Source organism: Bidens hawaiensis, unplaced genomic scaffold, assembly GCF_021521415.1.
Source record: "Bidens hawaiensis isolate Kalapana, Puna unplaced genomic scaffold, B.hawaiensis_p1.1 tig00025810_1, whole genome shotgun sequence".
Classification (NCBI taxonomy): domain Eukaryota; kingdom Viridiplantae; phylum Streptophyta; class Magnoliopsida; order Asterales; family Asteraceae; genus Bidens; species Bidens hawaiensis.
Window position 1 is genome coordinate 90,569 of NW_027494146.1, and position 72,089 is coordinate 162,657.

Genomic DNA, 72,089 nt, shown 5'->3' on the forward strand with positions numbered 1-72,089 from the left:
GCTACCCACCGTCTACGGCCATAACCCAACATCATAGAACCACCACACAACAATTCAGCCATAACCACTTCAGCCATCACCTTCAGCGATTAGAACCGTCGTCATCACAACCAAAAGCCGAATCACAACCCAAATCACCTCCTGTCATTACGACCCAAAATGCCTAAACCTTATGCAAACCCTACAATCCCCGATTAGAAAATCAAAACAAATCAAAGTATAGATCTGAAGTTACTAGCATAGAGAATCCAACATGTAAATTGGAACCCTAATTTAAGAAGAAGCATACTTATGAAGTGGAAATGAGGACACCAGGTGTGTTCCTCTCGTTAAACACACCAGACTCACAAACTCTTTCCCTCACTCGAAATCGGTTCCCTTTGACGAATACATTCCGCCGCCGTCGCTGATTCTATTTTTCGGCAAACGCCAGTCACAAATCGAATACGATTCCACTTTAATCATATGTCATTCAACTCGTTGATACTTCCTTATCAAAAGCCCAAAAGTCTTAAATGTAAATTGTTATCAATACGATCAAATTTTTGAAACAAAATTGAAGGTGCTTCTAGGGTTATAATTGGAGAAGAAGAATGGTTCATTTGAAATCTTATTTTTAGGCTACCTGCCACGTAATCATGCGCGCCACGTATATGTTTTTTTTTTTTACTCCTGGGCATGCCACGTAAGCAACACACTAACGGAATTAACTCTTCGTTGTCGCTGTCTGTTAAAGACAAATACTCCTTTAGTTGGGAACAACACTAATCAAGTTTGAAGTTGTGACTGCTATTTGCCAATAGAGCATGGTTTGGATTATTTAAAACCAATATTCCAATTTTTTAACACTCAAACTGTAGATTTTTGTGGATGGCTATTTAAATTGCTAATAGGCCACTAACTTACCCGATCATCTCCACTTCATCTTCAAAAGAAAACCCATCATGGGCAAGAAAATTCCTTAGTCCAACTTGAAACCTCTGTATTTTTCGTCACGTGTGAGACTTCAACGTATTTAAAGGCATATATCTGTAGGTTTCGTGTCGTCAAACATTACTAAATTCATATTTTGACTTTTAGAAACAAATATATATATTATCTTCTTGATGCCGGTATGTTAGGTTAAAAAATATAATCGATAAACAACCATCTTTCTTTATTTTATGTGAAACCTTTTAAATCCAAGATTTGTATAATCAAGTCGACTTAAAGTGTTATTTAAAATGCATGCGTTGAATAATCATAAATGTTGGTTACTACCATAAAAAAATAGTACGTATTAATTTACTCTAATAAGAAATATGAACTACGTCATAAATCATTAGAAACGTAGTACATACGTTAGCCGCTATTGTATTGTTGTATAAATGATGACATAATTACCATTTATTGGGGTTCATTTATTATAATAAATAAACGTTTAAATTATTTATTTCAGAGGTTTTTAGTTTTTACTTTTAACATTTATTTTATTCAATAAGATTAAGAGTGAGAAGAAGAAAAGTTTATTAAAAAACTCATTTTATGTTTTTAAAAAAATTAGAAAACTCATTTTAGTAAATATTTTTAAAATAAGTCATTTTTGGTAAATAATATTTAAAAAAAATTATATTATTAGGAAAGATAATATTAAAAAAAAAAGACCGAGTCAAGAAGACGGTGGTGAATAATGGAATCAAAATTTTCAAAGATAACGGAAAATATAAGTTGAGATTTATTTGGCGTGAGGCTATGGGTTTATGTACCACTTGCTCCTCCGTGCCTGATTTTCTAGCATGGGGTTTTGATGTTGATTTTGTGAGATATTAGCTTTTATTTTATTATGATAACCATGTTAACTCATTTAAAACCTATACTCGTTTTCTGTGTTCTTTCATGTTGCGGTGAGAGATCTGTATATATAGAGTGAAAGAAACCCAACGTGCTACGATATGACAGACATCAGGCGGTATGGCTTCGGTATTATATTCAAAACTTGTGTGGTTGTTTGCGTAAATTAATGGAACTTGAGCGTTAATATATTGAAAAGTTTTGGGGTTAATTAGTAACCTAGTGAAAGTTGTGAGTACCTTACGTAAAAAAGAAACTTGTGAGGTTGTTCCCGTAACCTAATGACTTCGGTACCATAGGTAAAAGGTGTTGGCAGTGTTGCAAAAATCTCAACTTAGGCGCCGATTAATCCTCGATTAATCACTAGTCCTCACTTCACTAATTAATTTTGGGCTAATCGGCCAATGGTCAAATCAGGCCAAAACTGGCGGTTCCCAGCGAGATTTCGACCAAAATATGTGGTAATTGCGAGATTCCGACCAAAATCTATGGTTTTCGGCGAAATTCCAACCAAAATCAGCAATTTCCGGCGATTCCATAAAAAACCGGCGATTTCCAGCAAGATTCCAGCCAATTTTCAACCAAAATATGTTTATGTATGTATAAAACTGAAAAAATTACATATAAAAATGTGTGTCTTTATGTATAAAATTGAAAATTATGTATTAAAGTCCGATTCGATTAATCCTGATTTATCACTAGTCCCTACCCCACCACCCGACTAGCGACCACCGATGTTTACAAGTGTTGGCATGGTTTTAAAATTGCAAATATATATATATATATATATATATATGTGTGTGTGTGTGTGTGTGTGTGTGTGTATGATAAATATGGGCATATAGGGTTAGGTTAGAATAAAAACCCATTTGAGTTGTGAAAACTTTAGAAACTCATTCTCAACAACATGTTTTTAATTAAAGATTAAATCTTGTGGTCCACAATTAAAGTTAATAAAAAATATAAAAGTTTATTTCCATTTCTTTCTCCTGAAAACATATATAAAAATTACTAAAAAAATGTAAAAAAAAAATAGCAAAACATTTTTTTTATGTTTTCGATGTTTTGTATTAAATGTAATATATATTACATGTAACAAAAAAAAACGATGTTACATAGGGTTTTCACGGGTTTTCTCAACTCAAGAGGGTTTTCAAACTATACTTCTCCGGATAAATATAATATCATATATACAAGGATTAGATTATGTGGTTAGTATTACATGTTTTGTTTGATTCTTAAGTAACAGTGATGGATGTACCATTTGAGGTTCCGCCACCCCTCAACGTTTTACCGGTAGTGTAAAAAAAAATTTCAGTCGGTTTTCGTGCTTTTTTTACCCCTGAAAAAGAATAACGTCACCCCTATATATTTTAAGCCCAAACAATTTAATACTTAAACCCAACAAAAGTCCAAGCCCAAACAAAAAAACCCAATAACCCAACTAATACAATAAAAAAAAAGAAGAAGAAGGAGACTACTCTGCTCAGCCTTTGAACCTCGCGAAACTGTAACCAGCCACCACGGCTCCACCTCCAGTCAGCCACCAACCACTCCATCTCCGGCCTCCCCATCTTTCCGATAATATTTATTGTATTTAGGGATTTAGGGTTATGTTTAAATTGGAATTAATTTAGGATTTAGGGTTTATGTTTAAATTGGAATTGATTAGGTATTTAGGTCTATATTTAAATTTGAATTAATTAGGGATATAGCTTTTAGTTTTATGTGTAAATTGAAATTGATATTAGATTTTTGGTTTAAATTTTGTTTAGGGAACTTTGAAAATGAGTAAACAACCTTTTACTAGCAACCTTTTTAAACGTCAAAGTAAAGAAAACGATGACATCGGATCATCACCAAATTTAAATATTCCAACTTCAAGTTCAAACATGTGTGACTCTTTTGTTTTCTTACTTAATTAAATATTAGGTTACATCCCGTGTTCCACACGGGTGAAAATTATAATAAAAATAAAAATTATTATATGTAATACGTCAATTCAGTTATTTCATATAATAATTTTTATTTATGACTTTTATTTTATATTCATTTAAATCAAATTATAACTTAAAAGTATTAAAATTGAATTATATGTATATAAAAAAAATAAAAAGTTTGTCCTAATTTTCACCATTTAATAATTTTTCAAGATTTTAGCCATTATATTGATTTATATAGTCAAATTTTTGTTATTGATTTAAATGAATATAAAATAAAATTAACAAAGAATTTTATATTAAATTATAAAAGGTTAAATATTAGTCTTTCTAAATTTATATGAATAGCTTAAGATAATTTTAGAATGGTAATTAAATGAAAAATAATGGATAGAGGGTTTTATGCATTTAATGAATTGTTTTACATTTTAATGAATGTTAGTTAAATATTAATTAGGTGAAAAATGTATTTAAGGGAATTGCTTATGTGGAATCCAATGTGGACACTCTATAATGGTGTCATGTGGAAAAATTATCTTGCTTTAATAGTATAGTTAGATTAGATTAGATGTTTGAATAGTTTTACAATATCAATAAGCAAACAAGTTTAGGTTATTTTGATGGGCCCATTATAAACAAACTTGTTTTGATCAGCTATTTCGAATGGGTTAACCGGGCGCTGGTACGCTTGTAACACGAAGCCAAGCCCGTGACGCACCAAACGCGTGACCAGACACATGCATGAGCAAAACGTGTTATTGGGGTCTGCCACGTGCAAAACGCGTAATCAGGCCTCATAAATGCGAAACCGTAAAAAAAAGTTTCTTAATGCACGGTTAAAAAAAGTTTTACGCTACCTGTGCAATTAGTTTCTAGATCCGTCACTAGTGAGAACCGTAGCCCAGGGCGTAATCATTCTAACTATTCAAGTGTCGAATACAAATACGATGCATCAAAGTTAAGTATAAACCAAACCAATTGAATCGATCCCAAAAGATTAGTTAAGCCCGCATTAATTTAATGGTTCAATGGGTTTTAGTTAGCTCATAACAATTAAATTGAGCCCAACTTAAATTTAACTGTTAGCCCACCAATGACAAATCACAAGAACCTGAATAAATACGAAACATATACGAAACATATAGTCATAATTCATAATCATTCAGGCGTTGAATAGAAACATGATGTGTCAAACACTTAAACTAAAGAGGGTTTAATTTTCCACGATATAACTAAAAAGAGTTTAGTTTTATTGAATCCATGAAGAAGCCCAAAAGATCAGCCCACATTGAACCATTATTGGTCCAACGAGTTTTAACTAACTAAACAATTAATTTAAGTCCAGCTTAGGTTTAACTATTATCAATGGCTGGCAATTTATAACACGAAGACACGAATACATAACACGTACTTACACGAATTTAAAAGGCAACATATAAGGCTTTAACAGGTTTCGTGTACTAAGCAGGTAGATACGAATTTATTTGTTAATACAGGTAAAATACATGTTTACTTGTTAAGTACATGTTAAGTACCTGGTTAAATTTTTATAATTAAAATACATATATAATTATAAGTTTTCCTAAACCCTAAATTCCTAAAACATTCTCACTCACTGTTTCTCAGCCATCACCACTCAAGACCTTCCCTCTCTGACCATCAGCTCCTCCTCTAAACTCTAGCCATCAGCGTCGCCTAGGAACTCCGGCCCCGCAGCCGCCGGTGCTTCCTCCGATCGTCACAGCTTGCTGCCTCATCGTTAACCCTACTTAGTAGGTTAGTAATCTCTCTACTAGGAATACAATTTACTACCTACCTATTATCCAAATTTCTTATCGTGTATACCACGTAGTAGCAGGCTTGTGTTCGTGTATGAGAAACGGGTACACTATAAATTTTCGTGTCGTGTACATGTATACACATTTCATGTTCGTGTCTTATCATGTACGCTATTATATTGTTATCTGGATTTAGAATTTGAGACTCCAACAAAATCATTATCATCTAATAAAGTGCATATAGAATGCAACAATCAAAAAGTCATCAAAACAAGAAACAAATGAAGAAGATAACGATGATTGATGACGAAGAAGCTAACGACATCAATCTTGTTCGTATGGTTTTATTAAAAATACGAAACCAATGGAAGGTTAGAGAGATTCATGGAACCTATAATATAAACAACATATCAACTAAAACTCTATTTTCCATGAACTTGAGGAATTGCTTTTACACGTGAGGGAAAATGATAGATAATATATAACCCAATTATTTGAAACGATGAAATAAAGTAAATATTTTCTTAAGTAATCAAGTTACAAAAGCCTTCTATTTCCCATGTGCGATTATCGAAGCCGAGAGACTATAATCGATTTGAATGGGGATGCTTAATCCTGGAAATCGGTCTTCTTTCGACCCCCACAACCTCACCCCAACGATCCTTTAGCTCCTTCCATAAGCTCTCTCATCACAATTTCCGTTAATTGTCAAGTAATCTGATTGCAACCCCACCAATTCAACTTGTATCTTGTTGAGTAAACCTTCAATCCGTCAAATTATTTAGTTTTAAATTTTATAAAAACATTAATATATAACACATAATCACTTAATTAGTATAGAAAATTGAATAACAGTATCATTGTCAATATTAGATAAAGTATACAAATATTTAATATCAAGTTAAAATTGGAAAACAATATCATTGTTAATCTTGTATCTAGGTGCTTGTACTTTTAGCTTGTCTATATGCATAAAAGGTGGTTGTTATTCTTGTTGGACTGAATAATATTAGAACTTATACCATGGGCCACTTTAAATAAACATTCCTTATCCTCATGTCTATAGTTGGTTAAATTATTATTTTTTAATATATTCAACTCAACGGTCTAAAGTTTCGGACTATTTGACTCAAAATGGATACACCAATGAGGGCTTCAACACCTTATTGAATTATTACATCTTTGACCCCACTACTTTTTTCTTTTATCATTTAAACCCCCCCACATCCCAACATTTGACTTCAAACCGTCCATTTGCATTTTAGCAGCCTCCTTAAATGCAAACTATTTTTGCACATGAAATAACAAGAAAACCTGCATTTTGACTGTCAATAACTTTGACTCTTTGTACTGTTGTGTAGACCATATCTCTTGACCTAACTTTGCATATATGATATATTTACTTGATGGTCAAACTGTCAAAATCATATGTGGCCTAATTTGACGAGTTGGGTACGTGTCAAAACGGGTAAACTATTGGCACATTCAAAAATGTTAAAAGCTGGACCAACTTGGTTATTTCTTATAGTTAAGAACGATTCTGATGAAATGACATGGATCTGGTAACAAAACGAATTATTTCCTATAGTGGTCCCACTGGTTAGCACAAGTGTTTAAATCTAGCTCCCACACTTTTCTGTCTTAACGTTTTGATGAGTCGATGACCACTTAAACAACATAAGTTGCTATTTACATGATTCCACTAGTTAACAGGGTACTAGCATATTTTCTCTCTCTCACGATCATTAGAAAAGTAAAACAGTAAATTTGATCCATTTAATATTTCCATTTGTTAATGACATGAGGGCGCATTACTCTATTAGACTAAACAAACGATTAGTTTCGCTCTTTACTCGCCAGGTGATGGGGTGTAACTTAAAACTGATGTAAGGGGACCAAAGTGTCTAAGGCCAATAGTTTAGGGGATAAAGATATTTAAAAGATATATATTGATTTTTTGTACTACAATTGTTTTCTTACAAATCTCGTCTAAGTATAATGGATTAAAAGCTAGTTTTATCATAAAATTTATTGTGTTAAAAGATATAATGGATTAAAAGAAATTAACAAAGAGAAAGGAAAATTATATTTTAACTTATCGACGTCAAAGAACTATAATTTTGTTTTCTAAATAATCATTCGTGTCTGTTCAACATAACTAATTCTCGCTTACTTGCTAAAAAAAAAGATTACACTTATGTCATCATCCCTATATATTCAAGATATCAACTAAAGAATCAATAGAAGATGGCTATTGCAATATTCAGAAGTAGCCTAAAATACAAAATAATCAAATGATATTATCTTAATCAATGTCATTAGCTCCATGGGCAATAGGTATTAAAATAATAAAATTCATATCATTAACCAAAGTTTATCTACCATCTTGACATTCTTTATTAAACAAAATAATTTCTTAATAAGGTACATGCATGCTTTCTCTTTAATCATTGGATAGCATACTACATACGTGTCTTAAGTTATTGATTCATAGATGTTTATGGCTAAGAAATTGACATATAATTAAATGTTACATGTGTTTATGTTAATGTGCTATCGGCTATCTATGTATTTCTCGTGTCTAATGCGCGTTTTAGGTGTCATTAAGCTTGAGAGAGATCTAAATCTTATTTTTGATGGTCAAGTTTAACCGAAAAAGATTGCTAATTAAGGTTTAAATTTAAGTCCCGTACCATTGTGTTTCCTATAAAGATTGAACTTTCAAAACATTAAAATTGACATTTCTTTATTAACTAATCAGTTTTTTTTTTATAGAAATATATAAGAAAAAGGTATGATATTATGGAAGCATGACATATCTGAAGATTTAATCTTGATTTGCTAAGTGATTAAAGTTCAGGGTTTGTTTTGTTAAGTTTTATATTAATATTTGTTTAGTATGTTAAGAATATTATAGATTATTCTAGAATAAGTTTTCCTTGTTTCCCAAGTTAAGTTTGGTTTGGAGAGCAAGTTTAGTAGGTCTATAAATAGAGTCTAGATTATTAGTTTTATGTGAGAGAGTCAAGAGAAGTCTCTTCTCCTTGTAAGTTCGTGAAGTTGTGTTCGTTTGTTAAGTTCGTTTGATTATATAAAAAGAGTCGAGGGTTGTCATCCCAAATATCTTGTGTTCGTTTGTTCGCTTGTTTGTTTGTTCGTTTGATCTAATTGTTTGATATGTCTGGGCCAACAATTGGTATCAGAGCTACGACTCGTATTCAAGTAAAGTTTCACATTATTTCTCTTTGAAGGTTTTGTTCGATTAAGTCGTTAAGAGGTCTCGTAACTTGGAAGCTAAGAAAAAGTTTGTCACGAGTTCTTTGGTTTGTCGTTACTAAGAAAACAAGCAGATTATTCTTTACTTTTAAATCTAGATGTATTGACTTTGGATTTTCCTTGAAGCTGCCAATATATTTGTATTGCATCGGTTTTATCGATTAGCCAAAATTGTTTGGTTGACTGAATTTAATTCGTGGCATGCACACAATTGAGGTTAGAAAACAAATATAAAAGTTCATCATGGTTTCTTGGTTGGTATAGGAAAATAATAAAATATTAATTTTATTTTGAGTTCAAGTAAGTGCAATAACTTTTGTTGTTGCAAAATAAGAGATTTTATTACTTCTCTTCTTTTGTTTGGTGGTTGGAAAAGAGGGTTGTGAAAGCCGTGGTTGAGTTTGGGTTTGAGAAAAATCATTGGGTAATTGTAATGTGTTATTGTGAGTATTAAAAAAAGAAAAGTTTGTGGTGTTTGATTATTATTGAGATTGGTTTCGGGATTGGAATCAATTCCAACTGAAAGAGCAGATAAGTAAAGAAGTAAAGATAGGAAAGACACAATGGTGATTGGCGGACTTCCAATATTGACGAAATCGAACTACAAAGTATGGTCGACCAAGATGGAGGGATTTTTGAAAGACTATAGCTTTTGCGAAGTTATTGAATCTACAATCGGCGTAAATGTAGATGAAAGGAAGATGTACACAGCGTTGGGGTTCATATGTCAAACCCTACCGGAAGACATCTTGGTACAAGTTGGCATACTCATGAATGCTAAGGAAGTATGGCGTGTTTTGAAGATTCAATTTCTTTTAATTGATCATGTACGCAAAGAAGAAGATGAAAAAGCAGCTCAAGAAGCCGCTGAGAAAGAACGATTGGATGAGATCGCTGAGAAAGAACGATTGAATGGGATTGTTCAAGAAGAACATGCACATAAGAAGGAAGCCCAGGAAGCTGCAGAGAATGAAGAAGCTTTGCAAGCTGTTTTGAGAAGTGAAGGAAAGGAAAGATTGAATAAAGAAAAAGAGAGAATTTCTTCGAAAGAAGAAGAGAAGATAGGGAAGCTTCGTGTATGTTTTTCTGACTCAAGCAACCATGAAGATGAGAAAATTGTTAAGATAAGTGAGCACGGGCGAAGTAAGAAATTTGCTAATGATCATGATGACAAGAGGAAGGATATGGTACTAAATGTAAGGAACGATGCAGCTAACAAGTCTGCAGATTTAGAATCATGTGTGAAAGTCAACAATCGAGCATTTGTTGATGAAATGCCAAAACTGAATGAAAGGTTAAGAAGAATAGTCAGAAAGAAAAGCCCTACAGGGTCTAGTAAAGAAAAAAAGAATAACCCATCTGCAAGTTTTGATAAGCAAAGAAAAAAAAGAAAAGTGAGAAAGAAGAACGTGAAGAATGAATTTGTATCTGATATCAATGTGGATGGTTTAAATGAGGAGCGTGAAGAACTTGTTAAACAGGTTTGTTACAAACAACTGAAAAGAAAGGGTAAAGATGAACCCTTCATTGAAATTGAAGAGCTGAGAGTGCTATTAGGGATTCAAGATCTTGGTGGTACAAATTCAAGATTAAGGGGGTGAATGAAGATTTAATCTTGATTTGCTAAGTGATTAAAGTTCAGGGTTTGTTTTATTAAGTTTTATATTAATATTTGTTTAGTATGTTAAGAATATTATGGATTATTCTAGAATAAGTTTTCCTTGTTTCCCAAGTTAAGTTTGGCTTGGAGAGCAAGTTTAGTAGGTTTATAAATAGGGTCTAGATTATTAGTTTTATGTGAGAGAGTCAAGAGAAGTCTCTTCTCCTTGTAAGTTCGTGAAGTTATGTTCGTTTGTTGAGTTCGTTTGATTATATAAAAAGAGTTGAGGGTTGTCACCTCAAATATCTTGTGTTCGTTTGTTCGCTTGTTTGTTTGTTCGTTTGATCTAATTGTTTGATCCGTCTGTGCCAATAATATCTTTGGAAATTCATATGTGCATTTGATTGTTTACACTCGCTCTTTTTATAGACATTAAAATAAGTAGATGTATGAAAATGTTACCTCTCAACTTTGTCAGTGAATTATTTTGGGGCCAATCTATATTCATTTTGTCGTTGTTGATAATTATACTAGAAAATGTTGTAAAACTCCCGAGTAGGCGGCCGAGTACTCACCGATTACTCCCGCCTAGATCAAGTACTCCCCGCCTCGGCCGAGTACTCCTTAGATATTTTCCGAGTAATCCCCGACTACTCCCGAGTACTCGCAACTCCCCAGTCGACCGCCTAGGACCGCCTAACGACTTTTACAACATTGATACTAGATATAGTTTGCCATTGGTTTTTAAAATTTTGACATATATGTTAAATGTTATAAATTACTTATTCCATTTGCGAAAATTATCAAAAGAATAAAGCCGAGAACAATCGGAACATCAAGAAATGAACCAACTCTCTAATCAAGAGCTGCACGATTCCAAGAATACATCAAGCTTATAGTGATTTTCACGGTCAAGCCGTAGAAGGAACGTGACAAATATGGATGAATTGACAATCAACTACACACGCAAAAAGAAGAAATGAATTTCGTATTATGTTGAGTATAACTTTTATCATGAGTTCTATTTACATGTATGCTTTATAATTTTACAGGACCCAAAAGATTTTATAAAAAAAGTTCTATAAAACATTTTTAGTCCAATAATCATGATTTCTCAACGTATAAACCTTGTTAAGATAAACAAAACTTAGGTTTTTGACATGTTGCAAAAGACTTTTTATGAGACAAAACGAGGACAAAGGAACTGCTTTATATATCCTCTATCTTTATAGAGAGACATTTCCGGTGATCACTACTTGCTTAGTGGAATGTTGTAACAATTATGTATATCAGCTTAAAAGGACATTAACATTAGTAAAGGAAATTCTAGAGCGAGGTTCCAGAAGTGGACGTATGCCTAAGTAACGGTGCTCTCCAAAATTAAGGAGTGCAGTGACCTAACACGCAAGCAAGTCGTCATTCTAAAAAAGAAGTTAACCTTTATTCAAACATCATAAATCACGGTAATTATGCAATTTCATACGATGACATGTTTCTATCTCGTATATTTTATTTACAATTCTAAACTTATAAAAGATCAAGATCTCTAATTATAACAAAATATTATAAAATAAAGATTTATTCACCCATTTTAGGTCATACATACCATGATAAAGGATCCAATACAATAATCATTTATCGTACATTACGTACGCGACACTTCGAACCGTTGATTTCAAAAACCCAAAATCACAATTACACTCATATGTCCGTCCCTCTCCCTCAATCTGTCTCCACCACCACTCGCTGATATCAGCACACCTCCTTCACCATCACCACTTCAATTGAATTGAACTGAAATACACCATTTGCAGAACTTTAAATACGTTCCAGATTTGTTCATATGATGAAATCGATGGTCGATTGATGATTACGAGATTATATGAAGTGATTTTAGCGTTCAATTTCATGTTACAGATAGTTTAATTTCATATCTGATCTTCTGAACGTTTAAAGGTTTGTCTAAAACGTTTAATTTCATATTAGGGTTCTGAACTTCTAAACAGAACTTCTAAACTTTCTTGTTCTGAACGTTTAAAGGTGTTCATTTTTTGTCAGAACATTTAACTTGAACGTTTAAAGGTGTTCGTTTTGGTCAGAACGCTTAAAAGTGTTTGTTTTTTGTCAGAACCTTTAACTTGAACGTTTAAAGGTGTTCGTTTTTTGTCAGAATGTTTAGCTTGAACGTTTAATGGTGTTCGTTTTTGGTCAGAACGTTTAACTTGAACGTTTAAAGATGTTCATTTTTGGTCAGAACGTTTAACTTGAACGTTTAAATGTGTTCGTTTTTGGTCAGAACGTTTAAATGTGTTCGTTTTTGGTCAGAACGTTTTAGTGTCTTCGGTTTTGTTTAGAACGTTTAAACGTGATATTTTGAACCGTAATCAGAGCTCAATTAAGTATAGTATTCTGCAATTTCATAATCGATTGATGAATCTAAGTCCTTCTGCACATCAATTTGATTGATTGAATCATCATTTTTTGATCAATTTTTAAGATTCTTGATGTTCAATTAACGTTTTGTTTTGATTTTGGTTTTTGATTTTAGTGATTTCATACTTTAAGCTCTGATTAGGGTTTAGAAATTGGATGAGATAGAGCGATGAGTTCAGAATTTGGATCAGAATGGATTTGTAATCGACGATTTTGATTATGAACTAGTTTGGGTTACTTACGAAACTGTCACCGCGTGTTTTTTAATCCAACGCTCTGAAAGGTCGCGTACGTAATGTATGATAAGATATTATTGTACATTAACCCACCCCTGTATACCATAATCATAATATCTTAAAGCAGGATCTACCGAGAAATATGACTTTATTATTACATTCCATTCCATGCATTTAGTCCATAAAAAAAAAGTAAATGAAATCATCCAGTCAAGTTTCGATTCGATGGATAGACCAGACCATATGAACTGAACCAGAATAATATAAGTATGGGACAGCATTTTTTTCGTGTTAAAAACGATTACTGTTTAAACTTTTAACATATATTATAACTACAACTATATAGCCACTATAATGAACTTTCACACATGCTTTAAACGTTTTATTATATTATAATAGTAATAATAATAATAATATATTCATAATACCAATAGGCTTTATTATTATTAGATTAGATCATCAAACACAAAATTTTATATGTACGTCTCTTATAATTAATTACCAGAATTAATATTGCGGTTTAATACTATTTGCATCCTCCTTGTTAGGCACCTAAGTACAGTGTTTTTAATGAATGTTCAACCGATGATAATATGTATCTTGTAAAAGAAGGCTTACAAGGTCGAGTACTCATCGAGTACTCGCTACAAGGTACGTCGTCGAGGGGAGTTTCTTTAACTCCGTCTAGTTACAAAGAATTAATCAAAGATGGTCAACCTTAGCCAGAATCACATTTAGTCGGTGGACTTGAGCCGATTTTGGCTTAAAAAATAAAACATAATTCTTATTTTTATAATATTAAAGAACAAATATCATTTTTTTAATTAATGATTAGTAATTTTTAGAATAATTTATTGTGTATTTCTTCTATTTATATTAATATTTACGTATTTTGTTATAAATACTAGTAAAATAATGATATTTGACATATATATAATATCCAAAAATTAATTTTCTTCATATTTATCATGTCCGAGTACTACTCCCCAAGTACTCCGAGTACACCCAACTCTCTAGTCGACCGCCTAAGGTCCGTCTAGCGACTTTTGCAACCTTGAATTTATATATATTAAAAAAAATACATTCTAGCCTCTTCCTATTGGTTCATTTTTCTATTTCAATAAATTAAAAAAGCTATTATAGAATTTTCTTATCAATAAAATAATTCAATAATAAAATAAATATTTAACATTAAATTTAATGCATTTTTAGTACTGTTTTAATTTTAATTACATATTTTTACACCTACATTGAACACATTGAAATATGTTGCGTAACCCTAATTATTTTCAAGAGATGGTCATATTTGTACCTTTGTTGTTTTAAATTTTATATGTTTATTGGATGATTTCTATATTTCCACCCGTAACGGCCACAGGTCAATTTGATTCACTTTCAAAATTCATATTCTGGCCAATTTTGCAAATCTAGATATTATCAAACAATAAAAGGTATTGAAATCAAAATGGATAACATTATGCCATATCCAACACATTTCATATTAACCTATTATCGATCAAATAAGTAATAATTTTTTATTCTATTTTTGAGTGTTTGCGTTTATTTGATTTTAACATAGTCTTAACAATAATGTATGTTTTCATATATTTTATATTTTTCTTACCATTCCGTCCATCCCAAAGTATCTATGTATTTCAAGTCTTTATCCTCTTTACATCGAGGTCTGTAATTTCACATTTTATTACTTTTTAAGTTACCCTCACTATAAGTTGTTTATAGTATGATCTGAATACCATTTATGCATTATCAACCTAACACACTTGTTATTATGAAGAATGGCCAAAAGTCAAATTAAGGTTAGCGGGTCCGCCGAACCTATTCTTTAAACGAATATAATATTCTAACGTTTTTTATGGTGTTGATTTTACTATGCTCTGTTGTGATTGTGGAACATTTTTGTAAAGAAAAGAATAATACAACAATTAGAGACGTATAAGTATAACTATATATGATCTTTCATGAAAAAAAACATTTTAAATTATGATTCTCTCTCTCTCTCTGTATATATATATATATATATGTATATATATATATATTATTTATTAATAATAATCTATTATTTATAGTTGAACAAATTTTATAAGAGCACCGCTCTTCATTTTAAGACTATGTCATCCTAAGGTACTACTAAATTGATGCATCAACTATCTGTTTTAGGTCAAGCAAGACATGGATGCATTAACATTGTCTATAAGGAAATATTTGGTGGTTTATGAAGTTTGTGTTATAAAATTTTAAATTTTGTTTGTAAACATTCTATTATGTAACTTCATTTTTTGTGAGCTCATGTTTTGCAGTACTTTCTTTCTGTATAAATATCAATTGCAGTTTTATATCATAGTGACATCTCAAAAAACATATTAAAAAATATCTTGTCGTTTGAAATTATATGCGTGTACTTGACAACTTCTATATTTCCACCCGTGTCGTACACGGATCAATAACCTAATATGTACTGAAATAAAAGCACTCACAAGGAAAGAAGAATCAACGCCCATCTAATCATCTATGATGTGGAGCCGTAGAGGAAGAGAGAGGTAGTGATTTGCCGGGAATTGGTTAAGGGGTCCGGCAAAGTTTTGTGAGGCGGAGAATGAGAGAGGAGAGAGAGTACGATGGTCATGACTTATGATGTCCATATTAAGTCACGTTTTCTTTTACTAAAATTGTAGGAGATCGCACGTAAAATAAATAATATAAAATCGTATGAAGAAATTTGTAATGCTTAGGAAAATAGAAAAAATACAAAAAAAATAAACAACAATTTGCAAGAATGTGGCAGAAGCATAACGATGTTGGCTAAGGATTCATACTTCACACTTCCTTAAAATAGATTACAGGTATCTTAAGAAAATTCGTTTGTTTCTCAATAACAATGACCCAAACAGTATGTATTTTCAAAGAAGACTCAAGAACCGAACCAACCCATATTTGTACCTAGAATCCGTTTGTTTATCAATATACAATGACCCAAACAATATGTATTTTTGCGAAAGACTCAAGAACCAACCCGTATTTGTACCTAGAATCCGTTTGTTTATCAATATACAATGACCCAAACAGTATGTATTTTCGCGGAATACTCAAGAACCAACCCGTATTTGTACCTACAAATCCGTTTGTTTCTCAATATACAATGACTCATACCGCATGTATTTTTTCGAATGACTCAAAAACCAACCCGTATTTGTACCTACGATATGTGGAATGATGATGAAGAAAGGTCAACAACAAAAGATGGACACCCTTAAAAGACCATTTTAAAAATTAAATAAATGAGAAAAAGTGAGTAGGCAGGAAAAAAAAAAGTAGGCAGCCATGGATGAAACCCACGTCATCAAAATTTTCAAACATAATAAGAACCTTCTTCTTCTTATATCCTTTGTCTATAAATATCACTAATTCATTTCATCAACTTAACTCAATTCACTCATCTTATTCATCTCTTCACTTTATTCCACCACTTATTTCTTCATCCCAATGGCGATCACCAAGAACAACTCCCACAATATGTTGTCAAAGATCGCAACCAACGACGGCCATGGCGAAAACTCCCCCTATTTCGATGGTTGGAAGGCCTACGACGCCAACCCCTTCCACCTGCAACACAACCCCGAAGGCGTTATCCAAATGGGCCTGGCCGAAAACCAGGTATACACAATAATACTACTTGTATATAAAGTTATTTACCATATTAAAATATATAATTTGATTACATGTTTTTGTAATTATTTTTGTTGTATTCTTATTAATCAACTATATATAAAAGAATACAATGAGAATAATTATAAAGAAGTGTAATCAAATTATATATTATAATATGGTAGATAGTTATAATAAATGTTTACTGTGTTGTATTTTACATATATAGTTGATTAATAATACTCGATTTGCTGACATGTTTTTTTGTCGTCAGCTTTCGTTTGATTTGATTGAAGAATGGGTTAAACGGAACCCGAATGCCTCAATTTGCACCCCACAAGGAGCTTTAGATTTCAAAGAAACCGCCATTTTTCAAGATTACCATGGCTTACCCGAATTCAGGACCGCCATCGCCAATTTCATGAGCCAAGTACGAGGAAATCGTGTGAAGTTCGACCCTAACCGGATCGTGATGAGCGGTGGCGCCACCGGAGCTCATGAAACGTTGGCGTTTTGCTTAGCAAATCCCGGAGAAGCTTTCTTAGTTCCCACTCCTTATTATCCAGCGTACGCATATTAATTTTTAAAAATAACATTCACGTTATTAGCACTGTCCCTGATATCGTTACTGTTACTATTACTATTATTATTAGTTCGACTTTAATGTGTAATTTTACTTTTACAGGTTCGATCGAGATTTGAGATGGCGGACTGGAGTCGAGCTTTTACCTGTGGTCTGTGAAAGCTCTAATAGCTTCAAGATCACCAAAGAAGCTCTCGAAACTGCCTATGAGAAAGCAACAATAGCGAAAATTAAGGTTAAGGGGTTGCTTATAACTAACCCATCGAACCCATTAGGCACTTTTCTCAACGGGGAAACCTTAAAAGATATTGTGAACTTCATCAATGAGAAAAACATCCACCTTGTTTGCGATGAGATCTATGCGGGCACGGTAACCAATGGCGATGAGTTCGTGAGTATTGCGGAAGTAATGAAGGAAGTACCGAATTGCAAGTACGACTTGATTCATCTAGTTTATAGTCTTTCCAAAGATATGGGGTTCCCCGGGTTTAGAGTGGGGATTGTGTACTCGTACAACAATAATGTTGTGAATATCGCACGTAAAATGTCAAGCTTTGGGCTCGTTTCTACTCAGACACAACGTATGCTCGCTTCTATGCTGTCTGACACTAAGTTTATTGAGAACTTTCTCTCTGAGAGTAGAGTTCGGTTGGCCCACAGGCATGATATGTTTACCCGTGGGCTAGCCCAAGTTGGGATCGGGTGTCTAGAAAGCAAAGCGGGCTTGTTTTTCTGGATGGACTTGCGTAAGTTTCTAAAACAACCTACTTTCGAATCAGAAATGACGTTCTGGAGAATTATAATTAATGAGATTAAGCTTAACATCTCTCCGGGTCAGTCTTTTCACTGTTCTGAGCCTGGGTGGTTTCGTGTTTGCTTTGCAAATATGGATGACGAGACTACAATGATCGCATTATGGAGGATTAAAATGTTTGTGCGAAAGAACAGAAACCTTGAGATCAATACGAGAAGACAGTTTTTGCATAACAACCAACATATGAGGTTATCATCAAGAAGGCTCGACGATATCTTGACTCCTCATCGGATGTCGCCTCATTCTCCTCTTGCCTCGCCTCTCGTTCGGGCACAAAACTAGACAACCCGATGTATGTTACAAGATAATTAATGTGTTTTGTACTTTTATAACATAAGTGTTGAAGCAATGTGTAGGTAGATATCATTAAGGTTTCTAACCTAACTAGATGGTGATAAAAGTTGAAGTGTGACAATTGTAGGGTATGTGACAACTATTTGGTGTATGACAAGACATGACCTATTGTAATAAATGTTAGTGGAAAAAAGTAATTGAAATGTGTATTGATTATTTTTTTAGTTTTAAATATATGTTAACTATAAAAAAGTAATTTATACATTGAGTATGTTTGACAAAACTAGCTGGTAACTGTAGCTGAAAGCTGGTAGCTGGTGGCTTGAAGCTGTAGCTTTTTAGATATATTTAAATGCTTGGCAGAGTAGCTAGAGCTTTAGTAAAATGTATAAAATAACCAAAATTGGCATAATTAAAAAGCATAATATTAAATATACTTATTTTGGAAGGTTATTTAAGTAATTAAAATACTAGAAGCTTGTAGCTTTTTCTAAACGCTACTAGTAGGAGCTTTAAGATTTAAGCTTTTTCTCATGAACTAAAAGCTTCAAACTCCTTCAACTAAACAAGACTTCTAATTGAGTATGAGTTTTTTCTTAAAAAGCTTAAAATCTTGAAAACCCTAAAAGCTTCTTCCCAAACATATACATTTTGTTGATAGGCTGATAGCTATGAAAGGAAAGTGATTCACTGAATAACTGATAGTATTTTGGGCCTTTTAATCGTTTTATCCGGGAACTTGGCCCATATTTTCATTGAACCTTTTCTTTTGTAGCCTGCAATTTATATAACTGGCCCAATTTGATATAAATGTATGCAGTTAATGTCCATAAATAGGGCTGTAAACGAACCGAACGAATACGAACAAGACCTTATTCATGTTCATTCGTTAAGTAAATAACATGTTCACGAACGGTTCACGAACACTTACCGAACGAGATTTTATGTTCGTATTCGTTCATTAAGGAAATTAATGTGTTCACGAACACAAACGAACACAAATAAAATCGGTAGAGCCTAGAGATTGAGACCGATGTATCCATCAATTTGAATAATGAAAGCCTGTAAACGAATCGAACGAACACGAACAAGGGCATGTTCGTGTTCATTCATTTGACTTTAAAAGAATACGGACACTTAATCGAACAAATATTTATGTTCGTGTTCGTTTATTTAAAAATGGACATTGTGTTCGTTTATTTAAAATCTAAACTAACATAACTGAATAAAGATAAACAAACATGTATGAACAAACGTAAATGAACACAAAATATAAACGAACTTAAATGAAAACTGTTAAATGAACACAAATTAACAAATATAAAATCTTTAAGCAGATGACTTATCCAGATAATATTTAATTATTTTCTATTAATATTAATACATAAATGAACATAAATAAACAGACATAAACGAACGTTCATGAACATAAATGAACGAACGGAACATGTGTTCATGTTCGTTCGTTTAATTAAACGAACACAAATTTTTTGTTCATGTTCGTTCGTTTATTAAATAAACGAACATAAACGAACTTCTCGCCAAACGGTTCACGATAGTTCACTGAACGTTCGGTTCGTTTACAGGCCTATCCATAAATGATAATACCAAACCAGATGTGAGATTAGTCAATTTTTTAAAAACCGGTATTTTACTCGTACCAGGTTTAAATAGTACAACCGGTTGAATTGGAATGTACCGGGAGGTTCAACCAGTTAAAAAATTTACCTTGTAAATACATATAAATACAATTTCAACTAAAAAATAACTCAAAAGTACATTAATAAACATCACACTTGAACAAATATCACATATAAATAATGGTTGAGTCAGATAGAAAGTTTGTACTTTGTATACAAAATTAGTTATATTACAAAAGATGTAAATAAACCAACATCGGATTTGCATAATACAAAATTGGTTGATTAACGAATTGTAGTTTATCGTGCTACTTGTGTCAATTTTATCCGTTATTTTAAAAGTCATTTTTGAAAAATTTGGGCCGCAAAAAATATTAAATATCTTTTGAATTTAAAACCGGTTTTCCGGTTTAAACCAATATTTTAAAAAAAAATCAGCGATACGATGTTCTAGCAAACCGTCCAAAAATACGGGGTTCTAAATACCGGTTACCTTATAAAAATCTGGTATAACTAGTTCAACCGGCCGGTACGCACCGGGTTTTAAAACATTGAGATTAGTATACTATAGGGAAGTTGTGAATAAGGAGAATATGTTTCATTTTCACAAGATTTTATATAAGTATAACAAAATTAAAGTCGGTTTATCTTTTTGAGACATTTTGTGTACATAATTAAAGCACTCATTATTGTTGTAACTTCTAAGCGAACTTAATTACATATCCGTAGATAGTGGATAACGCCCAATCACGTCACCGTCACTCTTTAACATGCGCATTGTGATCTAATCAAAAAGTTTAATAATAAAAAAAAGTGTTTGTGTGTGCATGTGATTGGCAGGAATGACAATAAAACCCGAACCCGATGGGAAAACCTAAAACCCGACATAAATGAGGCGGACAATACCCGACCCGTTAGGGTTTGGGACGGGTTTGGGATTAGTTTTGAAATTTTTCACGGGTTTGGGACTTGTTTGGGATTTCTAATATATCCGATCACCCGATAACATAGGCCCATTTACCCGATTATATACCCGATGTACCCGATATAGCTTATTATATTATAAATATTATTCCAACTATATTATTTGTCGAAACTTGTTTATGTCAATTATTTGAGATATTTTACCTATATGGTAACCATCTTTGTAATCGATTAATTATATTTTGTCAAAACCCCGGTAGAAACCCGATGGGTTTTGAGCCGGGTATACACAACGGGTATTTTGTCAAAACCCGAAACCCGATGGAAAAACCCGAAACCCGACGGGTAATTACCCGATTAAAACCCGACGGGTTTGGGATGAACTTTTATAACCGGGTATGAGTTGGGAATACCTAAACCTGACCCATTGCCATCCCTAGTGATTGGTGGATGGTAGTGCGCCCACCTCCTCTTTGTGTTAAAGGCTGCATGCCCTTTTAGCATCCCCCCCCCCCCCCAACTAGCCCGACGCCACATGTTTAACTAGCAGGTCGTCTCAGTAGAAAATTTTACAGTTAATATATAAGCGAGGCGAACTACTCTTTTTATTGCCAGTTGATTATAAAAAAACAAAACCTCATGTGAAGTCGTATGCCTAAAAACATGTGGTTTTGTGTTGTTTTTCTTTTACAAAATGTTATATATGTATTTTTTTAACAACATTTAAAACTACTACCAACACCACTATAAGAAAAAGTGAAAAACTATTTTGAATCAGGTTTCAAACATAAAACCATAAAAATCTCAAATGTTAACCATCACTCTATGTTATTGAATCAGAATATCAGTTGTTATACAATGTTTCAATATCTTGAGATGAAAGTGATACCATAGGCATAGGGAAAGTGCCCATGGTTCCTATGTATTTAACTTGTCCCGGGTTGGTAGAAAACAATGAATTTTACAAGTTGTGAGGGCTGGTTGTATTTTTGGCATGTTGTCAATAATGGTGCTAAATTTTGACTTGATGGTCTTCCATATAATAAAACTAGGGGACCAATTCCAGAGTCCAGACTAGCATATGCTCTCTCATCCAATTCAATTTTGACTTTTCAAATACAATTAGCCTACCTATCTATGTGTTCACACAAACCAATAGACTTCATCACTTAACCTTGGTCTTTGATAATATACAATGTTTTCATAACCGGATCGAGCACTGAACCGGTCGGGTTACCGGTTCACCGGTTCAACTGGTCGGACCAGCCGAACTAAAAAATTATGAAAAAAATGTTAACCGGAAAAATATATGAAAATTCATAATAAACCGGTTGAACCGGTCCGGTTTACAGTCGGACCGGTGAACCAGTTCGGACCGGCCAGTTCTTTGAGAAGCGAGCGAACTATGTCGAACCGGATCGGTCGGGTGACCGAATCCCGGTCGGACCGGCCGAACCGGTCCGGTTTTAAAAACATTGATAATATATATAAGAAAAAGTTAACGTACAAATAAAATTAGCGTGCTAATGTGAGAATCAAGTAGAATAATTATATATATAAATAAAGTAATTATGTAATGTAATTACATAATTACTCTACTTGATTCTCACAATTAACATGCTAATTTAATCTATATTTGATCCAAACCTATACACACACACACGCACACACACACATATATATATATATATAATTAAACACACATAACCAACTCAACACACGTAACCGGCATTAAACCTGTGTAACCGATGCATGTTACTTGTGTGGAGAGCTGAGTTAATTGCGTACTAGAGCTGGGTTACGTGTGTTTCCTGGATTAGATACGTGCACATACGTAATCAGAACCCAAGGTGTATGTAACATATGGCACGCACATTACCGATGCCTAAATCAGAATCAAAGCTGCAATGTACAATACTATTTCAAAAAAATAATTTTTAAAACAAACCTGTTTTGACCCAAAACTCGTTCTAACTTGAAACCCGATTGGCCCAATCCCTTTCAACCCGAACTCGTCCTGAGTCAAACTAAATTAACCTTTTCTAAATCGATCCACTTCAACCCTAATCCGCTTTGACTGAGCTCGCTCTAACCACCGACCTGTTTGCCATATAAAGAGCGAACTATATTCTATTCTTTTATACTACGACAAAATAGTTAAAACATATATTCTAAATACGAGTGATTTACATAGCTTTTTTTTAATAAAATGATTAATCATCATCTTTATATAAATTAAAATGTACAAAAAAGTATTTATCTGTTTTAACCCAGACCCATTTTAAACGAACCTGGTTTGAACTAACCCGCGGGTTTGCTTTTGTGGGATCACTGCACCCCTTATTATTTTCCATATATACTTATTGATTCCATTTGTCGCACTCATACCCAACATACAAAGTACCCATTAATTTTTGTTCCTAAAGATTCTTGGGTGACTATATATCTTTAAAGCAGTTCTCTTGCATACAACATCAGAAATCAAGCAACTCATAAGTCATAACCCAAGAATAACTTTGAGCAAAGTGAGTGATGGAAGACAGGAGCAGAGAGAGCGGCCGAGTGATACCGAATAGGGGGCTGATAAAGTTAAAGATTGCAACAATGGCTTTCCATTTAATGCTTTCTGTTTTCTCTAGACACCAACACCACCCTTAGAGACGACCGGATTTTCGTCCGTAGACTTATTTAAGTGAATGATTTTGTATGCTTCAATTCTTTCATTGATTTGGAAATAAATGTATCATCAAAAGATTATATTGAATATTGAACATTCATGATGAAGAAACACTAAGTGAACCCTGGGCAGATTATAGATAATCTGGGGTTTAAGTAATGTTTCCCACGAGGATGAGGTCCAGCAGAGAAGGTTGTTCTTCAAGGGACCTGCAAAACAGACACCGTAAGCTCGTCACTGAGAAGGGGGGGTTCCTCCTTGTGACCACCCTCCGGCGTGAGAATCAGACTAGATTGCTCTGAATATAAGTGTATATTAAGAGATTGCTAGATAAGATTGAGATATCAGATGATGTCCTTACCATTCCAAGGTGTTGGAGTATTTATAGCCGAAGGTAGGTTTCCTAGAAGGTACAGCCGGCTGAATAGTATTCCTGTTCCACCAACAGTGGACTACGCACAGGCCATGCTGGTTGGTGGATAGGCTACGGCCAACAGTAAAGGTCGGCTGTATACTGTTCCTTTACTGCCGGCTACGCACTGTTCCACCAACTGTAGGCTGCGCACGTCCCATCGTAAGGGTTGGTGAGTAGGCAGCGGCTAATAGTGACAAACAGTACTAGAGGGTGCTCCTCCTCGTATTGTTGTCGGTGAGCTGTCACCCTGTGATTGGTTCATGGGCTGCTCTGGTCAAATTGTCTGTTCCGCCCATACCTTAGTAGGTATAGTACGAAAGACCTTCCAGAAGCATACGGACTGGCTCATTTAGGCGGGAGTATTCCCGCCTTGCTCATTCCTTCATGCGACTACTGAAGTAGCGAATGCCTTGTGCGTGTAGCCTTGCTGTTAGTGCGGGTAGCCTTCCCTGATGGCTTGTATCCGCAGCTGCGGGAACAGGCGGGGTACTTCACCATTGGGAGGCTTTCCCTGCGGGTACAGCTGGCGTACTGCGTGTAAGGTTCTCTGAGCATGGTGGGTCCTGCTGGAGCAGTTGGTCATTGCGCAGACGTCCCTATTCAAGGTGAGTCTTGCGGGTCCAACTGGGCTCTGCTGGGACCTACCTCTTCAAGTCCCCCCAGTCCAATGTTCTTCTCATTAATTATTAATAAGTGAGGTGAACTTTTGGACTTAGCAAGGGGTTTTTGAAAAGGGTTTAGTTTTTAGGTTTTCCGTGGTGATTCTTCCCGCGGTTTTCCTGATGTCACGCAGAAATTCCCGACTTTTCTGCTTGATCTTTGGGTGTGAAGCGGGTAGGTTTGTAACCTCCTCGTACGTCAGGAGCGTTGAGTCCCATTTGTGTGGATTCTCCATGGGGTTTTGGTAGTTTTCAACATACTGATCAATTATGCTAAAACCACCAATCCCATCATGGAGTTTCGAACAATATAGTTCTCGACGTTCCCGTCATGCGGGGATGTTATTCCCGTTTCCGCAAGCATGGCCCAGAAGATCCTTCTTGGTTTGAATTCCCTGCAGAGTGCTAAGTATGTGAAGGGTTTTGCCTTGACACTGTACCCGCACTTGTCTTACGGTTACTTTACTTCCAAGGTATTCCTGGCGTCAATTCCCTGCGGGTGCTAAGTATGTGAGGGGTTTTGCCTTAACACTGTACCCGCATCCGTCTTACGGTTACTTGGTTGCCAAGGTAAGGGGTATTTTCCCGCTTACTTTTGAATCTTTGAATTTTGAATTTTGAAATTCGAAGAGTTGGTGGAATGATAAGAACAGTCCAAACCTCTGAAACGTCGTGCGACGGTTTCTTCTGACTGTGTCAGGACGTGCAGGAAGTTATGGTGACGTGACAGTACATGGTCATTCCAGACGCTTTTTCAGGCGCGTGGGCGCGATTTTTCGGGCGCGTGGCCGCGAAATTAATGGTATGCGTCCTATCAACAGCTGTTGCCAGCTTGCTTTTTGCCACGTGTCATAGTTTCATTGCACCTTCGATTTCTCTCTCTTCCGCATTAAATGCATCGCATTAATTGCGATTAGTATATAAAGGGGGAGAGGGTTCTTTCTTCATCTTCTAAGCGATTTCCGGCGAATACTCGCCTTTTCAGGCAAGCATTCTCCCGAAATCATTTTCTTTTGCAAGATGTCGTCTCGTGATCTCGATTCTACAGCCGATGACAAGAGTACTGCTGGCGAGTGCCAGTGTGCTCTGCCTGGCGATCTGTATCGTTACATCGTCAGGAAGTTCATGCTCGAGTCTCTCGAGCCTGAGTTTCCTGAACCCCACCAGACGGTGTATGATGCCCCCAGAGGCAAGATCGGGGTTTATGCTGCATTCTTTGTTTATGGGAATCTTAGGTTCCCATTGACAAAGTTTGTTTACCGTGTCCTTGAGAGGCACGGTGTGCACCTGACCGAGGTGCACCCGATGGCGATTGCCAAGATTCGGCACTTCGAGTGGGTGTGCCGGATTCTGGGCATTGAGCCCTATGTTGACCGCCTGATGACCTTCTACACTTGGAGGTGCATCCAGGGGTGGTACACGTTGATAACCCGGATTAAGGGTTTGAAGATTTGCGCAACCGAGCGCAGTCTTCGCTCGTGGAAGAGGGAGTTCTTCTACATCTCTGCTCGCGCCATCCCCCTTGCCATGAAATTCAAGAACGGGCAAGCACTTCCCGGCCTTCACGCCTCCAACTACGAGGAGGCGGAATGGTTTTCGAAGATATCCCGGGTCCAATCTCCGGTTTACCGGTTTGCGTAGTCTGGGATGGTGATGTTGGGGATGAGCCGGGTGTGGAAGGAGGTGGATGCGCGAAAGATTCCGATCGTCCTCGAATACGGTTCGAACTCTGTTCCTTACGGTATGCTTTGTTTCTTTTTGTTGATTCTGAATTTCTTCTAACTTCTTTCCTGTTTATTTCAGAGGGGAACGACTTGCAGTCGCTCCTAAACCTGCGGGAGGCTGACGGTCCCGCTCGGATGGGTACTCGCGCTCTGGACGAGAACGAGTTGCCCATCCTAGAACAAACGTCGGATCGGTTCGTGGAGGTCTATCCGCAAGGCCATGAGATCCTTAGCGCCCGGCGGCCAGGTAAGGCGCTATTCGACCCTCGACCCCTCAATGTTGAAACCTCTGCTGGAAATCCTCTAATCGTATGTTCTGATGAGGAATCCGCAGATGGTCCTCCGTTGGTGCGGAAGAAGAAGGCTGCCGGCGGGAAGGGGAAGGAGAAGGTGGCCTCCACTGCCGATCCAGCGCCTCGGTCTGATTCGGAGACCGAGAGCGAAGAGGTGGCAGGGAATCCCGGTGGTGATAAGACCACCGCTCCGGAGGCTGCGACTGTCACCTCCGGAGAGCTCAAGAAGACGACGGTGAGCGGCGCAAAGAGGCCGGCTCCATCGGGTTCGTCCCCGCCACTCCGTACCTTTAGGCTCAAGAAAACCCGTAAGTACAAACTTCCTTTCTTTAACTTCATAGCTTTATCATTAACACTTATCTTCTTTACGCAGGCGTGGATGTTGACGCATTCCAGGGTGGAGCGCAGAGGAGTACCTCTCCGCCAATGACGGTAGGCTTGGTCAGCCTACCTGAGGCGACGACCCAGGCGCCTGCGCCTGCTTCCGCTGGTTCAGTTGCTCACTCCATTGAACCGACTGTTCCAGCTGTGATGACGTCACCGCCGGCTGTGAGTGCTATTTTTACAGCATCTTTCACCGAGCCGGCGGTTACTATTGCTGCGGATTCCGCAACGGCGACCGCGGCGGCCGCTACCATGCCTCCTCCGTCATCGGCAACGACGGCCGATCCTTCAGGTATGCGTGGGGCGTATAGCCAACCTCTGCCACCTTCCCATCTGCCTGACCTCTTGGATGGATTTCCCTTGGGTTCAGGTGATGGGTTCGGCGGCTATCGGCCTGTTATTGACCCTACAGGTGCGTAGGGTTCTTTTGGCCTATTTTATATTTTTCAATCAATTTTTCCTAACTGCTCTTTGTTTTTTGCAGTGTCGGATTCCAATGAAGTGTATGTTCCACGATGGAACATTCGCCGAGGAACAACCCTTCGCACCCCTGTGGAGTGCGTGGAGTGGGCTCGTCACGCTGCTCCTAGTGGTGCGTTGGGGGAAGCCATGGCTAGCTACCAGGAGGGTAGGCTAAGCAATGAGCTTCGGGTTCTCCTGGCCCGGATGCAGCCGCGCGTCGAGCTGCTTTGTCGTGAAAACGACAAGTTAAAAGCAGCTCGCATGCAGGAAGTAGCTCAGGCGCGGGCTGTCCGGGAGGAGAATAGGAGGCTCTCCGCCGCGGCGGCGGAGAAGGACAAGGCGTTCAAGGCCCTTGAAGTTGAGGTTCAGGCCCGTCTCGAGGCTCGCTCCAAGGCTGCCCAAGCTGTTAATGAACAGCTTCGGCTGGCTAAGGAGACTGCTAGGAACGCGACTGAAAGGGCCACCAAGGCTGAAGCTGTTGCTGAGCCTCTACGCCTGGAGAATGAAGAGCTTAAAGCCAAATTAGAGGCTCTCCAGCAGGCTCATGATGCCTTGGGGATGGAGGACGCTAAGAAGCTTCAAGAAATCCTGGACCAGAGGGGGGTGCTTGACCATACCGAGCGTAAGCTAAAGGGCGTCGAAGAGGCTGCGGCTAAAGATGTGTTGCTTGCCAACCTCAACAAGAGTGAAGCCGAACGCGCCCGTAACGAAGCTCAAGCTGCCCTCCAAGAAGCTCTGGTTGCCAAGGAATGGCTTCTTCGAGAAGCGTTGTCTCAGGTAAGTTTAGCTTCATGTCTTCACGCTTTTCTTTGTAAATAGAAAAGGTTCTGATACTTGGTATTTTTTCTTTGTAGGTTGTGCATCGGGTCTTCTCAGAGACGTCTTATGACGATGCTATGAGCGCAGCCCTCAACGCTTCTCATGAGGATGGGGAAAAGGCCGGCTTCCTGCTTGGTCTAGGGTTCGTTGAGAAAGGCATCCCGCCTTCCAACTTCCCTTTGTACGATGTGGATACTGAAGCTATTTACGACCAAGTAGTGAACCAGTATGCCGCCTTCCCGCATCCTGTGGTGGAGAAGGTGAACGAAGTCGCTGCTGCTGATGATGGGCTAGCTATTCTTAAAGCCTTCCTTGAACCACCACGCTCTACTGATGGAGCGGGTCCAAGTGGAAATGGTCCTGAAGCCTGATTCTGAAGATCCCTTTCCACCATTAGCGTAGATTTTTGCTTTTGTATAGCTATCTTTGTAATATTTGAATTTGATGAAATAAAGATTGTGTTTGTTCTTTGCCTTGTTTATTTTACGCATGTTTTGATCTAACTTAGTAATTTCTTTAGTACTTAGATAAGTTAACTTTTTAACGTGGTAAATTATAAGTTTGTTTCGCTTCCTCTTTCATGATTGTGCGGGTATGACCTTCACTTACACTTAGTAGGATGGCTTAACTTTACTTATATCTGACCTGCGTGGAAGTTTTTCTCATCTTTTCCTTTGAAATTTTCTAAGTGTTTAGAATAAGTTAACCTTTGAACGTGGTAGATGATAGGTTGAAGTTTTGCTTCCTTGCTCGTGATTGTGCGGGTAAGACCGTCACTTGCACTTACAAGGATGGCTAAACTTTACTTACATCTGACCTGCGTGTAGGTTTTCCTTATTTTTAGCGTTGTGTTTATGCGGGTTTTGCCGCCTTCCACACGTAACGACTTACTTCCTCCCCCATTTATGCGGTGAATACCGGCACCAGTGTGGGAAGTTCATAAGTATAAAGGTAAGGCTATCAACACATTGTGAAAGGAGAATCATTTCCATTAGAAGTGGCTCTAGGCCTTTTCTTTACAAATTTGGAATTGATCTACATATAACATTTGCGTAATTGAGCTCCATTCCATGTTCTTGGGATGGGAGTGCCATCGAGCCTTTCGAGCCGGTATGCGCCCTTTCCCAGGACTTCTTTGATAATGTATGGCCCTTCCCAGACCGGGGCCAGCTTTCCTGGGCGTTCTTGGTTCGAAGCCTCGTTGTTACGCAGTATGTAGTCTCCTACATTGAAGTTGCAGAGTTTTACCCGCGTGTTGTAGTACTTTTGCATTTGTCGCTTGTAGTTCTCTTCACGCACTGCGGCTAAGTCTCTGCGTTCCTCGGTTAGCATAAGTTCCAACCGTCTTTCCGCATCATTGTCTTCTGGCTGAATCAAGACCCTTGGTGAGGGTAAACCAATTTCGACCGGGACCATGGCTTCAGTGCCATAAGTGAGACTGAACGGGGTTTCTCCCGTACTGGCCTTCTTCAGCGTTCTGTTTGCCCAAAGGACGTGCGGAAGCTCGCCCACCCAGCCGGATCTGTGTTCCAAGAGTCTTTTCTTTATGCCTTCGACGATGCTCTTATTTGCTCTTTCCACCTCACCATTACCTTGCGGGTGTGCCACTGAGGTAAAGGTGTGGGTGATTTGAAGTTCTTTCAGCCACTGTTGTAGCTTCTTGTCAGCAAAGTTGGTGCCGTTATCGCTCACCAAATTCTGTGGAAGTCCAAAACGACAAATAATAAATTCCCAAATAAATTTTTTGATATGTTTCGCGGTTGTTTGGGCTAAAGGTTTTGCTTCTATCCACTTGGTGAAGTAGTCGATGGCTACCACTAGGAACTGAACATTTCCTGCTGCTGTAGGAAATGGGCCTGTCACATCGATGGCCCACTTCTGAAATAGCCATGAAGAAGTGACTGGAACAAGTTCATTCTTCGGGCGGTGCGTGTTGGGTGCGTAAAGCTGGCAAGGCCTGCATTTTCTGATGTCTGCCAGTACATCCGTATGCATCCCCGGCCAAAGTATCCCGCGTTGTTTAGCTTAGCTACAACAGCGCGGGGACCTGCGTGTACTCCACAGATGCCTTCGTGTACTTCCCTTAGGAGGTAGTCAGCATCTTGGTTGTCCACGCATCTTAAGAGTGGGCCAAGAAAGTTACGTCTGTAAAGGATGTCATCGATGAGTTGATAATTCAGTGCTTTACAGCGTAGTTTTCTTGCCTGTGTTTTGGATTCTGGTAGTGTACCTGCCGCAAGGTATTTTATTATTGGTGTCATCCACGTTTCCGTGCCGGTTTGGATGACACAAATTTCCTTGTGCGGGACCGAAGGTGTCTCGAGGAGTTCAATGCGGATGTCCTTTCCTAAGTGGGTGAAGGCTAACGATGCAAGCTTGCTTAACGCATCCGCAGATTTGTTTTCACTTCGCTTGACATGTATGACTTTGCAGTCGTTGAAATCGCGCATAAGGGATTTTGCTTGTGTGAGGTATAGGGCCATTGTGTCGTTCTCGGCCGTGTACGTCCCGTTGATTTGATAGGCTACTAACATGGAATCCACGTGGGCTTCCAAGTTTTTCACTCCCATCTTACGCGCAATTCTCAGCCCAGCCAAGAATGCCTCATACTCGGCTTCGTTATTCGTACTTGGAAAATCCAGTCGAATAGCGTAAGTGTATTCTTGGCCCGCTGGGTTGGTTAGTTTCAGCCCTGCGCCTGAACCTTCGTTACTGGCTGCTCCATCAGTGTAGAGTCGCTAGACATCATTGATGTCTTGTGCTGGAGAGGGTTGAGTCTCTTCCTGGCACTCTTTTTCCCGCGATACAGGCACTTCTGCAATAAAGTCGGCCAGAACCTGGCCTTTTATGGCTGGTCTTGGCTTATACTTTATCGCGTATTCCCCCAACTCAATTGCCCATTTGGCTAGGCGTCCCGATAACTCGGGTTTGCCTAGAACGTTTGCAAGTTTGAAGTTGGAGAGAATGGTGATTGGGTGACCCTGGAAATATCGTCTTAGCCTGCGTGAAGCGTGTATAAGTGCTAAGACTAATTTTTCGAGGGTAGAGTACCGGGTTTCTACGTCTGTTAGGATACGGCTGACATAATAGATTGGCATCTGGATGCCTTTTCGTTCTACTAGCAGGACTGCCCCGGTTGCTCTATCAGTTGCGGAAAGGTATAGGATTAACTCCTCTCCCGCTTTTGGTGCTGTCAGCGTTGGGAGTTCGATCAAGCGTGACCGAATCTCCTTAAAAGCTGCTTCCGCTTCTGGTGTCCAGCGGAAGTGCGTTTTCTTTAAACAGTTTCTCAATGTTGACACGAAGGGAAACGACTTATCCGCGTGGTTTGCCAAAAAGCGATTAAGTGCCACTAGTCGTCCATTCAGTGTCTGAGCCTGTTTGATGGTAGTAGGTGATTCCATTTTTATAATGGCTTCGACCTTTTCAGGGTTCGCTCTGAAGCCATCTTTAGTGACGATGACCCCCAAGAACTTCCCTTCTTCCATTCCAAAGGCACACTTGCTCGGGTTGAGCTTCATGTTTATCTTCCTGAGCGTGTTGAAAGTCTCTTCGATGTCTTTCAACATCGCTTCGGGGTCCGGGCTTTTGATGACCAAGTCATCCATGTAGACTTCCAAGTTCCTCCCAATTTGGGCATGAAACTGGTTGTCCATCAGGCGTTGGTATGTGGACCCGGCATTCTTAAGTCCAAATGGCATCATTTGGTAACAAAATGTGCCATCGGGCGTCCGAAAAGCGGTTTTGTCCTGATCATCAACGGCCATGTGGATTTGATGGTACCCCTTATACGCGTCCAGGAAGCATTTAAGGCGGAACGGTGCCAACGAGTCCACCTTAAGATCAATTTCGGGTAACGGATAACATTCTTTGGGGCATGCTTTGTTCAAGTCTTTGAAATCTATGCACATGCGCCATTGTTTGTTATTCTTCGGTACCATGACGGGATTTGCAACCCAAGTTTGATATCTGCTAACGCGTACGATGCCTGCATCAAGGAGTTCCTTGACTTGGGTTCTACACGCGTTAGTTTGTTCTGGCCCCATTACTCTGCGCTTTTGTACGATCGGCGTAACAGCCGGATCGCATTTGAGCTTATGCTCTGCCTTACTTCGGGGTACACCAGTCATGTCAGCTGGTGTCCACGCGAAGATGTCAGCGTTTTTTTGTAATAAGCTCTTGAGTAAGGTGCGTGTGGGATCAACAATTGTTGGGCCAATGGTGACGGCCTGGTCAGGGTACTTGCCGTTGAAGGCCCATCTTTCTGGTTCGGTGATGGTTGGTTTAGCCATCTTTGGTTTGGGTTTAGATGAGACAGATGCGATGCATACCTGGGGAATGCCGGTGATCATCGCTACACCCTCAGCTGTTGGCCATCCCATCATGCCGTGGACTGAGGATACCACGGCGTTGAATCTTGCCATCCCGTCTCTCCCGAAGAGAATGTCGTATGTGTGGTGTGGCTTCCTCATCACGACAAAGTCCACATCTTCTGTGCGGGAGTGTTTCCCATCCGTAAGGGTGACGGGGAAAGATAGGATACCCAGGGGGGTGTTTGTGCTGCCATCAAACCCTTCCATCGAGGCGCAGATCGTTTCCAGGCGTTCCTTGTCTTCGTCATCTAGCTTGTCGAAGAACTGCCTGTACATCACCGTTGACGAGGCGCCGTTGTCAGCAAGAGTGCGGGAAGTGATGTAGTGCCCCAGCTGGCTTTTGATGACGATAGGGCCTTCTTTGCTGGGTCCTCCTGGCACTCGCGGGAAGCGCACCTCAGCTTCCTTCCACGCACATGGTTCTGTCGTTCGCCTTTTTCTTCCTCTGATATTACCATGAACCATGTTGATGCTGATGTCAACGGGCTTTCATCCGTTGCCTCGGTACCGGTTGTCGTTCCGTCCTCCCTTCTTGATTGATGCCACCAGGTGTGCCAGTCTTCCATCCTTGACGAATGCTTCAACAATATCCTTCAAGGATGTACACTCTTCCGTACCATGACCTTTTGTCCCGTGGAAGTCACAGGATTTGCTCTGATCCGCATTAGGTCGCTGCCGGATCATTGGAGCTTTTGGCCATGGTAGCTTTTCAGTGGCAAATATCTCCGTGACGCTTTTGGTGAGTGGCGTCCACCGGTGCTTTTGGCTTGAAGGGTGTGTGTGATTTCTTCCGCCAACAAGAGGGTGAGAGCTGGATGAGGTGTCAAAGTTTACCCTTGACTGCCAGATACCTAGCTTCCTCTTTTTGTTCTGCCGGGCGATCCGAACATTGTTCTCTCTTGTCCTCTGCGTGTAGAGGTGTGTACTCTGGGGAAGATCTCTTCCCAGTTGCTTATCCGTCTCGGCAAAGCGCTTGGCCGCCGTCATGATGGCATCCCATGTTGATGGCATGCCATCCTTACCCGTCAATGTGCGGATAAGCTCCGGGTATTCGGCGCCCTGGATGAAAGCGGCGCGAACAAGATCTTCACTTATGTTGCCGAGACTTAGCTTTTTGGAGTTGAAGCGAGTGATGAAGTCTAGTAAAGATTCATCCTCCTCTCTAACGCAGTTGAGGATCGTCCACTGTTCTTCAGTATATTTCCTCTGCTGGCTGAAGTGCTGGCTGAACTTGTTCTGAAAGTCCGCCCAATCATAAATGTGGTGGACCGGTAAACGGTCGAACCATGCCCTGGCCGCTCCAACCAGAGTCATCTGGAACATATAACACCACGTGGGTTCCGTCCAGTTACTGACGGTTGCCCCCGCAATGAATCTGTTCAAGTGGTCGTCTGGGTCGGATAGACCATCATAAGTGCCAATGTTGGACATTTGTTTGGCACTTTTCGGGGCGATTGCTTCCGCAATGTCCCTTGCAAATTTTGACTTTCCTGCATTTGTCGCAGTTGGTCTAAAGGTTTTGGAGAAGTCACGCGGGTTTCTCTCCGCATTTGTTGGTTTAAAAGCTTCCCCAAAATTCCTTTTCGGTTGGAAGTCCGTTTCCTTACGCTTCCCTTTCGCCTTATGGCGAGGGTTTGTGTCGGTATCGGATTCTTCCCTCTCGTCGTCTGAGTACTCGCACTCACTGTTCATATTGAGATGTTGGCGAGTACTGCCGAATTCGTCAGCCTGTTGAACTGAACGCAAGCTTTCATCCAATTCAGCTTGGAACTCTCTCTGACGTGCTTCGGCCCACGCCTTCACTTGATCTAGTGTTTGGCGAGGGACCCTCGTTCGTTTTTCCAACTGGGCATCAGTGAACCCCTACTGCACTTGCCCCGGCTTGGGTAGTCGGGGTAGTGTTCGTAAGATTTGTATAACCGCCGGTGTTCCCCCCAGTTGCTGGGGTTGTGGTTATCGGGGTTTCTTGGTCGATTACTGGCCTTTGGACCGGAGTAACGTTAACCATTTCTTCAGAAATTTTGAAAAACTAAGAATTAGTTCTAGCTTTTATGCACGGATGGCGCCAATGAAGAAACACTAAGTGAACCCTGGGCAGATTATAGATAATCTGGGGTTTAAGTAATGTTTCCCACGAGGATGAGGTCCAGCAGAGAAGGTTGTTCTTCAAGGGACCTGCAAAACAGACACCGTAAGCTCGTCACTGAGAAGGGGGGGTTCCTCCTTGTGACCACCCTCCGGCGTGAGAATCAGACTAGATTGCTCTGAATATAAGTGTATATTAAGAGATTGCTAGATAAGATTGAGATATCAGATGATGTTCTTACCATTCCAAGGTGTTGGAGTATTTATAGCCGAAGGTAGGTTTCCTAGAAGGTACAGCCGACTGAATAGTATTCCTGTTCCACCAACAGTGGACTACGCACAGGCCATGCTGGTTGGTGGATAGGCTACGGCCAACAGTAAAGGTCGGCTGTATACTGTTCCTTTACTGCCGGCTACGCACTGTTCCACCAACTGTAGGCTGCGCACGTCCCATCGTAAGGGTTGGTGAGTAGGCAGCGGCTAATAGTGACAAACAGTACTAGAGGGTGCTCCTGCTCGTATTGTTGTCGGTGAGCTGTCACCCTGTGATTGGTTCATGGGCTGCTCTGGTCAAATTGTCTGTTCCGCCCATACCTTAGTAGGTATAGTACGAAAGACCTTCCAGAAGCATACGGACTGGCTCATTTAGGCGGGAGTATTCCCGCCTTGCTCATTCCTTCATGTGACTACTGAAGTAGCGAATGCCTTGTGCGTGTAGCCTTGCTGTTAGTGCGGGTAGCCTTCCCTGATGGCTTGTATCCGCAGCTGCGGGAACAGGCGGGGTACTTCACCATTGGGAGGCTTTCCCTGCGGGTACAGCTGGCGTACTGCGTGTAAGGTTCTCTGAGCATGGTGGGTCCTGCTGGAGCAGTTGGTCATTGCGCAGACGTCCCTATTCAAGGTGAGTCTTGCGGGTCCAACTGGGCTCTGCTGAGACCTACCTCTTCACATGAATATATACTGCTAGAATCAATTGTTACCACTAAAAATATTATCTTGAAAATTGCACATTCATATATGGTTGGTGATCATGTTCAAAGGTTTTGAAATAAGATAGAACATTTTGAAACAAATTTTATTGACATGGTTGCATAGTTGGGGTAATAAAGAAGGTTTCAAGATTCAATATTAGAAACAAGTGTCTAAAAGTGTAGTAAGTTATATAAAAAATGAGATAAAATAATTAAGTCATAAGTAAAATATCAAATTTGTTAGGTTGATTTTTGGATAGATTTATTAGGCCTAGGTATTATTACTTCTAATATTAACTAACTAATTTTAAAAGGAAGTAATTAATCGCAAAGAGTAACAAATTTTCACGCGGCAAAACCTTCAATCTCGATCTCCTTCGATACCAAAAGCCTAAAACGAACAAAATTCAAGCCGTACCGAACCAAAATGATGCAAAATTAAGTTGATTAGTAAGAAAGAGTGATAAATGTTGCAACTAGAACTTTACATCAAAGTTATTGAAAAATTTTAGTTCTACAGAAAATGTAAGAAAGTACATATATTTTTTGTGCATGACTTAGTCTAAACTTACAAAATGAGCATTTTTTGAAGGGTTGAAGTATAGAAATTCACACACGTATAGGCCTAAAGTTTAGAAACTTACACCTAAATAGTTTTTTTAACACTAAAGTTTTTTTTCCATCTATTTATCTAGTAGATTTCAAGTGAGACTAAAACTCACAATCATTTGGTTGTAAGCCACACACCTTTATCACTAGAACAAGCTAATAACCTTTATCACTAGATGAAGAAACACTAACCGGACCCACGACAGATTACTGGTAACCTGGGGGTTGGATAGCTGTTTCCCACGAGGGGTTAGACCCTTGGAAGATGGTTCTTCTGATAACCTGCAAAACAGACACCGTGAGCTCGTCACTGAGAAGGGGGGGGGTTCCTCCTTGTGACCACCCTCCGGCGTGAGAATCAGACTAGATTGCTCTTTAAATATAGAAGTATATTAAGAGATTGCTAGAGCAGATATCAGGTATATTATGATGATATAAGATAATGTAATGTTGTGTTAATGTGTTCCGATGATCATACCATTTGGGGTATTTATAGCCGAAGGTAGGTTTCCAAGGAGGTATGGCCGGCTGCTACAGTGTTCCTGTTCATCAACAGTAGCCTACGCACGTGCCCTGCTGGTAGTTGGTGGGTAGGCAGCGGCTGATAGTGACCAGGCCTGCTGTGTACTATTCCCTTTCCATCAACTGCCGGCTACGCACGTGGTATGACAGTAGTTGGTGAGTAGGCAGCGGCTAATAGTGATACAGTACAGGAGCATGCTGCTCGCCATACTGTATCAGTGAGCTGTCGTATCTCTGATCAGATCTTTCGCCCATACCTCGTCAGGTACAGTAAAAGATCCTTCAGTATACGGACTGGCTTATTTGGGCGGGAGTATTCCCCCTCCCGTCTCTGTGCGGGATTGCTCCCGGCTTGGCTCATTCCTTCAGGTGACACTGAATGATCGAGAGCTAAGTGCCTTGTGCGTGTAGCCATGCTGCGCGGGTGGCCTTCCCTAATGGCTTGTATCCGAGGCTGCGGGGACAGGCGGAGTCCTTCACCATTGGGAGGCATTTCCTGCGGGACCAGCTTGCGTACTGCGCGTAAGGACGTCACGTCTCTGAGCATGGTTGGTCCTGCGGATCCAGTTGGTCTCTGCGCAGACGTCCCTGTTTAAGGTGAGTCTTGCGGGTCCAACTGGGCTCTGCTGGGACCTACCTCTTCAAGTCCCCCCAGTCCAATGTTCTTCTCATGCGTGTTTAATAAAGTGAGGTGAACTTTTGGACTTAAACAAAGGGTTTTGAAAAGGGTTTTGTAAGGTTTTCCATGGGGATTCTTTCCGCGGAAGTCCTTGTCACTTGCAGAAATGCCCGAGTTTCCTGCTTGGTCTTTGGGTATGATGCGGGTAGGTCTGTAACCTCCTCGCAAGTCAGGAGCATTGAGTCCCAGTTGTATGTATTTTCCATGAGGTTTTGGTAGTTTTGAACATAGTGATCAATTATGTTAAAACCACCAATTCCATTCTGGAGCTTCAAACAACGTAGTTCTCGACGTTCCTGCTATGCGGGGATGTTATTTCCGTTTCCGCAAGCATTGCCCAGAAGATCCTTCTTGGTTTCAATTCCCAGTGGAGCGCTAGGTATGTGAAGGGTTTTGCCTTAACACTGTACCTGCGCTCGTCTTACGGTTACTTTACTTCCAAGGTATTCCTGGCGTCAATTCCCTGCGGGTGCTAGGTATGTGAAGGGTTTTGCCTGAACACTGTACCCGCAGCCGTCTTATAGTTACTTGGTTGCCGAGGTACTTGGCTTCAATTCCCTGCGGGTGCTCGGTATGTGAAGGGTTTTGCCTTTACACTGTACCCGCATCCGTCTTACGGTTACTTGTTTGCCAAGGTTTATTTGGCTTCAATTCCCTGCGGGTGCTAGGTATGTGAAGGGTTTTGCCTTTACACTGTACCCGCATCCGTCTTACGGTTACTTGTTTGCCAAGGTTTATTTGGCTTCAATTCCCTGCGGGTGCTAGGTATGTGAAGGGTTTTGCCTTTACACTGTACCCGCATCCGTCTTACGGTTACTTGTTTGCCAAGGGGTAAGGGGTATTTTCCCGCTTACTTTTTAATATTTTCGAATTTTGAATTTTGAAATTCGAAGAGTTGGTGAAAAGATAAGAACAGTCCAAACCTCTGAAACGTCGTGCGACGGTTTCTTCTGACTGTCAGGACGTGCAGGAAGTTATGGTGACGTGACAGAACATGGTCATTCCAGTCGCTTTTTCTGGCGCGTGGGCACGATTTTTCGGGCGCGTGGCCGCGAAATTACTGGCACGCGTCCTGTCAACAGCTGTTGCCAGCTTGCTTTTTGCCACGTGTCATAGTTTCATTGCACCTTCGATTTCTCTCTCCTCCGCATTAAATTCACCGCATTAATTGCGATTACTATATAAAGGGGGAGAGGGTTATTTGTAATCCATACTTTTCACTCTTCTCTTCATCTTTAAGGCGATTTCCGGTGAATACTCCTTTATTTAATCGAGCATTCTCTCGAAATCGTTCTTTTCTTCCTCTGCAAGATGTCTTCTCGTGATGCTGAAGCTATAGCTGACGACAGGGGTACTGCTGGCGAGTGCCAGTGTGCTCTGCCCGGCGATCAGTACCGGTATGTTGTCAGGAAGTTCATGCTCGATCATCTCGAGCCTGAGTTTCCTGAATCCCACCAGACCGTGTACGATGCCCCCAGAGGCAAGATCGGGGTTTATGCTGCATTTTTTGTCTATGGGAATCTTAGATTCCCATTGACAAAATTTGTTTACCGTGTCCTTGAGAGGCACGGTGTTCATTTGACCGAGCTGCACCCCATGGCGATCGCCAAGATTGGCCATTTTGAGTGGGTGTGCCGGATTTTGGGCATCGAGCCCCATGTGGACCGCCTGATGACCTTCTATACCTGGAGGTGCATCCAGGGGTGGTACACCTTGACGACCCGTATTAAGGGTCTGAAGATTTGCGACACCGAGCGCAGTCTTCGCGCGTGGAAGCAGGAATTCTTCTACATTTCTGCCCGCGCCATCCCCCTTGCCATGAAGTTTAAAAATGGCCAAGCGATACCGAGCCTTCACGCCCCCAATTACCAGGAAGCGGAATGGTTTTCGAAGATATCCCGGGTCCAATCTCCGGTTTACCGGTTTGCGGAGTCCGGGATGGTCATGTTAGGGATGAGCCGGGTGTGGAAGGATGCGTCTCAGGTATGTTTAGTTTTATCTTCACGCTTTTCTTTTGTAAGAAAAGGTTCTAATACTTGTGTTTTCTTTGTAGGTTGTGCGTCGGGTCTTTTCAGAGACCTCTTACGATGATGCTATGACCGCAGCCCTCAACGCTTCTCATGAGGATGGGGAAAAGGCCGGCTTCCTGCTTGGTCTAGGGTTTGTTGAGAAAGGCGTCCCGCCTTCCAACTTCCCTTTGTTCGATGTGGATACCGAAGCCATTTATGACCAAGCATTGAACCAATACGCCGCTTTCCCGCATCCAGTGGTGTAAAAGGTGGACGAAGTAGCTGCTGCTGATGATGGGTTAGCTGTCCTCAAAGCGTTCCTCGAACCACCCCGTTCTTCTGACGGAGCGGGTCCAAGTGGAAGCGGCCCTGAAGCTTGATCCTGAAGATCCCTTCCCATTGCTAAGATAGACTTGTATAGTTTTATTCTTTTAGGCGGGTAGTTACCCGGCCATTTTTGTAATATATTCTTGAAATATTAATCTTTTTGCGTATAAGATTGTTATTTCCTTCTTTGGGTTCCTTGCTTTATAAACTTATGACTTGCATACTTAGTTTAAATTAGCAATTTTCCAAGTGTTTAGAATAAGAACCTTTGAACGTGGTTGATAATGGGTTAAAGTTTCGCTTCCTCCTTCGTGATTGTGCGGGTAGAACCGTCACTTGCACTTGGTAGGATGGCTAAACTTTAATCTTCATCTGACCTGCGTGTAGGTTTTCCTTTTCGAAATTTCTAAGGCATTAAGATAAGTTAACCTTTGAACGTGGTTGATAATGGATTAAAGTTTTCGCTTCCTCTTTCGTGATTGTGCGGGTAAAACCGTCACTTGCACTTAGTAGGATGGCAAAAGTTTACCCTTATCTGACCTGCGTGTAGGTTTTCCTCACCTTTTGAGGATAAGTTAACCTTTGAACGTGGTTGATAACAGGAAGTCTTGCTTCCTCTTTCGTGATTGTGCGGGTAGAACCGTCACTTGCACTTAGTAGGATGGCAAAACTTTACCCTTATCTGACCTGCGTGTAGGTTTTCCTCACCTTTTGAGGATAAGTTAACCTTTGAACGTAGTTGATAACAGGAAGTCTTGCTTCCTCTTTCGTGATTGTGCGGGTAGAACCGTCACTTGCACTTAGTAGGATGGCAAAACTTTACCCTTATCTGACCTGCGTGTAGGTTTTCCTCACCTTTTGAGGATAAGTTAACCTTTGAATGTGGTTGATAACAGGAAGTCTTGCTTCCTCTTTCGTGATTGTGCGGGTAGAACCGTCACTTGCACTTAGTAGGATGGCAAAACTTTACCCTTATCTGACCTGCGTGTAGGTTTTCCTTATCCTTTTTAAGAATTTTGTTTTGAACCGTTCGACGCGCGGTTGTCGATAGGTTAGTGTTCGGTTTCCTTTCATGATTCATGCGGATAGACTGGCACTTTCATTTAATGGGATAATTGAACTCTTCCCCTTCAACTGACCTGCGTGAAGGTTTGTCAAGTTATTGGGTTCGTGCGGGTAGGACCGCCTTCCCACGCAACGACTTCACGTAATGTGAACGCCGTCACCAGTGTTGCATAGTTTAACCGTTCGACGCGCGGTTGTTGATAGGTTATTATTCAGTTTCCTTTAATGATTCATGCGGATAGACCGGCACTTTCATTTTTGGGTGCTGAACTTTTTCCCAAACTGACCTGCGTGAAGGTTTGTCACGTTATTGGGTTCGTGCGGGTAGGACCGCCTTCCCATGCAATGACTTCACGTAATTATGCGGTGAAAACCGGCATATTAGTGTTCAGAAAAGTATGAATGTAAAATCATCAGCTTCGATGTTCTTAAAGAGAATCATTTCCATTAGAAGTGGCTCTTGGCCTTTTCTTTACAAATTGGAATTGATTTACATGCACTGTGTAAATGAGCTCCCTTCCATGTTGGGATGGGAGTGCCATCGAGCCGATACGCACCTGGTTCGGGATCTCGTTCTTTACGCAGCATGTAGTCTCGATTTTGAAGCTGGAATTGATTCGTGTTTTCCCCAGCTGAGGTTCTATACGCACCCGCCTGCTCAGCCTTTATTGCGCCACGAGGTGCGCGAGCGTCCCATCTCTGACAAATGCTTCGACCATGTCCTTTACGTCTATGCATTCTTCAGTGTTGTGGCCTTTTGTCTTGTGGAAGTCACAGTATTTGCTCCGATCAGCATCGTGACGATGTCGGATTATTGGAGGCTTTGGCCATGGGAGCTCTTCAGTGGCGAATATCTCAGTGACGCTTTTGGTGAGTGGCGTCCATCTGGAGTTCCGGTGCGACTGTACATTATCCCTTCCGCCCAACCGATGTTGCAAGCCGGATGAGGTGTCAAAGTTTACCCTTGACTGCCAAATGCCTTGCTTTCGTTTTTTATTTAGTCGGGCGGTGAGGACGTTGTCTTCTCTCGTCCTCTGGGTGTAGAGGTTTGTGCTCTGTGGGAGATCTTTACCCAGTTGCTTCTCTGTTTCCGCATAGCGTTTTGCTGCTGTCATGATGCCATCCCATGTGGATGGCATGCCGTCTTTACCCGTTAGGGTGCGGATGAGCTCTGGGTCATGTGCGCCTTGGATGAAGGCAGCGCGAACAAGATCTTCGCTGATATTGCCTAAACTTAGCTTCTTTGAGTTGAAGCGAGTGATGAAGTTTGGCAGAGATTCATCTTCCTCTCGTATGCATTTAAGGATTGTCCATTGCTCCTCGGTATACTTCCGTTGCTGGATGAAGTGTTGGCTAAACTTCTGTTGGAAGTCTGCCCAGTCGTAGATGTGGTTGACCGGTAGACGATCAAACCAAGCTCTAGCAGCCCCAACAAGCGTCATTTGGAACATGTAGCACCACGTGGGTTCCGTCCAATTGCTGACGGTTGCCCCCGCTATGAACCTGTTCAAATGATCGTCTGGATCAGATAAACCGTCATATGTGCCTATGTTAGGCATTTGTTTGGCACTCTTTGGGGCGATTGCTTCCGCAATGTCCCTTGCAAACTTGGACATTCCTGCATTTGCAACGTTCTGAACGTTTTGGAGAAGTCTCGTGGACTTCCACCTGTGCTTTTTGGTTTGAAGGCTTGTCCAAAATGCCTTTTCGGTTGGGATTCCGTTTCCTTACGCTTCCCTTTTGCCCTATGGCGAGGGTTCGCGTCGGAGTCGGATTCCTCCGAGTCATCCTCCCAGTACTCGAATTCGTCGGCCTGTTGCACGGAACGCAAGCGTTCGTCCAACTCAGCCTGGAATTCCTTTTGTCGTGCCTCCGCCCATGCCTTAACTTCATCGAGAGTCTGGCGGGGGAGTCTTCGTTTCTCAAACTGGGTATCGGTGGATCCCAGTAGGCGATCATTTACTGCACTTGCCCCAGCTTTGGTAAGTGGGGTAGTGTTCGTAAAATTTACTTCACTTGCCCCGGCTTCGGTAGCCGGGGTAGTGTTCGTAAAAACTGTGTTGCCGGTATTCCCCCCAGTAGCTGGGGTTGTGGTTACCGGAATTTCTCTAACCATCTTTGTAAAAGTTTGAAAAAACTGGAGAAAATTGTAGTTCTAGCTTTATGCACGGATGGCGCCAATGAAGAAACACTAACCGGACCCACGACAGATTACTGGTAACCTGGGGGTTGGATAGCTGTTTCCCACGAGGGGTTAGACCCTTGGAAGATGGTTCTTCTGATAACCTGCAAAACAGACACCGTGAGCTCGTCACTGAGAAGGGGGGGGGGGGTTCCTCCTTGTGACCACCCTCCGGCGTGAGAATCAGACTAGATTGCTCTTTAAATATAGAAGTATATTAAGAGATTGCTAGAGCAGATATCATGTATATTATGATGATATAAGATAATGTAATGTTGTGTTAATGTGTTCCGATGATCATACCATTTGGGGTATTTATAGCCGAAGGTAGGTTTCCAAGGAGGTATGGCCGGCTGCTACAGTGTTCCTGTTCATCAACAGTAGCCTACGCACGTGCCCTGCTGGTAGTTGGTGGGTAGGCAGCGGCTGATAGTGACCAGGCCTGCTGTGTACTATTCCCTTTCCATCAACTGCCGGCTACGCACGTGGTATGACAGTAGTTGGTGAGTAGGCAGCGGCTAATAGTGATACAGTACAGGAGCATGCTGCTCGCCATACTGTATCAGTGAGCTGTCGTATCTCTGATCAGATCTTTCGCCCATACCTCGTCAGGTACAGTAAAAGATCCTTCAGTATACGGACTGGCTTATTTGGGCGGGAGTATTCCCCCTCCCGCCTCTGTGCGGGATTGCTCCCGGCTTGGCTCATTCCTTCAGGTGACACTGAATGATCGAGAGCTAAGTGCCTTGTGCGTGTAGCCATGCTGCGCGGGTGGCCTTCCCTAATGGCTTGTATCCGAGGCTGCGGGGACAGGCGGAGTCCTTCACCATTGGGAGGCATTTCCTGCGGGACCAGCTTGCGTACTGCGCGTAAGGACGTCACGTCTCTGAGCATGGTTGGTCCTGCGAATCCAGTTGGTCTCTGCGCAGACGTCCCTGTTTAAGGTGAGTCTTGCGGGTCCAACTGGGCTCTGCTGGGACCTACCTTTTCACTAGAACAAGCTAATAGTTGTTACACCTAAATAGATGAAATTGCAAGTTTTATTATTTTTTTATCTTTTAAATGATGTAACTAAATGCTCTTGCCCATTAATGCATCCATAGTGATTCCAAAAAAAAAAAAACTTGATGAAAAACATCTTGTCATGTCACATAGGTGAAAATCTCTTTACAAGAAAGATACGTGATTGTTTCACCCATCCAATGTAATCAGAACAATTTTTAAATTATATAATTAATGCATTAAAAAATAAGAGGTGATGTGTGGTTGTGGTTGTGGTTGTGGTTGGTTAAGAAAATAATTAAAAAAAAAAAAAGCATATCTAGCCTTTAGCACCATTTTTCCTAGGCGCCCGGCTCAAAATCGCCTTATCCCATAGCGGTGTGGACGTTTTGGGTCCTAGTTGGTAGCATGTACATGAGCACATGGTCAACATAAACTGTATCTAGCCATGGGACATAAATCATGGTACACAAGGTATGCTAAAATCTATTTCTTTTCACTAACATCAACTTTTTCTCCACTTCTCCATTTCTTAAATAGTTAAATGTGAATAGATTCTCTTCTAAACACTTTGTAAAATAATTGAAACAAGAACCAATGTATTATCATATTTAAATCCCCAATTAAGAAAAATCCAACTCAATCCAAAAAGCCCCTTTTTTATTTGGCACAATTAGCTGTCAATATTGACACATCAGGATTACTTAAGCCTACAGTACTCTAAATCAGTGACCAAAACCAATTCTTTTTCATAATATCATACAAAATCAATTTATAGATTCAGTGCAAGGCAGATTAGGAAGATTACACAGCCACCAATTTGCTGGCATTGTCTCTAAAATCTTCACCAATCAACAAATTAAAATTAAAAAAAGAAGCTTCTTTGTGGCTGCCCCTTGTATCCTAAAAGCTTCTACTGCATCCTCTATATAAACACCCCAAATTATTCAACACAATTAACAACAAACTCAATTTCAAACACCATTTGATTATCTCATATGGACAACATTTGGAGACAAAGCTTCACGCGCAAACGAGTCATACCGAAAAGGGGGCAGATAAAATACAAGATAGCAGCAACTACTTTTAATTGTATAGTTTCTATATTCTCTCACAATATCAGAATATTCTCTATCACATGCACTCATTAGTCATTTTACATCGATGCATATATGTATATGTATATGCATATTTTCTTACTAATTCATGAACCAAATTGTGTAAAAAATGAATCTTTGTTCTTTTGAAAGTTGTAGCATTGGGTTCATGAGTGAATGCAAGTATGCAACTCCATGTACATTTCTTCATTTTCGGGATGCGACGAGTCACCCGCGAAAAAATAATGAACCAAATCTTTAACTTGAATCCAACTAGAACTAGGTTTATTTATAAACCGTTAAATGTCTAACATCATCCCACACACCAGCAGACGGTTGGGACAGTCCTCAACTATTTCTTTAGTTGGGGACTGTTACTAGCCAACATGTCATACTTGTGATTATTTAAATCCAATAAACCAAAACCTAAATTAGAGGTGAAAATATCGATCGATAGGTTTTTAAATAAAATTTAAAAATCAAAGCAATTAATGGTCAACTGAGTCAAAACCGGTTCGATTATTGATACGACTGATTAGGTTAACAACTGGTTTCATGATGTCTAAACCCTAATCTCTATGATTGATTAGGTTATTATACACACACATGCATATACACGTTATATTGCATCTTTGCACCATTAGGCTACATACCATTTATCGTTTTGGAGCTGCGTGGTAAATACATATAAACTTGAGTTAATCATGAGTCATTTTAATCACCTTTAGACATGTTGCGTTTAATATCGATCAATAGGTTTTAAAAAAAAATTATTAATAAAAGCAATTAATGGTCAATTGAGTCAAAACCGGTTCGGTTATTGATATGACTAATTGGGTTAACAAGTGGTTTCATGATGTCCAAACCCTAATCTCTATAACCGATTAGGTTATTATTGCACATACGTACGTTATATTGCATCTTTGCACCATTAGGCCACATGTCATTTATCGTTTTGGAGCCGCGTGGTAAATATTTATAAACTTGAGTTAATCATGAGTCATTTTTATCACCTTTAGACATGTTGCGTTTAATATCGATCAATAGGTTTTTAAATAAAATTTATTAATCAAAGCAATTAATGGTCAACTGAGTCAAAACCGGTTCGGTTATTAATATGACTAATTGGGTTAACAATTGGTTTCATGATGTCTAAACCCTAATCTCTATGACCGATTGGGTTATTATTGCACATACGTACGTTATATTGCATCTTTGCACCATTAGGCTACATGTCATTTATCGTTTTGGAGCCGCGTGGTAAATATTTATAAACTTGAGTTAATCATGAGTCATTTTTATCACCTTTAGACATGTTGCGTTTAATATCGATCAATAAGTTTTTAAACACAATTTATTAATCAAAGCAATTAATGGTCAACTGAGTCAAAACCGGTTCGGTTATTGATATGACTGATTGGGTTAACAAGTGGTTTCATGATGTCAAAACCCGAATCTCTATAACCGATTAGGTTATTATTGCATACACGTACGTTATATTGCATCTTTGCACCATTAGGCTACATGCCATTTATCGTTTGGGAGCTGCGTGGTAAATATTTATAAACTTGAGTTAATCATGAGTCATTTTTATCACCTTTAGACATGTTGCATTTAATATCGATCAAGAGGTTTTAAATAAAATTTATTAATCAAAGCAATTAATGGTCAATTGAGTCAAAACCGGTTCGGTTGTTGGTATGACTGATTGGGTTAACAATTGGTTTCATGATGTCTAAACCCTAATCTCTATGACCGATTAGGTTATTATTGCACATACGTACGTTATATTGCATCTTTGCACCATTAGGCTACATGCCATTTATCGTTTTGGAGCTGCGTGGTAAATATTTATAAACTTGAGTTAATCATGAGTCATTTTTATCACCTTTAGACATGTTGCGTTTAATATCGATCAATAGGTTTTTAAATAAAATTTATTAATCAAAGCAATTAATGATCAACTAAGTCAAAACTGGTTTGGTTATTGATATAACTGAGTTGGATAACAACAGGTTTCATGATGTCTAAACCCTAATCTCTATAAACGATTAGGTTATTATTGCACATACGTACGTTATATTGCATCTTTGTACCATTAGGCTACATGCCAATTATCGTTTTGGAGCTGCGTGGTAAATATTTATAAACTTGAGTTAATCATGAGTCATTTTTATCACCTTTAGACATGTTGCGTTTATTATCGATCAATAGGTTTTTAAATAAAATTTATTAATCAAATCAATTAATGGTCAACTGAGTCAAAACGGTTCGGCTATTGATATGACTGATTGGGTTAACAAGTGGTTTCATGATGGCTTAACCCTAATCTCTATAACCGATTAGGTTATTATTGCACACACGTACGTTATATTGCATTTTGCACCATTAGGCTATATGCCATTTATAAATTTAGAGCTGCATGGTAAATATTTACAAACTTGAGTTAATTATGAGTCATTTTTATCACCTTTAGACATGTTGCGTTTAATATCAACCAAGAGGTTTTTAAATAAAATTTATTAATCAAAGCAACTAATGGTCAAGTGAGTCAAAACCGGTTCGGCTATTGATATGACTGATTGGGTTAAAAAATGGTTTCATGATGTCTAAACCCTAATCTCTATAACCGATTTAGTTATTATTGCACATACGTACGTTATATTGCATCTTTGCACCATTAGGCTACATGCCATTTATCGTTTGGAGCTGTGTGGTAAATATTTATAAACTTGAGTTAATCATAGTCATTTTTATCACTTTTAGACATGTTGCGTTTTATATCGATAAATAGGTTTTTAAATAAAATTTATTAATCAAAGCAATTAATGGTCAACTGAGTCAAAACTGGTTCGGTTAATGATATGACAGATTGGGTTAACAATTGGTTTCATGATGTCTAAACCCTAATCTCTATGACCGATTAGGTTATTATTGCACAAACGTAAGTTATATTGCATTTTTGCACCGTTAGGCTACATGCCATTTATCGTCTTGGAGTTGCGTGGTAAATATTTATAAACTTGAGTTAATCATGAGTCATTTTTATCACCTTTAGACATGTTGCGTTTGATATCCATCAATAAGTTTTTAAATAAAATTTATTAATCAAAGCAATTAATGGTCAATTGAGTCAAAACCGGTTTGGTTATTGATATGACTTATTTGGTTAACAATAGGTTTCAGATGTCTAAACCCTAATCTTTATAACCGATTAGGTTATTATTGCACACACGTACGTTATATTGCATCTTTCCACCATTAGGCTACATGCCATTTTTCGTTTTGGAGTTGCGTGGTAAATATTTATAAACTTGAGTTAATCATGAGTCATTTTTATCACTTTTAGACATGTTGCGTTTAATATCGATAAATAGGTTTTTAAATAAAATTTATTAATCAAAGCAATTAATGGTCAACTGAGTCAAAACTGGTTCGGTTATTGATATGACAGATTGGGTTAACAATTGGTTTCATGATGTCCAAACCCTAATCTCTTTGACCGATTAGGTTATTATTGCACAAACGTAAGTTATATTGCATTTTTGCACCATTAGGCTATATGCCATTTATCGTTTTGGAGTTGCGTGGTAAATATTTATAAACTTGAGTTAATCATGAGTAATTTTTATCACCTTTAGACATGTTGCGCTTAATATCGATCAATAGGTTTTTAAATACAATTGCTTAATCAAAGCAATTAATGGTCAACTGAGTCAAAACCGGTTTGGTTTTTGATATGACTGATTTGGTTAACAACAGGTTTCATGATGTCTAAACCCTAATCTTTATAACCGATTAGGTTATTATTGCACATACGTACGTTATATTGCATCTTTGCACCATTAGGCTACATGCTATTTATCGTTTTGGAGCTGCGTAGTAAATATTTATAAACTTGAGTTAATCATGAGTCATTTTTATCACCTTTATACATGCTACGTTTAATATCGATCAATAGGTTTTTAAATAAAATTTATTAATCAAAGCAATTAATGGTCAACTGAGTCAAAACCGTTTCGGATATTGATATGACTGATTGGGTTAATAAGTGGTTTCATGATGTCTTAACCCTAATCTCTATAACCGATTAGGTTATTATTGCACACACGTACGGTATATTGCATCTTTGCACCATTATGCTACATGCCATTTATCATTTTGGAGCTGCGTGGTAAATATTTATAAACTTGAGTTTATCATGAGTCATTTTTATCACCTTTAGACATGTTGCTTTTAATATTGATCAAGAGGTTTTTAAATAAAATTTATTAATCAAAGCAATTAATGGTCAAGTGAGTCAAAACCTGTTCGGTTGTTGATATGACTGATTTGGTTAACAACAGGTTTCATGATGTCTAAACCCTAATCTCTATAACCGATTAGGTTATTATTGCACATACGTACGTTATATTGCATCTTTGCACCATTAGGCTACATGCCATTTATCGTTTTGGAGCTGCGTGGTAAATATTATAAACTTGAGTTAATCAGGAGTCATTTTATCACCTTTAAACATGTTGCGTTTAATATCGATCAATAGGTTTTTAACTAAAATTTATTAATCAAAGTAATTAATGGTCAACTGAGTCAAAACCGGTTTGGTTATTGATATGACTGATTGGGTTAACAAGTGGTTTCATGATGTCTTAACCCTAATCTCTAAAACCGATTAGGTTATTATACACACACATGCATATACAATGCACATACGTACGTTATATTGTATCTTTGCACCATTAGGATACATTCCAGTTATCGTTTTGGAGCTGCGTGGTAAATATTTGTAAAGTTGAGTTAATCAAGTCATTTTTATCACCTTTAGACATGTGTTTAGTATGAGTTATTTTTCATCTTGGTTTTTACCATGCAGTAGACAAAAACAATAACGAGGTTTATCTAAAGAAGAGGCTCTTTTATTTATACATATCTTATAGAATAATATTGTACTAAGAACTTCATAAAAACTTACTGATTCATATCATAGCAAATGCAGACAAAGGTTCGACTAGGGTTGGGTCTAACGGTGAGGAGCAGTTGTAGCAAACCAGTGGCGGCGTCAGTTCAAGGATGGTAGATTACGACTCCAATTATGGATGCAGATGAGCGTAGGGCTCCAGTTATGATTGTGGGTCCGTTAACAAGGTTTTGGGGTTGAGAAACAAATAGGGATGTTAAATTTTGGTAAGGGATTATACCTTTTTAAGAGGGAAATTAAATCATTCTGATTACCCGAGAGGGAAATTTCAATTTAGAAAACAAATTTAGATTAATAAAATTATAATGTTGAATTACACTACAAGAGAAATTAAAATGATTTATAATAAATATTGATAAAAAATTAATTAAGGGAGTCGATATTTGATTATACTGAAAATTAATTCCTTATAACAATAGTTTTAGTTATATTTTAGTATTTAAATTAGATAAATTCTTACAAGCTGGTTTTGGTGTTTGATGTCGTTGTACTTAGCTATGAGCTTGGTACAGCTATCAAATATCAAATTACCGACACTTAAAATCGTTAAAAACGGGTACCATTACCGAAGGTAAACATATTACGATCAATTAAATTAGGTGGCAGCTATTTAAAATTAAAACATTAAAACAAACAAAACCAAATGCCTAGTTTGTTAATAATTAATTCGTCGCGACTAGTTTAACCTTATAATCTACTCGTCGCGACCAAAGGACTTGTGAATTACTTGTGGGCATTGATTACGAGGCATGAAACTTATTTAGTCGTGACGAGTAAATGATTAGTGAACGTACTCATTACGGTTAGTTTAATGACACGTGGCAAATTCTAATTGATTTTTACAAACTACTTGTCACGACTAGTTTATAATACATATTTCTGGATTTTGTTGCAAATGATACCTAAAACTAGAAACCTACCAAAATATCTTACTTGTCACTCTTTGGTTACTCCTCGTCTCCTCTCAAGCCACCAGATTGTTTGATTTGTAATTTGAGTCTTCTTATGTGTTTCATCCGAATTTGCAGATATGGGTCTCACCAAACCCAGATAGTCCTTACATGGGTTATAAAATCTCATTTATTTGTGAAATAACCCCTTAATCATCAAATAATAGTTTCGCGAGTCGTGGGTCTCACCAAACCCGGATAGCCCTTAAACGGGTTATAACATCTCATTTATTTGCGAAAAACTTTCATCATCAAACCTTAATTTAATTTATCTCCTTTATATATTCTTCGTCGCCGCTCTATCCTCTCAATCACCGGTTAACTTCCGATTACCACCCACTATCGTCAACCTCCTTTCTCATGCATCAACCACCATTATCACCTATAACAACCGCCCTTTTTTCTTTAGACATATTTGTGTTTATGTTCATTCATTTAAAAAAAAAACATGTTCATGTTCCGTTGGATAAAATCTCAAAAACATACACACCTCAATTAAAAGAGCCAAAACATTACAAACTACAATCAACGTAACAAACTACTATATATATATACATACATACACTAGCTTTTAGACCCGTATTACGGGGTTGTTTTACATTATTTGTTTCTAATATTTATATATTTTTTAGGATTTTAATTTTATTTATTATAAAAAAGTTAATAACATACTTGAGATTTGATGATGGAAGTGTTTCACAAATAAATAAGATGTTATAACCAGGTTTAAAAGTTATCTGAGTTTGGTGAGACATATGACCCACTTTTTTTTTTCTATAAATTGCTTCTTAATTATAAATAATATCTTTAAAAAAACTCGGATGTTAATTTTTAGTATATCCTAATTTCATATGATTTTCATATTAAATATTTGATGAGATTAATTTTTAATATAACGAGATGTTATTACTTGTTTAAGAGCTATCTGGGTTTTGAGAGACTCATGCCCGTGAATCCGGGTCAAATGCATGAGAAGACTTTATTTATAAATAAAACAATCTGATGATTTAAAAGAATTTACAGAGGTTTCGTTTATATATATATTTAAGATTAAGATAGGATATGTATGAAATCAAAATAAAACATATAACTTTATATAGATATACCTTAATTACTAAAAACTAAATTAAAATTTTATATTAATATATATACTTGATCGGTTATCTTAGGTTAATCTATTTCCCTCCAATTCATGAATTTCCTCTAAATTCTAAGCTCAAATCAAAACTTAACCAAATTCTCGGCTCCAAATTCAAAATCGACCAAATTTAAACTGAAATAAAAAACGACAATCGCCAAGTTTTGACATCAAGAACCAAATTAGATTATTCAAGTTCCAGTAGCATGTTGCTAGATGCCAGCCTCGAATGTTTTAATGATTTTTACACTTATTTGAATTGGAGCCAAAGCAATTGATTTTTCATTTGAACCAGTCCCAAATCCAGCAGAATACAAAGTGAGGTTTGAGTTTGATTTCTGAGATTCGATTTTGTTGTCGTAAACGAAGGCATATAATGGAAGTGCCACTTGGTTTCTACAAGACTTTGCTACAGATAGTGTCGTAAACAAAATCAACATCCGGCGAACTGTACATGATTGTTTGGCGAGAGTTCGTTTATGTTTGTCCTTTTAATAAACGAACGAACATGTACAAAGAATTTCGTTAGGTAAGCTTAATAAACGAACACGAACGGAGGCCGCGCTCGTTCAATGGTGTCTGTGAAAGTTCGGTAATGTGTTCGTTTATGTTGGCTGGTTAATGTTAGTTTACTTTCCTTCATTTACGTTCATCTGGTTATGTTTGTTTACGTCCCTCTGTTTACGTTCGTTTACATATATATGTCCGTTTATAAAAAATTTTACTATCATTATTTTCATTTATTTATTATATTTTTTACTATTACTATTTTGATATAGTTATATTTATGATTATGCTTTTTGGATATTATGTCGTGTATTTCCGGATTTTTTTGATGATTTTGTGTTGATTTAGTAATAACTATTCTCAAATTAATATACGATCATTTGTGTCGGTTAGTTTCCGTTTATGTTTGTTTGTGTCAATTAGTGTTCATTAACGTCGTTTACAAAGTCAATGAACGAACACACAAACAAGTCCAATTCCTTAATGAACAAACACAGCCACAAAATTTCATTTGGGTAAAGTGTTCATGAACTATCTATTTATCCAAAAAAAGCTTAAGGTCTCGTCTTGTTTGGTTTGGTTCGGTTCGTTTACAACCCTAGCTATAGAACATGGTGCTGAGGGAAATTCACTTGTTTTATAAATCCTTTTAACTATTTTTCAACTATTTGGAATCAGACTTTATATAATTTGTTTTAAGTCATGTGGTTGATCAGTTGGCTACTATCTACGTATTATTGTTGGATTAAAGAAAAGTGATTTGATTCAACTTGTATACATTTTATAAATGTAGATATAATTTAGGTTTGTTCTAGCTAACTGATTGTGTTTCAACACAAGTCAATGGCGTAGTCCCACTTATCAACATATATTAGATTTGTTATTGTGCAGGCTGTTGATAACCACCTGGGACTTTGTTTATGGTGCTTGTATCAGGTTTCACCAGATTAAAAAAGGTCAGGAATGTAGAGAGTTGATTAGCTTAAATATTGATGCTGGTAAAGTTGATACATGATGCAAAGATGATTATCTGAAGATGGATCTGCTGTTAGATGCTCAAGTCAGTAGATGTCAAATGCTGGACTTAGCCAGGTTTTTCGATTGTTATATAATTTGATGATCAAAGTCAACTGCATATGGTTTTTAAAGATCATAAAATTGTAGTGGTTGCAAATTGATTTTAGACTATTGCAAACTATTTCCTATTTCCAAAACATTTAGTTTTTAAGTTGACCTAGTTTGACCCTAGCCCATCCTGACCAAGCAAATATAGCACACACAAAGTGACATTAAAAACTTGAATTTATATGACACGAATGCTTGACACTATAAATTTTTCGATGAAACTATGGCATACGTAATGTGCGGCTAAATACCTAAATTTTAGTGGTACAAGTACTAAATGCCACTAAAAGTGTGTGCAAGCAAGTACGGAATACACAATGTGCCATTAAAACCAAAATTTTAGTGGCATAAAAGCTAAATGCCACTAAAAATGTGTGCCAAGCAAACGTGACACACATAAAGTGCCATTAGAACCTATAGTAGTGACACAAAAGCTAAATGCCATTAAAAACTTGTGCCACTAAATGACATTTTTTTTGTAGTGTTGGTTTTGAACGAATATTTAATTTTGTACCTACCGATGGGTTTGATATAGGTGAGATTTTACTAGGTCTGATATTGTTATGCATCTATAATTTCGTTTCCTACCATAGTAGCCATTTAGACGTTAATCACCTTCATTGCTCGTTGCTCTAATAGGACACTCGGTCAAAACCTTGAATTCAATAAACAACTTCATTGAATTTCTTAGGATAGAACTCAATTTAATCTTTTAGTTATAAGCCTGTACAACTTGATAGAAGTTTTTGCAAATGTACGCCTTTGCCTTCATAAACTACAGATCGAAAGTGCCTTCGCCTTCAACATTGACCTTCGCTTCATCAACCAAACAAACTTCAAGTTCGACCTTCCCTTCACTTACTTAGTTTCGTAAAACATCATCCTTTATCAGCGGTAGTAAAGTGTTTTCGATAGATCTCTTTCGCAAAATAACTTTTGCAGTCGAACTTGTATCATAGTCAGTGAGCTGTTTAAATATCAAATTCTCGGAAGACATGTTTGCTTGTAAATGATTTTTAGATGTGAATGCTTACGCAAATGAATATCAAATTATATACACCATATATATGGGAAGTGGACTTTTGCTTGTATATACTATTTTAAAGGTAAATTGGACTCATATAATCCAAACTATGTCTGATTGGCAATTATAAGTCCCAATTATCGAAATGACAAAATATAATCCCAACTATGCATGTGGGTGGAAAATTAACGGAAACTTAACCATCCATTAGTTTTTGTGGCATGGCGGCTGAGTTGTCTCGTAACCGGCTGACTAGGATGCTGACGGGATAACATAATATATCAAGCCTCAAATTGAAACCACCATCTCTATCTTCAACCCTTCACCAACACCATCTCCATCTTCAACCCACCACCACCGGCGCTAAATTTTCCGACCACTACGAACCCCATGAGAAACCTTAGGTGATGGTCGCCTATTTGACTCCTTTGACCACCACTTTCATCACCGTGGAGCCACCAGACATGGGGAGAAACCCTAGCCGCTTTTCCCCCTCTCTCTCTCTCGTAAGATCTGCAATCAATCACCGTACTTTCGAATCTGCATCACTGGAAAATCGAGTTGTCGATTTCCGTCTTCGATCAAAGATCTAAATTAGGTTTTGTATATCCAGAAAATTGAGTTGTCGATTCCTCTTCCGACATCGCCATCTCCAAATCCCTCACCGATCGTTCGAAGACAGATTAGTTGGTTCCATCAATAGAATTGAGTTTAATCGGATGGGATAGGGTGTTATGTTATGTTACATTAATTGATTTAATGAACCCTAGATTCGTGAAAACTAGAATTGACTGGTGAATTGGATTTGGATAACGAATGAGTCAACTACCTGAACCCTAGGAAGGGTGGACTTGAATCAGTATTGTGGATTGTATGAAGCAGTTGTCAATGGAAGGAAGCCTACTACTCCACATGTCCAAATCTACGACCCATTATTATTATTATTAACTAATGACAACTCATCGGCCCCGTCAGCTGGTTAAGAGACACGTCAGCGGCCACGTCTCCAAAAACTAACGGCCGGTTAAGTTTTCGTTAATTTTCCACCCACATGCGTAGTTGAGATTATATTTCGTCATTTCGATAGTTGGGACTTATATTTACCAATCGGGCATAGTTTGGATTATATAAGGCCAATACTTCTATTTTAAATTATTCATTATGAAATAAATATTATATTTTTTTATGAATCATTATCTACCTATTCTAATAAAATAAAATAACTGGAAACACATGTCAACTGGAGATTCATTCTTAGCCAAAATTTCCCACTCAAACTATTTTCCTATTTTTAATGGAAACTATATTTAAGTCAGTGTAATCAAAACTTATCAATCCATCATTTAATCAAATAACTAATTAATTAAATTATAAGGATTGCAATGTGCGGGTATTTATGTCAGTATAATAAAAATATTTATATATTTTATGAAATCGTATATAACTTTTTATTATTAATTAATTTATAAAGGCTTTTCAGTGTAGGAGATTAATACGGTGAAAATTAGTGAACGATATTATAGGTCTATGAAGATAAAAACAATAAAAAATTATGAATGAATAACAATTTTATTCTCATGTATTCATTCAACCTTTATGGATCCATGGATTTCTCATCAATCTCTTTCAAATCGTTAATACAAAAGCGTGTTTTAGTCATGCTAATTTTATATATGATGTTTTTTTATGCCATTTATAATGAAACATCTTATCATCTTTTGTTAGAATTCGATATTTCATTAAAAAAATATAATTACGACTTATAAAATCAGTATGTGGATCTTTTTCGTAATTATGAAGAATTTACATGAGAATGCACCATATGTTCGTATGAATATTCCATTAGAAAATATAATTTAAGCTTATTAAACTATTTAATTTGATAAAATATAAGTTTTTTAATTTAATCATTTAATATTTATAGTTTAATTGTATTTCTTTTAAGCTTTCCGTGGATCACACGGGTTCTAAAACTAATAACACTAATAATTAAATTGTAAGCATGCTAAATAATTTTTTTAAATAGAGAGTAATTAACGTTTGTGTGGAAGTGGAACCCATCTTTTGGGTTTGAGAATATATAATATAAAGTTGGACATTTCATAGCTTGACCCAACTATAGTATAGGGCCGGCCCTTTCATTTGCATATGTAGATTTTAATATAAAGCAAGACGATTATGCATTATGTATCAAACAGGTGTGATTAGAGTGTGATTTATGTATCTTTTCTTCTGATAGCAAATTACGTCATTTTGGTTATGATCGGGTTTGAATCATCACCACTTAGAACGGTCTTTGTCTTTTCAATAATTTATTTTATTGAGCTACAAGCCTTTTTGGTGGAAATTATATACCGCAACCGTACATCCTTTAGTTTTCTGCTCATACCTAAACTACACTTGTAGATTTACAAATGTATTAGTTTTTGAAAATTCATACATTAATTACTTTCTAACAACGATACAAATTTTCTACAAGCGAGTGTATATGTATCGAAATGGTCATAACTTTGTTGTTGCAAACGGGAAACGGGTGCGTGCGTTGGAGGGGGGGGGGACGTGGATCTTTCAGATCACGCATATGGATTTGAGCATAAATTTATATATTGATACAAATAAAGATAGAAAAGATAGTATCTTTGAAGAACAAAATTCCCTAACCAATATAACCGATAAGGTTATTATAAGAAACGATTAGCCTAAATAATCATTTTTTTAAATAATAGCAAAGAACAATTAAATACTAGATATACAAATAAACTCCAAAATTGAGTTTTTATTTATTGTAAAAACAGTAGTTTTGTAAGAAACATAAGAATAGATCTATACACTTGGATATTTAACACCTAACGGTTGAGGTTAATAGTTTCTAAAAACTGTATAGTGTTTTATTATATAAGGTTAGGTTCAAATAAGAAGTTTGGTTTTTCTAATAAGTCTAGGAAGGAGGGTATTTTAGTCTAACACTTAAATATCAAAACCCACTTAATTTAATTTTAAAAACCCACTTACATTAATTTAAAAAACCCACTTACATAAAACCCAATTACATATTTACTCTCTACAACCATCACCACTCCACCGCCCACCGCCCACCGCCACCACAACCGTCACCCACCGCCACCACCTCGCCGGAAAAGTCCGAAAAAACACAATGGAAAACATTACGAAAAACACAATGGAAAAAACACTATAAAAAAAAACACAATGATAAAAACACAATAAAAAACACAATTGTATGACACAATGTAAAAAACACAATGGAAAAAAAACAATGAAAAAAAACACAGTGAAAAATACCATTGTATAACACAAATTTGTAAAACACAATTTGATAAAACACAATTTGTAAAAAACCCACTATTTTCTTTATTTTTATATTACAATATGGTACTCATATAAAAAATAAAAAGACACTCGTTATTATGGTGAATTTGTTTTTCAATAAAAACGTTGTAAAAAAGTTATGAACGTTTAAAAATGATGGGAGAATTTGACATGTGTCTTGCATGTGGAGAGATAAAGTCAACAAATGTGTTATTCATTTTATACCCTTCCACTTATTTTCACCCTTGATTTCCCCCTGAACTAATCTCAACCCTCCATGTTCAAAATTAATTGACAAGATTACTTCTTATCCTTCCTACAAAAACTATACTTCCTATTATAACCTAACCCTTATTATATAATATATATATATATATATATATATATATATAGTGTTCCCCCTAAACAAAACTGTCTTTTTGAGTGATCATGACCGTATAAAATCCTCAACTTTCAATCATGACCGTTTAAACTAGGAAAAAAGGCTTCAAGAAGGGAGGTTTCACCGTCCCTCTCCTCCTCACCAGCGGTTTTCCACTGCACCGATATTCCCTCCTTCTCCAACTCCTCCTCCTCCTCCCTATAATATAATATAATATAATATAATATAATATAATAAATAAATCTCACTTAACCCTTTTGTTTTCCAATCAAAAATCTGACTCGAATATTCTAATTCAAACGCATCCGGTAATCAGCCGATCACTACCATCAGTTGATTTTGCAGCGTACCTGACGAGTAACGACGTTCTGACCAAAGAGAACGAACACATTCGTGGATGGCCTCACTGGTTTACGTTTATTTATTGTTTGATCAATAGTCCAGATATTTTTTAAAAATTAGTGATAAAAGAGTTACGCATTGATCCTGTTGTGCTGCCAGAAGTTATTCATATTAATGATAAATTGGGCATTTTCATCAGCTTTTCTACTACACATGAATCTGATTATTCATCAAATGTGGCTTGGTATGCTTCAAGTGGGAATAATCATCTACCAACTTTGAAGAATTTGCTAACACTAATAAGTAATAATGATTTCTTTTATATATGTTGTTGCAGGAATTTAGTTTCAGCCCTTTAAGCTTCATCCACAACAAACAACTGTTTGATGAAATGCTTGAACCGGAACTTACTTCAACGAATCTATGGTATTGTCATGACCACCCTGTTTCAAAGCCGCAAAATTTCAACTAAGAAAACATGTATGACTGATTTTTATTTTGTAATTGATTTTAGGCATTAGAGATGTTTTGAAGTTTACTCTCACTTTTCCTATCATATGGTAAATCATTTATGCCCATCAAGGATATAACTATTTATTCAATTTCTGACATTCATGATTCACATATGTTTTTATTTCAGCTTATCACTAGCAATTGTTTGATTATTAGTGCATTTAACATGTATATGAATACAAATTTGTACTTCACATACTGTATGAAAAGAAAACCTACCCAACACTTGAGTTATCAACAAAGGTACCACTGAAACAATTTATTTGAGACTAAATTTGTTGATTAGTCGTTTATTTATTTTTTTGCTTCTCTTTTTTTTTTCATGTTAATTTATATCATGTTAATTTGATAATGAAGGTACCACTGGAAAAAAGAAAACACTACTTCATGTTAGAATGATATTCGAAAAAGTCGCCTTGAGTCCAAAATGGTTGTCAGCCCCGCTTGCCTCCTTGGAGAAGGTATATCAAGGACAGATGTGGCGCCTTGTGCTTCTATCTTGGCAACTGGTGGAATGGCTGAAATCCATCAAGGCACACTTAGTGGTAACAGCCCGGTAACAGGTAAATTTTTGTTTCATTAACAGGTAAAAGAAAGCTTTTTGTTATTGTGTCAGATTTAACCCAGTCACGGTAAATTTTTACTTCTTCAACGGGTTAAAAGGAAAAAAAGCCTTTTTTTGTCGGTCACATTTAACCTGGTAACGGGTCAACTTTTTGTTTCATTAACGGGTAATTACAAGTTTTCATTATCGGGCCAAATTGATCTGGTAACAGGTCAAATTTTGTTTCATTAACAGGCAAAAAAAGGTTTTTATTATCTGGTCAATTGTAGCCCGGTCCCCGTCAAGTTTTTGTTTCATTAATGGATTAGAAATAGGTTTTTATTGTTGGGTCACATGTAACCCGGTAACGGGTCAACTTTTTGTTTCATTAACGGGCAAGAAAAAAGTTTTACTTACAGGTCAAATTTAACCCAGTTATGGGTCAAAATTTTGTTTCATTAACGGTTAAAAAAATGTTTTATTGTTGGGTCACATTTATCCTAGTAACAATACCATCTATGGCCAAACTTAAACAAGTAGCATACATGTTTGCATTAGAACTTTTCTGAACAATTCCTTCATGTTATTAATTCTTTATTGTGGCACCTATTGCTAAATTGCCAACTCTAACTTGAATACTTGATATACGTAAAGCATCATAGAAAACTGATACGCGCTAGGAGTGAGCATATGTGCACTAAAACTCCTACAGATTGGTGGTGTTGGTTGTGGTGGCGATGAAGTTGTGCAAGTGGCAAAAGTGGCGGTGTTACCGGCGGTAGCGACGGGGCAGCTGCTGGAGCTAGTGGTGGCGCTGGCTATGATGGGGGCAGAGGTAGGTGATGCTCGCACTATTATTGGTAGTGATGGGTATGTGATGGCTACATTTGATGATGTGGGTGGTGTTGGTCCAATTGGACTCGGATTAAGGTGGAAAGTTTTATGTAAGTGATCCGTCTTAACCCATATGCGATCTTTTATACCCCCAATCAACCCATTCTTGAAAGAACGAGTTATGATTCCTACCCTTAGTATGCATGATTAAATGTAGGTATGTATAACTGTTCTGATTTTCAAAACATGTGTTTCTCCCTTTTGCTTTTGACACATTTGGGTTTCTGGCCCTGGAGGCTGTGAATTTTCTAAACAGGGTTCAGCGTGTCGTCCATGGTACTTTGTCGTCTCCTACGACCCAACGCTTTGTTTTTAGTAGAATTGGTTTTGCTATTCAAAAGGGGGTTGCGGCGCAGCTTGTTGCTCGCTTGCCTGTCATTTTATTGTAATCGTTTTGATTTTAATTGTATTGTATTCATATTTGTCATGATTCAATTTTATATTATATGTTTTCTTCAAAAAAATACATTGTATTTCTTTTAATAAAGTCAGTTATACTTTTACCCTAATAAGATAACGAGTTGTACTTTTATTTTAAACAAACAATGTCTTCATTTAATGTTTGTAGAAAGTTAGTTTGCTATTATGACATTAAACTATCCGTCCACCGGACGAGTATAAAACTAGTTTTAGTGGTGTGTTTTATTTTAAAGTCTTTCAATGCTTCTCACAAAACAATTTTTTTTATTTGAATCATTTTCTATATATATACAGAAATACTCATATATACACTATCACACATACATATATACTTTACATACAAAATGTGCGTACACAAATACATGCAAATGATAACCGGTTTCGGTTAACCGGTTCCTACATGAAAATCCATATGCAGTGATCCCTAACCTATGATTTGATCGTATCAGTTTGAAATCGGTTTCCTAGCTAATAACCGGTTAGGATGTCACTATAGTTTCAGTTACTAACCAGTTACGTATGGTTTAGTTTTTTCTATTTTTTACTACAAATATACGTTTAGGGTGGTAAAACAAAAACAAAAACAAAACCACCCATCATTTGACAAAAACATTATTTCACATCTTTACGACATTAGGCTACATGCCATTTATCCTTTTAGAGTTATGCAGTAAAATATTTATGAACTTGAGTTAATTAATCATATAGTACTTGATAGATATTTAATGATATTTAAACCAATAAAGATAGATACAGCCAATGATTTAAAAACACTAGGAGAATCTAGATGCCTAGAATAGGAAGCTGTACACTCCTACCTTGAATCAACAGATCATAAATTCTATAAGTTTTTTGACTGTATATTAAAGTCACGAAATCACCACAATACCCTTTCAACATACAAAAACTTTAAATGTTGGATGGTAAACACTAAACAATTAACCTAACCCCAATCATGTATACCCTTTATATATAAATCCCATATTTGTTTTTCTTTTAATATATATTATAGTAGATATAAACATTTAAATACTTAACCAGCCAAATTATCATTTAGCAGTTGTGCCCCCATCAAATTCCTGTAAGGCAAATTCTGTCCTTGATCACCCTCCAAAAGAGTAGAATATTGTACAGCAGTTTGGCAATCTTCCATATGGTCTCTAGGGTAGCATAGTGACATTCCACCACCACCATCGTCCCCTGTACCACCGTCACCGCCACTAGCATTTTGTTGTAACCCCAAGTTCAAAGAAACCCCTCCACCATCATCACTACCACCAAAGTTGTGATTGTATGCTGAAAAATCTAGCTCTACCGCTCCAAAACCGTCGGTTGAGACCCTTGGAAAACTATGATTGAAGGCATGATCAAGGGCTTTCGTTGTATGGTGGTCGGGATGGTTAATAATTGAAGAAAGACTATCAGAATCCCTTCGAATAAGCTGATCAACCGTCGGTTTTTGCTCCAGTTTTGTAATCATGGTGTTTTCGTCACTAGCAACATTGAATCTATTTGTGACGTCTTCAATGTTTTCATGGTCATTTTCTTTTGTTTCTTCCACATACATCTCCTCCACCATGGGCTTCCATAGCCTAACCCTTGCATTAATGAACCAATTTGATACCTACACTCAAATGAAATAATAAAAATGTTACAAGAGAAAATCTATTATGCTACATGACGTAAGTATCGATGTAACAAATAAATGAAATTGTGAATAAGTTAAACGAAAAGAGATTGAGATATATAGATATGGTAATACTTGGCTTCTTGAGAGACCGGTTTGTCGCGCTAGAATGTGTTTATCAACATCACTAGGGTACCTACGATTTCGCATAAATGAACTATAAGATTAATTAAAAAAAACTTGTTACAAAACTTTTTTTTTTTAAATAATTTGAGGATTATATGTCAAACAAAAACCAAACTAAAAATAATTTTCATATAATAGATTATGTGGTTAAGAGTAGAGAAGGGGCACATTTATATGGCCCCTCCCTATAAGAAGATGTATAGAATCAAATCCACAAGAAAACATAAGAAGGCGGCCCCAAGAGACAAAACAAATTAATAAAATAAAACTTTGATGGGATCAATAATATATATGATAAAAATGAATTTAGGAATCAACATGGGGATAGATGAAAACAAATGAATGATGAGAATTTTAAAAGTGATATACTTTATTTTTTATAGCTTTTGTCTTCAAATTTTTGTAAATTGATACTTTGTGACGGCCACTTCTAAAAATGTAGAGATTATTCGGTTCAACTCAAAGGGAACCGTTAGTTTTCTTGGGAATGCTAGTTTGCCTTGGTCAATGGTTCAGTCGGTAATAACTGATGATTACCGACTGTAATAACTAATTTACATTTTACAAAATAAAAAAAAAGATTTTATCATCAGAAATGGACTGTCGATGATACTCTTTATTCTAGCGATGAATATCTTGATCATGATAAAGTATGAGCTTACGGGTGGAGGAAATGTTCAAACAACCAAGCACGAAGAATGGACACAGATCGTTCTGGCAACCCACATTGAGGCCGCCACGGGTGGCTATCCATGGTGATCATTTGTTGAAAAGCCCTTTGTTGTCTTAAAGTTTGATCAAGAAGCCTTAACCTAGGAGTCTCCCCTCTGGTGGCACCAGGGGCAGAAATGTCTTTTTCACCCATAGCCTTCTTTGTTACCTTGATCTGACCCACAATACCATCTCGCAAACACCTAAAATGCCTTGACATTGCCTTTGATGCCAAGGCTGAATAAACTCTTGCTGCACCATTACCAGCCACCGCTTCAAATGATGAGACCACTGCCTTCATTTGATCACAGTAATTATGGTATTTTCTATCCACCTATTATTGCACACAATAACAACAAATTAGTTTAAAAGTTAAATAAATCAGGTATAATTTCTGGGCTTTTTATTGCAGGTAAATCAATTGTTAACAACAAACAAACATTCAACAAGAATAGGGGCTTCTCATATTAAATGATTGTCACCATGTGGGCATTAATGAAAAGACTAATTATGGTCACACAGTTAGTTGAAAATAAAATAAAATTCAAAAAATTTCAAATAAAAAAGAATCTTAAAAAATATTGTTTAATTTCATAAAATACATACAAAAAGTTAAGAAATTTGTACCTCATCTAGCATTTGAAGGAGCTTTAATTTTCTTTTCTGTAATTCCAAGAACTCTACAGAATTTAGAGGTATATTTTTGGAAGAACTAGCACTCATATTATCGGAACTATGATCATGATCTTGTGACTGATTGGTTCTTTGAGCTTTTGCCTTTATTGAATGATCATTTTGCTTTGCACCAAGATTGCAAAACTCATTGAGGAGATCTTGTGCTGGTACCAAATACCTTGAACTTCTTAAATCATACTGTCCAGTTTGATGTTGAGCACCAGTGTTCATAATATGTGATTCATCTGTCATCATATGATCATGTAGTTGCTCATGCATATACAAGGGTTTCCCTAAATACCCATGGTAAAGATGAATATTATGATTTTGATGACTTTGTGGTGGTCTAACAAGCTCAAATGATTGTATTCCAATGGTGGAAGGGTTGGTTGATGAGAGAGAAAGAGAAAGTCCTTGGCTTGGTCTTTCATTTGGTTCACATGGGATTAAAACACACCTTTGATCATCAAACTGAGTAAAGTCTCCGGTGCCGGTAATCATGGCCGGTTTGGAAGATGATGAATTTAGGGAAGAGGGTTTCCAGAAAAGATCTGAGTTGTTGTCGTTGTTGTTGTTGTTGTGGCTGTTGTTGTTGTTATGTTGCTCAAAGTTGAAGAACTCATTAACATTAGATGATGAGTTAACATAAGGATCAAACCCTCTTATCATCTTCTGTTCTTCAACCATTTCAACTCATGATCATAGCATCATGATGATGGTGTAGATGATGATGGTGATGATGAAATCAAACAAGAAAGATGCAAAAAAAGGAAACTTTTGTAAAACTTTATTGATCCTTTACTTCTTTCTTGATCAGGAAACCCTAATATAGCATGAGCTAGATATAGGAGGTGATGGTGGCGATGATGACGGTATAGGGACGCAAGAAACAACCGATATCTGAACTGATGAACACCCTAATAGTGGATGGGTGAGTGGTGGTGATAACGACGGAGGGAGAGTGGGTGAGGAAGAGTGGATAGCCTTTATGTATTTATGAAATTTGGTGGAGTGTTAAAAATAAAGTAGGAACATGTGAAAGGAGAGTGATGTCCTGACACCCAAAACCTAGGAAAAAGGTAAGCTCAAAGAGATATACCTATACGTGATTAGATAATAGATATCCCCAAAATAGTGGCAGAGAAAAAAGGTTATTTGGGGAATGGGGTGAGTGTGTTGAGAGAGAGACAATCTTTTATGTAACAATTTATTAGAGTTAATTAATTACTATATAATTGTTACAATGCAGGCCAAAATCACTATTTCAGTTGATACTTCTGATTCAAGTTGAAACATACGATATCTCGTTTCACTAATATTGTTTGTTTTCTACGTATACAAAAGCTCTGGGATTTATCTTTTTGTTATTCCGATGAAGACTTTCAAAAGTCATCCATGTTGTACAACTTTCGTCAAACACGTTTAGATGTGGAGTTCATAAATAGATTTCCACCTCTTTCTCCTATAAACCTTCCCACCAATTTTGTGCAACTTCTTCCATTTTGTACAATGCCAACCTTGGCTTGTGTTGATTCTCAATGTGAGAAATCAAATCTTGTGTTACTACTGGAGTGGTTATAACATTAGTGAAAAATCTTAATTGGTTTATGTTGTTGAAATCTCTCTAGCCAAGCATGTATATCTTCGAGTGGGTTAGATCTTGGATTATTCCTCTAAGTATCATCAAGGTCTAAGTTTTTGTTCAGTAAAAGGTTTAAGTTTTGGATCAGATATAGAGTTTTACTAGGATTCGGGTTTAGCCCACGTACAACACCAACAAATGTTGTTAGTATAGCAGTAAAGGCGTAAGTTACCGTAGGTACTAAGGCTTATAGATTCTGCATTAAAAGCTTGTATCTAAGACAAAATGATGGTTAGACCCTTTGAGATTTAATAGCCACCACCGGCATATCTAATAAATCCTACCAGTAGCAACACACGGGTTGAGTTCTAGTAGCGTTGTTATAACAAGTTAAAGGATGTTATATAATTTTATTGTTATTATTATGATTATTATTATTGGGTTACTGGATCAATTACATTGAAAGGTAACTAAATAAGAAAAAAAGTTTTATCAAAAGATACAAAAACATTCTTTCTTGTATGATAGAAATGCTACTTCTATGTAATATATACGATAGAAAAATGTGTATCTATATACTCCTTACAAAGACTTTAAAAGGGTCTATATAGTCCAAAAGTCTTAATAGAAAACGAAAGAATTATCCTCTCAATTATTTCATTAACACCTATCATCCAAAAAATAATTAAAAAATCACACACGCTCTATACGTAAAGAATATTAATTGGATATGAAGATAAGAACAATATTAAATCTTATCAAGGTATTAGGAAGAACAGAGTGGGCTCGAGGTGGTCTTGAGACCACCGTGAACCCTACCCCATCGAAAAACACCCCGGATCAAGGTCACCACACTGATAAAGAAGAAAAAAAAATGAAAGATTTGGGAAGAAGACAAAGAAGAAAAGGGATCGGAGGCAGAGCAAATCAGGGCCAAATGACGGGGTGGTGAGAACACCACTCCGCCTACTTTAGTGTCGAAGCAAGATGATCGTGGTGGGATGGACACACCGTTATATTAGAGATGTTTCTTGTTAACGCATAAAGATGGACTTTTTTTGAAAAGTGAAGACACCTGATAAAACCAACGGGCGACATCTATGTCATCACTTCTCCTCGCTTCTAGAAGCAATTCGGGTACGATATAATTGACCACTTGGGTGATGTGGCAGTGGCTAAGAGAATTTGTGAAGGCATTCAACCAATAGGAGTAGAGATGTTAACGCATTGGGATCACAAGGCGGTCCTTGAAACCTATAAATAACTCATGACCTAATAGAGGAGGGCATAGTGTAAATCATATTTCTTTTAAGCATAATATATATAGTCCTCCTGCTTTGTATCTCCAATATGATTTTTCATAACTCTTCAGAAAGCATCCAAATTTTTAAACGTGTCAAAATATTAAAATTTGAGTACTGACTCATGCCACGGTTTTTGCCTTATTTATTATGTATCTAGGGTGGGTCGTTCAATGGTTACATTTTTTAGTTAACTAGTATATTTTTTTGCGCGCTTTATAGAGTGTGGTAATGTTTATCATGCGTATGATGTTTTTTTTTCCGATATTTATATTTTGCAAAAAGCCAATTAAAAACTTCTAACAAATTCATGTGTAAAATGAAATCAAAAGCTATATTGAAATGAAGAAACATTACGAGAAAGCATATTTCGAGAAATCAACGTCAAGAAAAGAAAACAACAGCAAGAAAAATATAAACAAAAGGGGTACATATAATATGGGAAGTACAGTTCCACGTGGAAGATAAATGTAAGAATATATAAGACCAGCAATACAGTTGATGCAACAAAGGATGTACAACATAGGGATGAGCTTGAGACGGTACCGGTATTTCGAGCAAAAAGCGGAAAATACCGGTACCGTACCAATACCGAAAATATAAAACTTCATATCGAATTCGGTACCAAAAGCGCTCATCCTTGGTACAACATGCTATAAGTATATACAAATGGTTTTTACTATATAAAATAGAAATAAGTTGAAGTTCTAACTGCCTAGAAAAAAAAAGTTAATTTCTCTTTACATGTGTACAAAAATAAGTGGCTAGTTTTCATGAATAGTGATTTTTGTAAGTTAACTATCATTTTCTTTTTAATACACATATATAATGTTGTGTTTGTAAATAGAAATGTGTCGTAAAAATTGTTTAAAATGTTAGTATTAATTATAATATTTAACTAGGCAGGTGCCTGCGCGATGCGGCGGGTGTACGAACGCAAACCCTGTAAATCACGTAACAATTAAGAGTGTTTGGTTCAGTTTAAGACCTTTAAACTGGTCATCAGTTTGGTTTCACGGTCGGTTTTTTTTTACTTTCACTCGATAGGTTTGTTAAAAAATTTCCAAACCGTAGCGAACGGTTTTGTACGTGGCTTATGCTGAAAACCGGCCAAATGAAACCAAACCAAACTTTAAATGTTGTATGTATTTTAATATCTTTTATTATTTAGTATTTGACAAGGTTTGTTATATATATATTAGATAGAGTTAATATATATTTAAACAAAGTCTTTTCTAATACAAGTAAACATGACTATTATAACTTTAAATTAACCTAATTCAATTATGATTTTTTATAATTTTCGTTCTTGTTATAATTTCGCATCGTATGTGTTTCATTAATCTTTATCATTTATGTTGCTAAAATTATCATTTTACCTGTTTTGTTATATATAAGAGAGTTGGTAACGATTCGGTTTCAATTTTCAATGATTCAATTATGGTTTTGGACGATGAAAAATTGATACTAATGGTTGGGCTCACAAGTTTAACTTACAAATCATCAAAAACCGGCATTGAGCACCCCTACGTAACATATTAATTTTTTAAAAACTGAAAAGATTATAACAATATCATACTGAAAAAATTATAACAATAACATACTTAAATTGAAGAAAATAAAATGCTCGATTTTATGGTGCATTTTTTTCCAAAAATATTAGCATACGAAAAAATTATGGTCGTTTAAAAATTGTGATGGTAAGTTAATTTAAGATTAAAATTAAAAACATAATGGTTAAAGATGAGGGGGCAAACTTGTAAGTTATATGAATTGTGTTTAAAAGATAAGTTTATCCCTTTTTACACATGTACTTTATACATTAGTAATTACAAAACTCTTAAAATCAAGTGTCTTAATCTACCCTTGTCTCATGTATTATATATAATATAGATTTAGTTTTTTGTTTTATTTGAAAATTGGCGGTTGTGCAATGACTGAACGAAGTACTCGGCGAGAATCACTTCTCCCTGCTGCACCAGTTCACTCTACACACCAACCATCCTAAAAACAGTTCAACAATCGTTCAAATGTTTACCAACCAAAAAATAAGTTCGCTAACAAGAATTTTATTAATACGCTTTTTTTTCCTTCCCTTTTTTTGCTTTTTTATTTTTATAATCAACTTCCATAATAAGCATTATGATTCCTCTAAACATTCTGGCCAATATTATTTTTTATTAATAATTAAAATGTTTGATTAGTTAGTGATGATAAAATTATTTACCTTAAGCTAGATCAATTTTTATCGAGTAAACTTATTGTCAAACTTATTCGTATTGAACATATCAAAGAATTTAGTTTTTCCTTTAAATATAACTATGAATACCCATTACAAGATTAATCATATTAAGAATTATTTACCAACAGTACAGATATGTATCCGTTAAAGTTAATAAAAACAATTACTAAAATATTGATAATTTACTAAACAAACAATTACTAAAATATTGATAATTTACTAACTATTTTTTTAACCCCTGAAATTTTATCAAGCATCAACTAACAAAATGCTAAAACGACCAAACAAAAACAATAAAAAATGGGACTACATAAAAATTAAAAGCAAAGAATGTTTCATTAACATTAGGCAATAAAGTTAATCCTCATCAGTATTCACGAACAGGCTAGCTGTTAGGTAAACTTTTAATGCTTACATTAAAAACTGCATCTGAATCAGTTAAATGTGGAGTGTGTTAAGCTAACTAAAAAGATAACTCTTGATGGTTTATGGGACCTCATATACTTTTAACGGTTATGTTTCAGAGACATGCTGAATGTTTCAGAGACTACAATCTCTTAATGATTTAGTAAAAAATTGACAAAGAGCCTCTACCTATAAGAGGGCAACTAAAGATTCACAAGTTATATTATTGGTAAATTCAAAATTCATTAGAATTATATTAAAACTTAAATCTAAAAAACAAAATGAATATATTAATCTTATATATTGACCTTGTTTCCATGGACAAAATGGAGCAACAGTTAAAACGACATATATTCTTATTCTTCAAAGATGTAAAGTATAATAAATTAATAATAATATGAATAATGCATGACACTGCTTATAGCTGACATTTGGCATCATAAACCTGTGGCCAATTGTTTTTGGTGCACCAATTCCAAGAAACATATGTCAAGAAAGAGTTTAAACCAGTCTTTTTGCGTGAGTACGTTCTGATCATAACGCACATCAATTGATCCATTGATCCAGTAGCGGTAGTCCCATGACTTTCTTTATGAACTAGGTGATCATATTCTGTTCTCCAGATGCAAGAGTAATGTATTCGTCGGACGATCGCGGATGCATGGGCCTTTGTTGTTAAAGAAAAGAGATACTATAAACCTGTTTTCGTTTGTTTGAGATGCATGAACATGTCATATTAAAGATTGTGATTCGTACTAATATGTCTGTAATGATCTTAACGGTGCTTGTCATAGTACACACAAAATTGAAATGTTGATCATGTTGATGGTTATAATAGTCATATCAATTTTTATTACGTTTTAAGCATACTAACTTTTTATTATAGCAAATCTGCATATATATATCGAAAATTCCAGCGGGATATTGAGAACATATTTATAAAATATTATACATCATGCATTATTGTTGTGGGAGAGTGAGAACTTATCTATGCATAATGCATTATTATTGTTGTTGTTATTTATCAACTAAATGATTTATGTGGTGTGTGTATACATAATTGACTCCAAACTTACATATAGCAATCTTCTTTTTAGATGGAGAATTTGAGTTCCATTCTTAAGATGGTCATCAATTGGGTTGAGTGGTCCTGTATATTCATTTAATTCCAATTAAGACACCTATTCAAGAACCATCCCACACCTATCTCATCCCCCCCCCCCCCCCCCCCTCCTCTCTCTATAAATGGGACCATCATTATTCCACCTATTTTTTTCTTCGCTTTGCATCTTTTTTGGTCATTTGCCATAGCTTTGGATTTTTCGATCATAAAAAAATGTCGGTCCTACCGGTTAGTAACTAACATTCTCGCTACGGCGTTTAATTATTTATGTTCAATCTCGCACAAGAATTTTCAAATCTTAATTCCAAAGAAGTTGTATATCGCATTTTGCTCTTGAGCCCACCATTTATCTTTTGCAGCTGTTATGTTATTTCAGTAGTTTCTTTTGCTCTAAGACACATTCAAAGTTGTTCCATATGTACAAATTTAGAAATAAAGAAAATGCTTACTTTGAAACTTGTCTCATTATGAGTTCCAATGCATGAGAAAATGGCACCAAGAGTGTTCTAAGCATTGTATATCATGTCATATAGTTGGATTGATTTGAATGGCAACCGCTAAAGGGATAACCAACCACTAGGACAGCTGGTCGATCATTACCTCACTAGCTCAACGATAGAATGCCCGTTTTCATAACTCAACAGTACACGGGCATGGGCTCAAATCTCTCTCGAGGAAAAGAAACAGAGAGAGTAGTGAAGAGCCTTTCCTCACTTTTATCTTTTTTT

The 72,089-nt window shown here is 37.3% G+C and overlaps 2 protein-coding genes across 2 annotated transcripts; one reads left to right on the forward strand and one right to left on the reverse strand.

Annotated features, from left to right (window-relative positions):
• Positions 1-16,580: 16,580 nt before the first annotated feature.
• Positions 16,581-18,435, forward strand: LOC143572351 (1-aminocyclopropane-1-carboxylate synthase-like). The gene is made up of 3 exons (XM_077057536.1): positions 16,581-16,765; positions 17,031-17,323; positions 17,442-18,435. The coding sequence occupies exons 1-3, from the start codon at positions 16,595-16,597 to the stop codon at positions 18,433-18,435; spliced, it is 1,458 nt and encodes a 485-aa protein (XP_076913651.1). The 5' UTR covers positions 16,581-16,594.
• Positions 18,436-62,481: 44,046 nt separating this feature from the next.
• LOC143572359 (homeobox protein BEL1 homolog) lies at positions 62,482-65,574 on the reverse strand. The gene is made up of 4 exons (XM_077057546.1): positions 64,661-65,574; positions 63,985-64,367; positions 63,272-63,332; positions 62,482-63,133 (listed from the first exon to the last, which is right to left on the reverse strand). Exons 1-4 carry the CDS (start codon positions 65,393-65,395, stop codon positions 62,543-62,545), a joined length of 1,770 nt encoding a protein of 589 aa, XP_076913661.1. The 5' UTR covers positions 65,396-65,574; the 3' UTR covers positions 62,482-62,542.
• Positions 65,575-72,089: the final 6,515 nt, after the last annotated feature.

Bases quoted from the DNA above. Each gene is read 5' to 3' on its own strand.
- LOC143572351 (XM_077057536.1), top strand. From the start codon at position 16,595: ATGGCGATCACCAAGAACAACTCCCACAATATGTTGTCAAAGATCGCA. The intron at 16,766-17,030 runs GTATACACAATA...TTTTGTCGTCAG, and splicing joins TGGGCCTGGCCGAAAACCAG to CTTTCGTTTGATTTGATTGA. The intron at 17,324-17,441 runs GTACGCATATTA...TTACTTTTACAG, and splicing joins CCCACTCCTTATTATCCAGC to GTTCGATCGAGATTTGAGAT.
- LOC143572359 (XM_077057546.1), bottom strand. From the start codon at position 65,395: ATGGTTGAAGAACAGAAGATGATAAGAGGGTTTGATCCTTATGTTAAC. The intron at 63,333-63,984 runs GTAAGCTCATAC...GCGAAATCGTAG, and splicing joins TTTGAACATTTCCTCCACCC to GTACCCTAGTGATGTTGATA. The intron at 63,134-63,271 runs GTATTACCATAT...ATTTGAGTGTAG, and splicing joins CCGGTCTCTCAAGAAGCCAA to GTATCAAATTGGTTCATTAA.